Source organism: Rhinoderma darwinii, chromosome 6, assembly GCF_050947455.1.
Source record: "Rhinoderma darwinii isolate aRhiDar2 chromosome 6, aRhiDar2.hap1, whole genome shotgun sequence".
Taxonomy (NCBI): Eukaryota; Metazoa; Chordata; class Amphibia; order Anura; family Rhinodermatidae; genus Rhinoderma; species Rhinoderma darwinii.
In genome coordinates, this window is record NC_134692.1 from 26,238,117 (window position 1) to 26,310,205 (window position 72,089).

Here is a 72,089-nt window from a genome sequence, read left to right on the forward strand (position 1 = left end):
GAAAATATCACTACAAGAACGTTACATCCACACCTGCGCGTCTGGCCTATGCGGTAAAAAAAACAATAAAATCTATTGTACGGAGCCATAATATGGCACCCATATGGGCCTTACTCCCACTTCATATAACGGCATACAGAGGTTTTCCACATAAATGCGACAAAAAAAAATTGCGCCGTGTATTATCGGAGCTCTATTGTAATTATTCTAGACTGAAAGCATTTCTTGTATGGTAGAATATATCCATAATATAGTGTCGTATGGAGGCACCATACAGAGGCACACGGAGTGGTTACAGATTAGAAGTACGGAGCCGCAGGGACCCTGTGTACCCCCATAAACGCTCTATACAAAAAACTCTGCCACGGACATTAGGCCTTACAGGAATAAACGAAATAGTCTGTGAGTCTCTGAATTAATTGCTTTATTTATTGTAAAAAAAAACAAAAACATTTTGGGTCTGTAACAAAAACTCTCCGTTTGCGGCAATTATAATTCTTCAATAGATTTTTTTTATTTCTAGACATTAATAATTACAATGTATTTTTTGTATTTTAATTCAATATATAATTCATTTTTTAGCATTACTATTATGTCATAGTAAAAGTATTATTAGCAGTGGTGGTTGTATTTTAGTGGTAGTAGTAGGCATGAATATAGTGTTGCTATCAGTATTATTTATTTTTGTGTTTTTATTTCTAAACTAATGTTTATCTCAAGTGCCCAAGATGTTACATTATTCAAATATTTTCAGAGCTTTACTATCTGTTATGTTTAGTGCTTTTGCTTATTATTTTTTTGTTATGTGCATGTATGACTAAATAATCTCCATGTTTAGGGTGCAGTTTATTTTAAGGGGAACTAAACGTTCAACAAACTTCTGACAAGTCATAGTGACATGTCAGAAGTTTTGATTGGTTGGGGTCCGAGCAATGAGACCCCCACCAATCGCTAAAAGGAAGCGGCAGAAGCGCTTGTGTGAGCGCTCAGCCGCTTCGTCTCTGTTCGGCTTTTTCCGGAAAGCCAATGTATCGGAGTACGGGCTCATAACCTTTCTATTAAGTCCATACTCCGATACATTGATTTCCGGAAAAAACCGAACAGACACGAAGCAGCTGAGCGCTCACACCGGCACCGGATCTGTCACCATTGAAATTAATGGTGATGGAAACGGAAACCTCTGGTTTGCGTTTGTATCAGTTTGTGTCAGCTCAGGGTCCCGTTCTGACGGATAGCTCAGACGGAACGTCAGAATGGGACCCCAACGCAGATGTGAACGAGGCCTAACCTGTTTGTAATTTTGGGTCTTGATGGCTATTGTGTTTGTTACTCTGGAGAATAAAAATAAAAATCTTTTGTATGGTATAAATGGTGAGATATTAGGTTATTTTTGTATTTACATGATAGTATCTACATATATGTTTATAGGTATTTTAAAAATACTGATGTGTACTATCGCATGCTGTATTACGGAGGTATATTCCCCATTGCTTTACTTCTAGGGGAAACTTGGAGGCACCATACGGCAATACATATCTACGGTTCTGTGTGCTACCGTACAGGGTCCGTGCACACAGCAGTGTGTACGAGGCCTCTTATAAAACTCACCCACTGCAAGTGTTGCTTTTTATGATACTTTGTTTTAAAAACCCCATTCACATGTAGCTAAAATATTTGTTCAGAATTCAGGGCATGCAAGGTGTGAAATCTGCTGCAAAACCCGCATCTTATACATACGGATTTTGTTGCAGATTTGTGACAAAATCAGTGGCAGAGAACTGAGAATGTCTGACCCAAGCTAGTCCTAGTATATGTGTCCTACCCACCCACTGATTATTTCAATTAAAAGTTTTTTGTTTTTTTCCTTAGGCCTCATGCACACGACCGTAGTGGTGTGCACGGGCCGTGATTTGCGGCTCGGACGGCCGCGGAGTGACACCCGCGGCCACCCGCAAACCATGGGCCGTGCACATGGCCGTGTGCATTAATTTCAACGAGACTGGACCGCAAAACGTGGCCGTAATAAGACATGTTTTATCTTTTTGTGGTCCAGGCTCCCGGGCAAAGCACGGTCGTGTGCATGGGCCCATTGTAATGAATAGGGACGCAATTCACCCGCAGATTTGGAGGTGAAATGCAGCCGCAAAAATACGTTCGTGTGCATGGGGCCTTAGTGTTGGAGTGCGTATGATTGAGCAAGATATGACGTTTAGAGCCTATAGTAACCTGTGTGACATTGATTGTCACATGGAGGCACAAGGAGGTTTTTTCTCTCATGGATTCCCTGACCCAAAAAATCGTGGCATTTGCCAACATACTGTATGCTGAATTATAGTTGTATTCTCATAGCATGCGGTGGGAAACAAAGTCTCTCTATGGAGTAGTAGTACTCGGTGCACTGCTGTATGGGCCTGTACTCATGGAATAGCCTGATTCACATTAAGTTTCTTCACCAATACTTTTGTCCAGATCAACTGTGTGCTATTTGCTGGATGAATGCTACTGGCCAGACTGGCAAGCTTATGTTCCTCAGCCAAGTTCCCACGCAGCCCAAATGCTGCGGAATTTCCGCAACGGAATTCTGTGCGGAAATTCCGCAGCATTTGTAGTATCAGCAAAGTGGATGAGATTTAGAAAATCTCATGCTCGCGCTGTGGAAATAAAAACGCAGAAAAGTCATGCGGAAAGTGTTCTGCAGTGCGACTTTCAATTTGTGACTTTCAGTTCGACTTTGTGAAGATGCTGCGTGTTTGGTTCATAGACTTCAATGGGGAGAAGAAATTCTGCAAGGCTGAGTTCACACGGAGCGGTAAAATCACGCAGCGTATCTGCAAAAAAACGCACCAAACTGTGGTGCAGGTTTTCGCCCAGAATGTCCGCTGCGAAAAACTGCAGCACTGTTAGCAGGCTGGCCTCCTGGGATGATGTTTCATCACAGACGGCTGCAGCTTTTGATTGGCTGCAGTGGTGGTCACATGGGATGAAGCGTCATACCAGGAGGCCGGCCCTCTGACGTCATGCAGGCCGGAGGACTTTTATTCCTTGTGACCACCACTACAGCCTGTGATTGGCTGCAACAGTCACATGGGGTGAAAAGTCATCCCATGGGGCCGCACAGGAGGGAGGAACACAGACTTCTGGGTAAGTATAAGATATAAGAAAAGTATGTTTTGCCATTAAGGCACAGGAGTAGTGGTTGATATCACAGGTGGTGACATCACAGATGAGGGCATGATGGACAGTGGCAGTACAAGGGGTGCTAACCCATAAATTCCGTACCGTGACCCGCAGCTGACGGATAGCCAAACATGCATCGTGCATGCCCTTTAAGGGTCCATAGAGGGCGATGGTGCAGAGGTAGCCTATGCCGGAGACTTTTTAAACCTCCTTCAAGGCTCCATAGTGGGTAAGAACACTCTGGTCATGTCACTGCTGATGATGTCATCCGGGGGGATTGTGAGGGACATTCTTATGTTCCCACTGTATGGGCATTTTATGGTGCTGTGAAAATAAGAACATAATAAAAGCCACATATCAGCTCAGCTTTTTAGTGAATAATACATTTTGGGTTTTCAAAGATTCGCATGCAGTGCAGGAGGGAATCTCGGCTGTCTGTGACAACCGGAGGATCCATAGAAAGGTCAAGAAAAAAATTACTTTATGCTTTATTCTGCTATGCTCAGGATGTGGTCGTGTGGTCACCTGAGGTCTATTATTATATAAGGGCTGCTGGGTCCAACAAAACCCAGATCAGTTATTATTGTGGTAAAGGTCACTAAGATCTCATTCACATTTTGCATTTCCATTTTGTAAGCAGTTGTTTTTTTTAGCTATAACTGGAAAAGGATGAGGGGAGAAATGTAAAGCCTTAAATGACACTTCTCCTCCTTCTCGTCTCCTTCGCTTAGGATCCACCCCTGCTTTTGGGTAATAATAAATGCATGAAAAATTACACCAAAACTGCAGTACGTGAACGGAGCCTAATGGCTAATGCACACGGCAGAACTATATGTAGGGCGCCTGTACGATGTTCCTATAGGTCCGTACTACTACTCACTGTACATTTGTCACGGAAATGCGTGGTTCACATGCAGCAGATTCATTGCAGAAATTTCTGTAACTGAAAAGTCCATTCCATACATCTGAATTGGGTGTTTCTGCAGCATTGTGCATAGATTTCTGCAAGCTCCATTCAGATAAAGGGGACAGTCTCAGAGATTTCTGCAACAAATCTGCTGCGTGTCAATTTACCTTTAGGCCAGGATTACACACTCCGTTTTAATACAGTTTTTGGCTCAGTCCTTTGAGCCAAATACAGGAGTGGACACAAAAGAAAGTAAATGCATTAGTCTTTTCTTTGTACTTTTTCTTCTTTTTGCATCCACTTTTTCATTGGCTCAAAAGAACGGCAACAAAAACTGCCTCAAAAACGGAATGTGTCATCCTGGACTTAGGGCTGATTCAGACGTGCGTGACGTTTTTGCGCACGCAAAACACGTGGCGTTTTGCCTGCGCAAAAGCCACTTACCTGCTCCGTGAGGCAACATCATATGATGCGCGGCTGCATGGTTTTCGCGCAGCCGCCATCATTATGACACGCCATTTGGATGTTTGTAAACAGAAAAGCACGTGGTGCTTTTCTGTTTACATTCATCCTTTTGACAGCTGTTGCGCGAAACAGGCAGTTCGCACGGAAGTGCTTCCGTGCGACCTGCGTGGTTTTCACGCACCCATTGACTTCAATGGGTGCGTGATGCGCAAAATACGCAGAGATATTGAACATGTCGCGCTTTTTACGCAGCGGACAAACGCTGCGCAAAAAGCACGGACTGTCTGTACTGCCCCATAGACTTGTATTGGTCTGTGCGTGGCGCGTGAAAACCACGCGGCCAGTACGGACGCAATACACGTTCGTGTGAATCCAGCCTTAATGTGCTTACAGTAATTCACTTTCTTTCCCCCACACAGCTGGGAGGGGAAAAAGTGGACGACTAAGCCAGAATAGAAGATATTTAGCCCCCTGCTTCAAATCTATGGCCCCAAAAGGCCCTCTGGACATTTTAATTCTTATAATAGACCTTAATGTGAGTTTTCTATATAAAAGCATATAGCATTCAACTAATGCGAGGAAATCCCCTTAAACGACTCCTTCAAGGATACAAAAGGTATTCTCTGCACTGCTAGTTTAATCATAAATATATGGCTATGTTCACACGCAGCGAAAACAGCTCCTGATTTTCAGACGTTTTATTTAACAACTCGCGTTTTTCGCTGCGTTTTTAGGGCCGTTTTTGGAGCTGTTTTTCAATGGAGTCAATGAAAAACGCCTCCAAAATTGTCCCAAGAAGTGTCCTGCACTTCTTTTGACGAGCCGTCATTTTACGCGCCGTATTTTGACAGCGACACGTAAAATAAAGGCTCGTGGGAACAGAACATCGTAATTCCCATTGAAAGCAATGGGCAGATGTTTGTAGGCGTATTAGGGGCGTTTTTTCAGGCATAATTTGAGGCGTAAAACACCCGAATTACGCCTGTAAACACTGCGTGTGAACATACCCTCACACTAAAAGAATAATGACAACTACCTGACCCTCCTATACACAGGTAGCTCCTAGGTTTCTTTGACTTGCTTTCCATTACTGTAGAGATAATCTCACCGCACGGATCAGGACCATCTGCATTTTTTGTCAGTAAGTAAATAGCAGATTTCTTTTTCTCGTCATTGCAAATGTATGTTGTGAGTGACACTGCAGTATATACTATTCATTCCTCCAGCCAATTGGCGCGTTGCCATCTGCCCACATACTTTCTGTGGTAAAGGGATAACTGACAGTTAGTCGCTATCACACCAAGTCCTTTCCTCATTTATCTTAGCTCTATGTCTTAAATTAGAAGCAAATACAAAGAAAAAAATCCGCTGCCTAATATTGTGAAGACCACTTCTGCCGCCAAATTAGCTCTGACCGTCGAGGCATGGACTACACAAGACCTCTGAAGGTTTTAGCAGCAGATCCTTTATGTTCTGTAATTTGTGAGGTTGGGCCTCCATGGATCTGGCGAGTTTTTCAAGCACATGATCGCTGGGATTGAGATCTGGGGAATTGGGAGGCACGGTCAACACCTTGAACTCTTTGTCATGTTCCTCAAACCATTCCTGAACAATTTTTGTTGTGTGGCAGGACACATTATCCTGCTGAAAGTGGCCATTAGGGTGTACCGTTTTCAAGAAGGGGTGTACTTGGTCTGCAACAATTTTTCGTTAGGTGGTACATGTCAAAGTAACATCCACATAAATGCCAGGACCCAAGGTTTCCCAGCAGAATATTGCCCAGCGCATCACACTGCCTCCGCTGGCTTGTCTTCTCCCCATAGTGCATCCTGGAGCCATCTATTCCCCAGGTAAACAATGCGCACGCACCCGGCCATCCACAAGATGTTAAAGAAAACATGATTCATCTGACCAGGCACCTCCTTCCATTGCTCCATGTTCAGGTTCTGCTGTTCTATGCTCTCGTGCCAATTGTAGGTGCTTTCGGAAGTGGACAGGGGTCAGCATGGGCACTCTGACCAGTCTGCGGCTACACAGTCCTTTATGCAACAGGCTGCGATGCTCTGCGTGTTCTTTCTATTATAACCAGCATTAACATTTCTGCTACTGTAGCTCTTCTGTGGTATGGGACTAGACGCAGTGGCGTAACTACCGACGTAGCAGCCGTAGCGGCTGCTACGGGGCCCGCGGCATGAGGGGGCCCATGTTGCCCACCGGCACGGGCCCCCACCATGGCCGGAGGCTCCGCTAGCAGCCGCTATGGCTGCTACAGCGCGACGCCACTGAACACTACGGCAGAGCAGGGAGGTATCTCCCCGCTATGCCATTAAACAAAAGACATGTATCCCCTATCTACAGGACAGGAGATACATGTGTGATCGCTGGCATTGATAGGGAGAACGGGGGACTGAAAGTCCCATGAAGTTCTCCATCACAAACCTCGGAGTTCCGGGGTCTGTGTCGGCAGCTCCGTAGAAATGAATGGAGCGCCGGTCACGCTTGTGCGCATGCGTGACCAGCGCTCCTTTAATTTTTATTGAGCTGCGCAGACGCCGGAAGTCAGAGGTTAGTCATGGAGAACTTCGGGGGACTTTCGGTCCCCCGTTCTCCCTATCGCTGCCAGGGATCACAAATGTATCCCCTATCCTACGGGGGGGGCTGTATGTCGTTACCTACAGGGGGGGCTGTATGGCGTTCCCTACAGGGGGGCTGTATGGCGTTCCCTACAGGGGGCGCTGTATGCCGTTCCCTACAGGGGGGGCTGTATGGCGTTCCCTACAGGGGGCGCTGTATGCCGTTCCCTACAGGGGGGCTGTATGGCGTTCCCTACAGGGGGGGCTATATGGCGTTCCCTACAGGGGTGGGCTGTATGGCGTTCCCTACAGGGGGACTGTATGGCGTTATCTACAGGGCGGAAAGGCTCCAGTGGAAGGAGCTGAAACGTTGCTGTCTATGGGACAATAAAGTACCCTCTTTCTTCACATTTATTTGAACGGAGTGCTGCCTATTTTTTGTACCGCACACAATTGGGATCTTGGTCTGCTCCCCTTGGCTTGCACCCACATTATACCAGTGCTGCTGGATCCATTCGTCTATATATATATATATATATATATATATATATATATATATATATATACATATATACTGTGCAAAAGTTTTAGGCTGTTGTGGGAAAATGCTGGAAAGTAAGTATGCTTTCAATAATTAAATAGTTTTTTTTTTATCAATTAACAAAATACAAAGTGAATGAACAGAAGAGAAATCTAAACCCAATCTATATTTGGTGTGACCACCCTTTGCCTTCAAAACGGTATTAATTCTTCTAGGTACACTTACACAAAGTCATGGATTTTATAGGATTATAGTCAGGTGTATGATTAACCAATTATGCCAAATAGGTAATAATGATCATAATTTTCATATGTAAGTTGAAACACATTCATTAACTGTAACAGACACAGCTGTGTAGGAGGCTTAAAACTGGATGAGGAACAGCCAAACTCTGCTACAAAGGTGAGGTTGTGGAACACAGTTTCATGTCACAGGTCCACAATGGCAAGACTGAGCACAGTAACAAGACACAAGGTAGTTATACTGCAACAGCAAGGTATCTCCCAGGCAAAGATTTCAATATGTGTTTTTTGGATTTATGCTTTATTTGCCTCTTTATGTATGTTAATTTATTTTAATCTTTATGTCATTACAATAGACTTTTTATATTTTGTGTATAGTTTGGTAGTTCAGTGCTCCTTTTCTTCATTTGGTAAAGATTTCAAAGCAGACTGGGGTTTCAAGATGTTGCTGTTCAAGCTCTTTTGAAGAAGAACAAAGAAATAGGAAACGTTGAGGACCATAGACGCAGTGGTCGGCCATGGAAACAGTGCAGCAGAACAAAGACACATCATGCTTACTTCCCTTTGAAATCGGAAGATGTCCAGCAGTGCCATCAGCTCAGAACTGTCAAAAACCAGTGGGAGCCAGGTACACTCATCTACTTTTCAGAGGTCTGACCAGAAGTGGTCTTCATGGAAGAATTGCAGTCAAAAAGCCATACCTTCGATGTGGAAACAAAGCCAAGCGGCTCAACTATACATGAAAACAAAGGAACTGGGGTGCAGAAAAATGGCAGCAGGTGCTCTGGACTGATGATTCAAAATGTGAAATATTTGGCTGTAACAGAAGAAAGTTTGTTTGCTGAAGGGCTGGAGAGCGGCACAAAATGAGTGTCTGCCGGCAACAGTGAAGCATGGTGAAGGTTCCTTGCAAGTTTGGGGCTGCAATTCAGCAAATAGAGTCAGGGATTTGGTCAGGATTAGTGGCGTCCTCAATGCTGAGATATACAGGCAAATACTTATCTATAACGCAATACCATCAGGGAGGCGTCTGATTGGCATCAAATTTATCCTGCAGCAGGACAATGACCCCAAACAAATAGCCAATGTCATTTAGAGTAAGGCTGGGTTCACACGACCTATTTTCAGACATAAACGAGGCATATTATGCCTCGTTTTACGTCTGAAATTACGGCTACAATACGTCGGCAAACATCTGCCCATTCATTTGAATGGGTTTGCCGACGTACTGTGCCAACGACCTGTCATTTACGCGTCGTCGTTTGACAGCTGTCAAACGACGACGTGTAAGTTGACTGCCTCGGCAAAGAAGTGCAGGGCACTTCTTTGCAACATAATTTGAGCCGTTCTTCATTGAAGTCAATGAAGAGCAGCTCACGATTACTAGCTCCAAAGACGCCTCGCATAATACGAGGAGGAGCTTTTACGTCTGAAACGAGGCAGCTGTTTTCTCCTGAAAACAGTCTGTCTTTTCAGACGTAAAAGACAGTTCACGTGTGCACATACCCTTATCCTCAGCGTAAAGAAGAACAAGGAGCCCTGAGACTGATTATATGGCCCCCTCAGAGCCCTGATCTCAACATCATTGAGTCGGTCTGGGATTACCATGAAGAGACATAAGGATTTGAGGAAGCGACATCCACAGAAGATCTGTGGTTAATTCTCCAAGATGTTTGGAACAACCTCCATGCCGAGTTCCTTCAAAAACTGCGTGCAAGTATACCTAGAAGAATTGATGATGTTTTGAAGGCAAAGGGTGGTCACACCAAATATTGATTTGATTTTGATTTCTCTTCTCTTCATTCACTTTGTATTTTGTTAATTGATACAAAAAATGAACACTTCTATTTTTGAAAGCGTTCTTACTTTCCGCATTTTTCTACATCTGCCTAGAGTTTTGCACTGTACTGTCTAGAAAGTAAAAACATATTTTATTAAAAAATTGTAACCGTTCTCTGCTCTGCCTACCTACCGCTATTGCAACCCTGAGGCTGAATAATTTTTTGGTCCTATAAATTTTTTTTTTATCACTTTGCATTCCATAGAAATACATAGGGTGTATAAAATGATTCTCTTTTCCATTTTATTGATAAGATATATGTCAAAAAGAATAAAAGACAAATGTAAGTATAAATGCCGCCTTAGGTATATGAGAAGGGGATGTCTGATAGAGAAAACGCCAGAATACAGCAATTCCGTCTTTAGCTTAAAAACAAAAATCTGAAATAAATATGACTGATGTGAGTGATCACAATCTCTGAGCAGCGCTGAGGAAAATGTTGGCTCCTTTTCTGGAGGAGCTGGGTGACAACTAAAGGCCCTTTCACACGGGCCAGATGTGCTGCCGACATGATGCAAACGCATGGGGACGAACAACCGTATTAACAATCGGCCCGATACATTAACGATTGTTGCTCCTTGTGAGTAGAGTTATCGTTCGCCAATTGACATGCTGTATTGTCGATCAGCACTTGTTTTTCCAGGCCAGGAATCGGGCCGTGTAAAAGCACCTAAACACATGGCTGAACATAATTTCTTACAATTATAAGACAACTTTTATCTTTGCAGGAACTAGTAATCTCTGAGATCTAACACACTGTGTAGATTAACACGACCAGACTATATACCTAAAGAAAGAGACAACATGGCTGCTACCACTATGTGTAGGTGTCAGATAGTTGCTTGTACACCACAACCTCCATCAATCACAAGGGTGAAACTTCTTCAAGAGTACTGACAATGATGGGGGTTGAAGTCGTTCTTTGCTATTTTAATTATTTCTAACCTACTTTCTGTTGCAATCTTTGACTTGTTTCTCCACAAGGCCAGTCATGAAATATTAACGTCATAACTGGAGTCATGTGGTTGTACATAATGATGAGAATTGTTGTTGTATCCTCAGACTTACAGCAATGGTTGAAAGTGGCGAGTCTTGTCCTGCTCCTGCGGCATGCACACTGCCAGCTCTTCTCTAGATGCTATCTGTAGAAACAGGATATTTGACATGAAGTCTGCCGCTTAGTTTCTCTTTTGATATAACTTGTTTTGCACTACGTGTCAACTTCAGAAAAAGGCAACAAGAAAACCTGCAATAAAAATGTATAAAAGCAATTTAATTAAAATTAAAAAGAATAAAACTTGAAGGAGTTGTCCAGTCCCCAAACATGGATGGCCTATCCTCAGGATAGGCCATCAAGGGCTAACGTGTCAGGGTCCGACTCCCAGGACCCCAGCCGATCAGCTGTTTTGAAGGGGGTGCAGTGCTCATACAAGCGCCGGCTCTCCTTCATTTCTACTTGCTCACTGTGAATCGCCGATACGGATGTAGTGGCGATTCACAGGTATTGCAGCCTTCTTCTCCCATTCACTGCAATACCTATGAATCGCCGCTACATCAGTGTTGGCGATTCACAGTGAACAAGTAGAAATGAAGGGGCAGTAGCGCTCGTACGAGCACTGCACCCCCTTCAAGACAGCTTACCGGCGGGGGTCCCGGGAGTTGGACCCCGACCCATTAGCTATTGATGGCCTATTCTGAGGTTAGGCCATCAATTTTTAGAGACTGGACAGCCCCTTTAATCCAACTACGCAATGAATACACAGGGTAAACAGCCAGATTTGCAAACCATTAATGAGGGAATTTGTTTTTTTGCTTCATTGCATTTTAACAGCCATACATTTTATATTCTTTCCTTGACAAAGCCATGTTTTATGTGACACTATGGGAGGACAGCCCTGGAGACCTTTGTTAGTCCATATGATCATTTTGCCAGGGTGGGTGAACAATGGGAGACCTCAACTTTTGTTTACACCCCAAAGGTGACATGATCACTATTGCTCATGGTATGTGAGGGGTTAAACATCCAGGTTTAGAGCTTTCTCAATTCCGGTCCATTGCTATGAGACGGAGCCTGTCTATCACAGCCCACACAGATGCCATACGCTGGTTTGCAGCAAAAAAAAATTCTTACAGCGCCCAACATGTAACTCTTCAGTTATTTTGTATGCTGTCTTTCGAAGCGGACAACCACTAAGGGCGGCCGTTACAATACCAGAGACCCTGAAGGGAATATATAAATCTGCATTCTTATATATTCCTCCCATGTGCCCTCTCTTCTACTGCTCTGCCTCTGTAAAATGTCAGTCTTCACTTTAGTTTAAGAATTTTATTCACAAACCATGGAGTTCAATAGTAACAGTATTATAGGTCCTGCTTAGAAAATACATGTGGAATATTATATAATTGGTAAGAATATAAGTACAAGAACCTTTATTTATAATAGCTGCAACATATTCTGTAGAGCTTTACAATTAGGGGAAACAGTAACGCGTTGGCAACATCTGCTGTACATGTACAGTGGATGTGCGCAATATGGCGCGGGCTCGGGAGCTAAGCCCGTACCAAGCGCAACAGAAGCTGGCTATTTCATACCGCTAAAACGTGCCTGCAATGATGACTCCGAGATAACTCAGAGTCTGGCTGTTTAAAGGGATAACTAAATGTTTGACAAACTTCTGACATGTCATAGTGACATGTCAGAAGTTTTGATTGGTGAGGGTCCGAGCACTGAGACCCCCACCAATCGCTAAAAGGAAGCGACAGAAGCACTTGTGTGAGCTGCTTCGTGTCTGTTCAGCTTTTTCCAGAAATCAATGTATGGGAGTACGGGCTCAATAGAAAGTCTATGACCCCGTACTCCGATACATCGGCTTTCCGGGGAAAGCCGAACAGACACGAAGCGGCTGAGCGCTCACACTAACGCTTCAGCCATTTTTTTTGAGCGATTGGTGGGGGTCTCAGTGCTCGGACCCCCACCAATCCAAACTTCTGACATGTCACTATGACATGTCAGAAGTTTGTCAACTGTTTAGTTACACTTTAACCCCTCAGATGTCGCAGCATCTGAGCAGTAAGACAGAGGAGGGGGAATCCCTCTGTCCTCCAATTAACCCTCTAGGACGATATTGTGGGGTGCCAATTGGTTGCCATGGCAGCCTGAGGCCTTTTGCAGGCCTCCAGGTCTGTCTTCCGTGCCCTACCACTAAGCCTTGCCAAAGACAAGGCTTAGTAGTAGAGCACAGAAAAAGGCAATACACTAAGAGTACTAACAAAAAGTGTAAAAGAATTTTTAAGAAAATAAAAAAATGAAAACAGTTTAAGTTAAAAAAAAAAACGTTTTCCCATGTTTCACATAAAAAGCTGTAAACAATAAAAAAAAATAGACATCACTTGTATCGCCGTGTCCTTAAAAGTCTGAACTATTAAAATATCGTTATTTAACCCGCTGGGTAAGTGCCGTAGGGAAAAAAGTTCACAATACCAGAATTGCTGCTTTTGAGTCATGTTGCATACCCCAAAAAATGGAATAAAATGTGATCAAAAAGTCATATGGACCCCAAAATGTTACCAATACCAAACTACAGCTCATCCAACATAAAGAATAAGCCCTCACACAGCTCCATCAACCAAAAATTAAAAAAGGTATGGGTCTCAGAATATGGCGATGCAAAACTATTTTTTTAAACAAATGTTTATACTTTGTAAAAGTAGTAAAACATAAAAACACGATATACATTTGGTAATGACGTAATCGTACTGACCCGCATAATAAAGTTAACATGTTATTTTTACTGCAAAGTAAACGCCAAAAAAAAAAAGAACAAATCCGAAAAAACTATGGCGGAAATGCAGCTATTTGCAGTTCCTCAGTACACTAAGGCTGGGTTCACACACCCTATTTACGGACGTAATTCGGGCATTTTAACCTCGAATTACGTCCAAAAATACGGCTCCAATGCGCAAGCAAACATCTACCCATTCATTTGAATGGGTCTTACGATGTTCTGTGCCGACGGTCATTTTTTTACGCGCCGCTGTCAAAAGACGGCGCGTAAAGAAGACGCCCGCGTCAAAGAAGTGCCTGTCACTTCTTGGGACTTAATTGGAGCCGTTTTTCATTGACTCCATGGAAAAACAGCTCCAATTATGTCCGTAATGGATGCAGCGAAAAACGCCTGCACTTGAAAACAGCTCCGTAATTTCAGGCGTATCGGACGTGCACGTGTGAACATACCCTAAATGGTACAAATTAAAAAATATAAGGCTGGGCTTTTTGCAGGAGGAAAATCTGCATCAAAATTTCGTTTGGAATTTTGAGGCAGATTTTGCTATGCCTGCACGCCGATTTTCGCGGCGTATTTCGTGACGTTTTTCTAAATCAAAGGGAGACATTTTCAGCCGTTTTTTGGCGCATTTTGCAGCGTGGTTTCCGCGTAAAAAAACTCGTCAAAAAACTCTGTGTGAACTGGCCCTAACTCGCCCGAAAAAAACTATCCCACGTACAGCTGTCAATAAAAAAATAAAAAACTTGAGGCTCTATTAATACGGGAAAGAAAAAAAGAAAAATTGTCTGTCTCCGTTAAACTTACTAAATGACAAATAATGAATAAGAATGAAAATCACCAAACAAGCGAAAGAGGACCCTGCGTTATCTGCCCACTATAGTGAACGCACAACATTTTCTAGGACTGCTGGAACTGCACAGTTTTAGGACAGAAAATTTTGCACAAGTGTTTTCTCTGAGATCACTGAGTGTTCAAATGTGCCCTGAAAGCGTGTGCAAAGGAGGTGTTCCTGCCTACGTCAGAGGGAGTGCGGCTCAGCTTTCACTGAGTTTCCTCTTCCCATTGAAACCTACAAGTTGTATTACTTCATCTCATCTGCATAGGGCAGGTCCAGTCAGCCTACAAAGCAACTCCTATGTGTCTACTCTTCCTACTGCGTCCCAGGCAGAAGGTTTCTTCCGTATTAGTGCCAAAAATACACTGGTGAGTAGTGGGGGGTCTTAACAGTGATACTTGGGGAATGCTAGTTCATTACTTCATGATATAGTTAGTTACAGGACTCTGTAGCAAAGTCAGAGCTTTCACAGCTCTGCTACATTGCTACTGTATTCCTTGATATTGCTTAAAGTATCTTTTCCTGATATTGAAAGTTACACTCAGGAAACAACTCTGATGTGGATTTGTGGATCAGTTGTTACACAAACATAGGCTCCACCACACACTTCTGCCTTTTTTTGTGGTGTTTTACAGGTTTGGGCATTTTTGTAGAGCAACATGTGGCAGCAAATTGGGTTGGCAAAGGCATTAAAGGGACTTTCCAGCAAATAAAAATAGATGGCCTATCCTCAGGATAGGTCATTAATAGCTGATGGGTCGCGGTCCGACTCCAGGGACCCCCGCCGATCAGTTATTTTGAAGGGGCCCCAGCACTCCTACGAGCGCTGCTTCCCCTTCATTTCTTCTTGCTCACTGTGAATCTTTGACACACATTTAGCGGCGATTCACAGGTATTGCTGCCTTTTCTCCCATTCACTTCAATGGGAGAAAAGGCAGCAATACCTGTAAAACACCACTAAATGCATGTCGAAGATTCACAGTGAGCAAGAAGAAATGAAGGGGAAGCAGCGCTCGTAGGAGCGCTGCGGCCCCTTCAAAACAGCTGATCGGCGGGGGTCCCGGGAGTTGGGCCCGGACCCATCAGCTATTGATGGCCTAGGCTGATGATCGGTCATCTGTTTTTACTGGCTGGAAACCCCCTTTAAGGGGCAGACTGTTCAGCCGTACAAGAGCCCTGAGGGCAAAGATGCCCACTATGGTACCTGCTGTCACTAGGCCAGGTCATGTTACAGATACCTATAGACACGAAAATCAATGTGGAACACACAATTGTTCTGTCAATTCAACTGCATCAAAAAATGCTTCTAAAAATATTAGCGTTATTAAAATGTAACATGTGATTTTTGTGGTGTTTTTCATTGTGTATTTTTGTACATGCTTTTTTTATGGCGTTTTTGCAGTCCAATATAGAAGCCGATGGGAAAAACGCCTGAAAAAAAAGCCATACCCGGAGCATGCTGCGTTTGGATCACTTACCACTAGGGTCTATTTCTTATGAGTTGTTGATTCACAAATACCCTATTAGACCTCATTGCTGATATGCCCTGTGTTTACAATGGTAATGATGTGATAAACTCCTTAACAACCCATAAGGGGTTGTATGTACATCACAGTTGGGCTCTACTTTTGGTCTCCGTTGGGCTTGTTTATGTTCGCATACTTTTTGGAATAGTGTTGCATATATTGTGTTGTATACTATTCCATACAACAGGATCGGTTATACTTACCTTACTTAAACTTATAATGCGTGGTATATATTTTCTTAATATGCGGACCTATGGGTGACGTATACCACTGTATGGAATCTGTCACAGACATGGGTTATATGTATACATCTTTAGCTATTCCCAATGTCTGAATTACAGAATGCAATAACAGCCTATGCATGACGGATTCTTAATATAGTGGAATCCACAATGCTCAACAATAGGCTATTATGTCATACATTAAATGCATACGTCCTCGTGAGAGTTCATGACATATAGTCAAACGTATACCTTAAAGGGGTTTTCCCATCTTGGACATATATGGAATATCCACAAGAGCAGGGCCCCCTGAACCACGTTCCAACTTGCTGGATTCCCGTCCACGTCCTGATGAGGTGGTCGGGTGTTACGGAAACAGCCGAACTAACCATGCTATGCTGTTTCCTTGACTCCCATTCACTTCCATGGGAATTATGGAAACGGCGTAGCTCACCGAGCTCGGCTGTTTCTGTAACTCCCGACCACCTCATCAGGAAGTGGTCGGGAAGCAGCGGGAGCCGAGCAAGGTAGAACGGGGCTGTTCTAGAGATAGGTGGATTCCAAGAGGTGGGACCCACATCTATCGGACATTTAGGGCATATCCTGTGGATATGCTGAAGGAAAAATAAAAAAGTTTTGACTTTTGGAAGGCGGGGAAGAAAAAACGAAAATGAAAAATGGCTGTAGCGCCAAGGGGTTAAAATTTCTCTCTCACCAGATCATTGTTATGGATTTATATTTTTTATAAACTTTGTTTGTATTGTGTCTGTTTTGTTTTTTTAATAAGGCTGCATTTTACGGTGCTTTTTATGGCTTAAATACTTTGACCAGCATTTCTGCTTGATCACCATAAGATTCTGTGGTAATATAAGTTTGTGGTCCAGGTTTTGCAGCCTCAAATGGGCAGTCCAGAATTTGAAAAACAAGCCTGCTTTCTTCCACAAACAGTGCCACACCTGTCCACAGGTTGTATGTGGTATAAGCATAATTCACAATCCATGGACAGGTGTGGGACGTTTTCTGGAAGAAAGCAGCCATGTATTGCTAATCCTGGACTACTCCTTTAATGCAGACCCTAAAATGCAGCAATTTTACCACTGTGTGAAACCAGCATTAAAAGTTTTTTTTTTCTATATGATCCATCATCAAAGGTTGGCGTTCTGGCCTGTATTCCCCGATACACAAAAAAAGTGAAGCCATATTTAGTTGTATGGTGACCATTCCTCTGATCAATGGCCATTAAGGTCTAATGGAGCCATATACCGCTATATATAGATCTGTATAGAAGTTCTATTGCATTGTAATGGCTGCAGCTAGGTAGACAGATCATATACAGGTACTACAGCAGTACTCTACAGTATACAGTGGTAGACCAGACTATGTTTGTATTGGGGGCGAAAATCAGGTTGTGTGAAAAAAACAACATAAATTCTAAGGAAGTTACGGAAATAGCGTAGCACAGCGAGCAACACTTTTTCCGGAACTCGGGAGCTATGTAAATAGCATATACGTTTCCTGGTTGCAGGCGGGCAGGAGCACTGCTGTTCAGGGAAAACGCTTAATGGACACCTTTTGGTGTCTTTTTTTTTTATATGTATGCATTCTAACATATAAATCATTTTGCAATTAGCTTTAATTACATTTTGGACCATTTTGCTTCTATGTATCACAAAATAGAAGCTGCAGATTATCATTCTCGGGTGATCCGTCATAGAATTGGTCTGACGGTTTGGTCTACAGTGGCTCCTGATCAATCATCTAAGTTCAATACTGATAAAATCAAAGTTGATCAATTCTGAATGTTGAAACAGATGGGTTGATGGATTGATGAGCTATGAAGATGAATCGTCTCATGAATGCCCTCCCTAACTCACCAAACTTTGCACCACCAGATTATGCCCACATTTTAGTAAGTAATTCATATGAAGACTCCTGGTGGCACATATTAGCACCATGTGGTAATCAGGCTTTGGGGGGGTGAAAGCTGGAGATCTCTGAGCAAGTAGGGCTTTGGGGTATGGATGATGGTCATATCTCCATGGGCAAGATTAATTTGCTTTTTTTGCTCAGAGTAAGGCCCCATGCACACAACCGTGCCCGTAATCATCATCCGTGATTACTGGCAAGGACTGCCGCTGTCACGAGGGGTTCGTGGACCCACTGGGCCGTACCGTCTTGGCGGTAAGGCAGCTGGCCAACAGGACGCATGTCAAAGTCTATAGTTCGTATGGGGTACCTGTGGCAGCTCAGATAGTAGCGAGGCAGGCTAGGAAGGAACTTGGCAGCAGGTGGAAGACAGGTGTGGAGAGGCAGGTCAGGCGTAGAATACAGCACGGCTACAGCAAGCACAACACTAGATTCAGGATACAGGAACAGGAAACAGGAACAGGAAAACACTGGGAGCAGGAAACACTAGGGGGCCATTTGCAAGACCGACTAGGGATACAACAACAAAGAACAGGCATAGAACTAAGGGGCTGGACCCCTCTTATAGTCCAGAGTACTCACAGGTCAGAGGTCAGGAACGAGGTCCGGTGCGCGTGCTGCCCCTTTAAGAGCGGGCACGAGCGTGCGCGCTCACACTACGGGATCCGGCATTGGTGAGTAGACGTGAGCGCTGGCTTCTCCTGAGGAGGAGGCTGGGGCCAGCGCTCGCCGACTGGTGGCTGCGGCTGTCAGGGGAGGAACGGAGCTGACAGCCCGCAGCCACGGACATGACAGTCGCGGACAGTCATCAGCATTTGCGGGCCATTATAAAAATTGTGAGCACGCTCCGTAAAATAGAAAAATAGGACACGACCTATTTTTTACAGATGCTTTCTACAGCCCGGAAACCTTTATGTAAGTATCCGGGAAGGTGTCCGTGGGCCATAGGAATGAATAGAACCGTATTTTGATCCACAATTACGGTCGTATGCATGGGTCAAGGGTCAAGGTTTAACCTTTTGTTCTCAAAATGATCTCAACATGTAGGTGAAGAACATGTAATGTCAGATTGGATTATCCCCATGTAAGGGATATAGTGAAACCCATTATGGATACCATTGTTACCATTCTCACCGGAGAAGTGAATCCTTGAGCCGCAATTGTTTTTTTGCTGGCTAAACTGAGGTGCGGAGTCTCAGAAATCTCCCTGTTCTTTATCCTAAATCCCCTGCAAGAAGGTATGGACTTTCCTGGGCGGATTCCTAGAGAAGTCACAGTTGATGGGCTAGCTGCTAGGAACGTCTGTGGCAGAGGTGAAGTCAAGAATGGAACCAGGGGTTGTCACCGGGAGTGCAGACAAGACGCGACAACCCAGAGGATGAGACACAGACGTAGTTAATAGAACTAGGGGTCAAAACCAGGTCATACTGGAAGTGCAGGACGACAAAACTGAAGGGGATAGACAAAGGTAGAATCCAGAGGTGAGGCCAAGGTCAAGGTCCGGATCAAACACAACCAACTAGCTCAATAGAAAGTGCCTTAATCCTCAGACTATGTAGTCAGGCCAGAAGTCATCAGAGCACGCCAGTTTCAATGGCAACCTGATCTATGGCAGCTAGAAAGCCGTAGCCGCCAGAAATATTCACCGGATCAGGTAGAGGTGAGTTTCAATGATGGTTATTGTGGCAACTCAACGCAGCAAGCAAGCCGCAGCCACCAGTGGGCGATCGGTGCTGCATTGGGGGAGAGGTGCGTAACAGTCATTTTGTGTTTCCGATAAGTGTTGTCTCATAGGAGTGTGTGGGGAAAAAGTGAACTAATAATGAGACAAAAATATATTACCAATCCCTATGTTTGTCTATGCGGTGCTATGTTCTAATAGTTAGGACTGGAGTAGTAAAGATATTTTTAGATCTTTTTTTGGTCAATGGTTGAGTGATAGCAGGTTTTTTTTTTAGATAGTCCTAGGCTAAGCACTTCTTGTCACTTCCTTTTCCCCTAGAAATCCTGCAGTTCATTACTCAGGAGGTGAAGACAAGGAGCATAACCTGACGGACCAGTGATCTCTGTTATCATTTACACAACTCAGAAAAAATGTGTATAACCCAGATTTGAGAAATCTTGGGTTTGGCCTATGTCATCAGCTAATAGGCAACCTACGTGATAAGACAGCTGTGTGCATTCTCTAGTCTTAATGCCTGAGGAGGAGGAGGAGGGGAAGGGAAATAAAAGACGAATGATTCATAGAGGGAAATCCTCTATGTACACATGGCCGCAGTCCTAGGAAGTTCCATAAACGTCTCAACATCTACATTCACGTTAATGCCCGCAAGTATCTTCTGCTTTTAGACCAGGATCACACACACCCAGACTTGATGCAGTTTTTGGGGCAGTTTTTAGCTCTGTTTTTTGAGCCAAAGCATAAAGTCAATCCAAGAGGAAGGAAAGGTATAAAGAAAAGACTAATGTATCTCCTTTCTTTTGTGTCCACTTCTGTGTCTGGCTGAAGAAACGAAAAACTGCATAAAAATTGAATGTGTGATCCTAGTCTTACACATTTCTTCTGTAGCTGTTTACACATCGACGTCCATGTGTTCAGACTAGATATAGTAAGGCCCTGTTCACACAAACTGGAAACCGCGTAAAGAAAGAACATCCAGCTTTCTTCTCCCAAAAGCCGCCAGGTAAAAAAATGCCTTTGCCTCCCATTGAAATCAGTGTCAAAATCGGCGTAAAAAAAACTCAGTGTGAACTGACCCTAACATCGATGTTCACTGGTTACCAATAACCTGCTACTTTCGAGGCTTGTTTTTTTTTAGAACTGCAGTCCCTCAGATCTTGACTCGGGGTCGCCTCGGCATATAGAGTAAGTGACAAATATTTACAATTTATATGTAGGAGAACGATCGCAGACAAGAACTGAAGGCAGGTGCATCTACAGGTGTACGTGACCCCCTGTCTACATTACCCTTGGCTTGAGAAGTGTAGACAGTGTTTATCAAGATCACCACGAGCCTTCCAAACCCAGTGGGCCTTGGCATCTGCCCAGGTTCACCTAGTGCTGATGCCAGCCTTGACTGGAGATATCACCCATAGCAACCTATCAAAATTCAGCTTTTTATTTATTCAAAGCGGGTCCAAAAATGTAAGCAGTGATAAGATTAGTCAAAACCGCCAGTGGCAATCTGCAGGAAACTTTTCAAAAGAGCCGGGTTCCCCCACACATTTCTCTATTAGATCACGCAAAACGTAACAATTTTTCAATTGGAATAATTTCTTTAAAAAATGTATATTGCTGTCACATACTAGTTGTGGCGCCCCATGGTGTTATTTTGATTCCCTCTAAGAATGTCCACCTAATGTGTCCAGTGCTGGTGAAAAGAAGCTTCTAGTGCGCCAAATCTCATTAGCTAGTGAACACAATGGCAGCAAACACTCTGCCGCCCATGTACAAGAGGAGATGTGCAGGTAGGACTGAGCTACTGAGCATGTGTTACCACCAGAACTGGACACATTAGGTGGCTGTTCTGAGAGGGAATCAAAAGAACACCAGGGGGCGCCACAACAAGTATGTGACAGCAACATCTAGACACAGGAGCAATATTCTTTGTGTATCAACTCTTTACTGCATTCAAGTTCTCAGCTTGCTGGTGGTAAATTGAAATATTCTTGTTTACATCCAGAAGCTGAAAATTGATACTAACCTAATACTTGTTACAATGTATCCAGTCTAGGCAATCCACCTCACAACCACAGATATTTCTACTGTGCTTAAGGTTTCCTACAATGTATCAAGGTAGGGAAGAGGTATGAGGCCGGAGTCAACACTGGATATTCTGCTTTGAAAATCATCATAGAGGAAATGTTGAGGCTTGTTTGATGGTTTAGATTTTGAGACTCTGGATGTAAACAAGACGGTTTCTATTCATTAATAAACAGAGATCTTAACGCCAATACGCCTTTTCACGGTGCTGTGACATAAGCCCAACACGAGTGTCCTTTGCCGGCTAAAGCGGGTATCGGGTGGTCTAAAGATAGCCGGACACCTGCTCTAACGGGCCGGGATCGATATCAACATTGATCTCACCTGTTTAACCCCTTAGATGCAGCGCTCAATAGCGAGTGCCGCATCCAAGTTGTTTTGGAGGGAGGGCGCTCCATCTCTCACCCCACCAGCACCCTGCAATTGCAATCGCAGGGTGCCGATGGCAGCCGGGGGCCTAACAAATATTACACATATTTGGTATCGCCACATTCGTAACGACCCCATCTATAAAGCTAATACATTATTTAACCTGCACAGCGAACGCTGAAAAAAAATAAACAAAAACAATGCCAGAATTGCTATTTTCTGCTCATCCTGCCTTAAAAAAAAATGGATAAAAAGTGATCAAAAAGTCGCATGTACTCCAAAGTGGTACCAATAAAAACTAGAAGTCGTCCCGCAAAAAACAAGCCCTCATACAGCTGCATCGGCACATGGTGCCACAAAAAAAAATATTTTTGAAAAAAAACTGTTTTTTACTGTGTAAAAGTAGTAAAACATATAAAATCTATATAAATTTAGTATCACCACAATCATAATGACCCACTGAATAAAGTTATTATGTTATTTATACCACACAGTAAACGGCGTAAATCTAAGACGCAAAAAAGAGTGGCAGAATTTATGGGTTTTATTCCATTACCCCCCTAAAAAAAGTTTTGAAAAGTTAATCAATAAATTATATGTAACCCAAAATGGTGCTATTAAAAATACAACTTGTCCAGCAAAAAACAAGACCTTATACAGGTATTTCAACGCAAAAATAAAAAAGTTATAGCTCTTGGAATGCGACGATGGAAAAACTTAAAAAATAGCTTGGTCATTAAGGTTTAAAATAGGCCGGTCATTAAGGGGTTAAAAATGAAAACACAATTTATAAGAAAGTGGTATTATTATTATTATTATTATTATTATTATTATTACTACTACGTAGCACAGTCATAATCATTACCATAAAAAGCAATGTTTCCCATTAGTGGGAAACTACCCTCGATGTCTTCTCTTCCTCGTTCACGCCGAGTACAGGATGTAAAAGTGAAAACATTGTTTTGACTCTTTGATTAAAGAATATTTTTCTGTAAAACTTTAATTTGGGCTGTAGTTGGCCCTAGGAGATCACATGTATTTTTTCCTTCTCCTATAAGTATGTGTCTGGTATGCAAATAAAGCACTTACACGTACTACAACTCAATAGATGAGAGCTCTCCGTTTCAGCATTCAGAAGAAAAATACAAACGAAAGGTCCATTATGACATTTTTGATTTCCACACCTTTGATCTGTACACCTAGAGGCGTAACTTCATTCTCCTAATTCATAACTGTAAATGCCCCTCCACTACCATGTGTCGTATATAATACTAGTGTCTTCTTATGTGGCAGAGAGTCCTTTGGGTTCCCTATGCACCCTCTATAGCTACGCTCTGTATAACCCTCATAATAGAAGAAGGGGTATCCATAGTGTAATAATAGTGCTTAAAGAGGCTCTGTCACAAGATTATAAGTGCCCTATCTCCTACATAGTCTGATCGGTGCTGTAATGTAGATAACAGCAGTGTTTTTTATTTTGAAAAACGATCATTTTTGAGCAAGTTATGAGCAATTTTAGATTTATGCTAATTCGTTTCTTAAAGACCAACTGGGCGTGTTTTTACTTTTGATCAAGTGGGTGTTGTAAAGAGAAGTGTATGAGGCTGACCAATCAGTGACCAATCGGCGTCATACATTTCTCATTGTTCCAGACCAGCATGATCCACAGCACAGTGTGATTGTGCAGTGAAAGAAACTGGGCTGCAACAATGAGAAGTGTATGAAGCTGATTGGTCACTGATTGGTCACTGATTGGTCAGCTCCATACACTTCTTTACAACACCCACTTGATCAAAAGTAAAAACACGCCCAGTTGGTCTTTAAGAAACGAATTAGCATAAATCTAAAATTGCTCATAACTTGCTCAAAAATGATCGTTTTTCAAAATAAAAAACACTGTTGTTATCTACATTACAGCACCGATCAGACTATGTAAGAGATAGGGCATTTATAATCTGGTGACAGAGCCTCTTTAAGTAAACTTTTCTTTGCATTTCTTATGTGTTCCCTTACCCTCATATTTAGATATATTTTTCATATCCTTCCTATATACTATTTACCGCAAGGGCAAATTATCCTTTGTAGATGTAGAGGCGAAGATTCGAAAAGTTTGCTTATTAGACTTAGTTCACATCTGTGTTGGAGCCTCCGTCGCAGATTCCACCTAAAGTACCGGAATAGCATGCTGCGCTATTGTTTCCAGTAAAACCACGGACACCCTGACGGAAACTCGACGGAACCCATTAAGGTCAATGGGTTCCGTCTGTCGCTGGTGGTATCCATGGTGCAACTGAACCGGCGCTTCTGGATATTCCCTTGTTCTGCCCCCTGACGGGAACACCGCCTTAGGGGATGATACAAGTATTTCATTTTTGTAATAATATATTAATGACCGTAAATACTATTGGGTACATTTTATTATATTGTTTATTATATCATATTACATCGTATTGTTTATTATATCATATTACATCGTATTGTTTATTATATTATATTACATCATATTGTTTATTATAGCATATTAAATTATATTGTTTATGATATCATATTACATCATATTATTTATTATATCATATTACATCATATTGTTTATTATAGCATATTACATCATATTGTTTATTATATCATATTACATCATATTGTATTCTATTGTTGGTCGGCCCAAGCTGTGAATTTCTTTGATATCCTTGATGATTCAATCTCGTCTGTAATACTTTTTATTGGTTGTTAATAAAATTCAGGAGTTTTTTATTGGGAGATTAATTGGTAGTGTATGACTATTTCTGAATTTGAGTGGAAGTCTATGTACGAGGGAAGATGAATAGTAAATATTATATGCCTAGTTTAAATATCTAACCATTGCCTAGCGAGATACTGTATATTCTGTCTTCTTTATAGTGGTGAATGTCACATTTTTATCAAAAATTGAATGTTAACCAATGTTTTAACATTTTCTAGTCCCTGTGATCATCTGCTGATTGATAATCTTTCTCTTGAAATGTTTGGTTGAGGTTGTCTGCATGCTTCAATAACTTGTGCAATTCCACTATAGTCACCTAAATTGCCACATATACATGTACCTGTAGGAAGCAACTACTGGCAAGGATGAAACTGTTGTGGTCCAGGAACTTACCTTTGGTTTTACATACAAAAGTAAGAAGCTTAAATTATAGGAGTTGACGGATCTTGGGACCACTGCACCTAGTAAAGCTCACTGTACTGGTGAACTGCTGATATAGTGGTGTACCCACCATAGACCATGCAACTATTAGGTAGCCCATGGTAGGAGGGGGCCATGCACTAAATTATTCTTGCTGTATAAATTCATTGTAGCCTTTATACTCCTTTACAGATCTAAATCCAAATTGTAACTCCATTTCACCAACTAAGAATGACTTAAGAAAGGAAGATTCTCCGTAGTGTCACTGGAAACCTTCGCTTTACACACATTTCAGGTAAGTTCAGCTGGTGTTTTCTTGTAATAGTGTCATAGAAAGCTTCCCCTGATTCATACCTGTTTTTTGTTAATCTTTTTAGGTTGCTGTTATTATCCACACCCTTTTTAGTGATGATACAGAACTGGGAAATATGGATAAAAACACAGGAGATCAACTTAATAGAGCCTACGAAGCATATCGCCAGGCATGTATGGATAAGGAGCGAGCAAAAAAGGAACTCCAGCAAAAGGTAAAGATTCATTGTAGTCTAGGGAGGACTCTGTGTGGGGATGGAGTCGGTTAGGATTGTTACCAGTGATCACTCCAATACTTGTCATGTTCCAACACTAAACATACAGTAGAAATTCACATAAAAAATATATCCCACCATATTTCCCTTCATCACATTCTTTCCTTTGATCCCTTTTGTTTCACATTACAAATAATATAGAGTTATATATAAAGAAATCTTCTTTATGTGTCCCAGGAGATCACATGTCCCCCTTGTTCCTCTTCACAGTTTTGTCTGGCTGTAAGACAACTGGCTACAGCAGGAGCCTCCACCCTCTGCCCTGTAGGACAAAAAAGATTAAGTTCCGCCCCATTTACTAAGCCATGCCCCTTTGGTGTGTTATCTGCAGGACTTCTACAAGACTGTTTGATTCATGAACATCTAGGATATCCTGCAGACTGACAAACATTGGAGGAAAATATATATCTTCTTTACTATAAGCATTCATTTATAAGTTTAGTGTTCCTTATGAAAGGAACATCTTATATAATTGACAAAACTGTATGTAAATGTGTCTGAAGTTCTCAGATATTGAGATATTTAGATTAAAGTATTGATCACAAAGGCAGACATTTTTCTAGTCCTCAATCAATCGTATTCAAGTGCACAATAAACTAGATGAGATCAACTTTTAGAATTGATGTCCCCTGAAAGGGAAACTTCATGAGAAGATGGCCTAAAATAACCTGAAATATTGCAGTTTTGGCACTGGTCAATGAAGCTCAATACTGCTGACACTTCCTGTTCTGTAAGATCACTTTTTAGATTGTGAAGGGTAAGCAGGCAGTATTAGGGCACGTTAAGACGTGGCAGAATTTTTCCGCTGCAAGTGTTGGTGCAGATTTGGGGCAATTACGCAACGAATCTGCACCAACATTTGCATATTTGACGGGTAATTCAGACGTTGCAAACATCACAGCGGACTTGCCATGGATTTGAGTTTTTGCATTGCAAAGGCTGAAATCTGCAGTGAAATTCCGCTTCTTCTCCGCAACGTCATGAGCATGATGCGGAGGGAAAATTCTGCACCCCAGCCTGATTTCCGCACAGTTATTTTCTGCAACGTCTGAACTAACTTTCCTAAAAATGTATAGAAACAAATGTAAAAAACGTCTGCTGGAGAATTCCACTGCAATTCCACCACGTGTGAATGTGCCCTAACAATGAAAAGGTAACACCCCAATTATATAGCTGGAGGTAAATAACACAGGATCAGACCATTGACATTAGTTGATGGGGATAGCTCAGCTGGTTCCTTCCTCCTCCCCCTCCCTGCACAGTACATCCCCTCACACCGAGCATGCCCACAACACTCTCCCATAGAAGTAAATGGGTCTTTTTTAAGACTGAAGTTTATGTCCAGATGCCTACTGTAAAGCAAATCTCTGAACTGCCAGTTCAGTCAAGATTGCTGCCCCAATCAGAAAATAAAAACGGATTAGATAAATTCATTATATATATATTTAAAACTATGTAATACATTCCCTTTAAAGGAGTTGAATGACAGTAAGGGCATGCCCACACGTGGCGGATTTCCTCCGCAACTGTCCGCATCAATGCCGCACAGAATCTGCGTTGCAGATTCTGCGGCGGATCTGCCCAAAATGTGCAGTAAACTGATGCGGACTAGCTGCTGCGGACTGCGGGAAAAGTGCTTCCCTTCTCTCTATCAGTGCAGGATAGAGAGAAGGGACAGCACTTTCCCTAGTGAAAGTAAACGAATTTCATACTTACCGGCCGTTGTCTTGGTGACGCGTCCCTCTTTCGGCATCCAGCCCGACCTCCCTGGATGATGCGGCAGTCCATGTGACCGCTGCAGCCTGTGATTGGCTGCAGCCGTCACTTAGACTGAAACGTCATCCTGGGAAGCCGGACTGGAGACAGAAGCAGGGAGTTCTCGGTAAGTATGAACTTCTATTTTTTTGACAGGTTGCTGTATATTGGGATCGGTAGTCACTGTCCCGGGTGCAGAAACAGTTACTGCCGATCGCTTAACTCTTTCAGCACCCTGGACAGTGACTATTTACTGACGTCTCCTAGCAACGCTCACGTAATTACGGGAGCCCCATTGACTTCCTCAGTCTGGCTGTAGACCTAGAAATACATAGGTCCAGCCAGAATGAAGAAATGTCATGTCAAAAAAGCAAGACGCATCCGCAGCGCACATAACATGTGCATGACAGCTGCGGACTTCATTGCGGAATTTAGAATCTCCATTGAAGTCAATAGAGAAATTTCGCCATGAGTCCGCAACCAGTCCGCCACAACTCCGCAACATCCTGTGCATGCTGCGGACACCAAATTCCGCTCCGCAGCCTATGCTCCGCAGCGGAATTTTCTGCCTCGTCTAAACGACCACTGCTAAATAAAAGTGGAAGTCAATGGAGAAACGGCTCCGCTGCGGATTAACGCTGCGGAGTGTCCGCTGCGGAATTCAAGAGGAAATCCGCCACGTCTGGCCATGCCCTAAGGGTATGTGCACACCATAACTGCAACTACGTCTGAAAATACGGAACTGTTTTCAAGGGAAAACAGCCCCTGATTTTCAGAAGTTTTTCGAGCAACTCGCGTTTTTCGCAGCGTTTTTTACGTCCGTTTTTGGATCTGTTTTCATTGGAGTCTATGAGAAAACGGCTCCAAAAACGTCCAAATAAGTGTCCTGCACTTCTTTGACGAGGCACTCATTTTACGTGTCGTCGTTTGACAGCTGTCAAACGACGACGCGTAAATTACAGGCCGTCGGCACACTACGTTGGCAAACCCATTCAAATGAATGGCCAGATGTTTGCCGACGTATTGGAGCCGTATTTTCATAATACGCCTCGTTTACGCCTGAAAATAGGTAGTGTGAACCCAGCCTAAGAAAACATGTCTGTAAAAAAACATACCAATAGGGAATTTAGATTGTGATCCCCTACGGGGAAATTAAGTGAGGACCTATGTACAGTGCTGCAGAATGTGTTGGCGCTATATAAGTAATAGAAATAAATAAATAGATGTCTGCTTTTTTCCGGAAACAGCGCCACTCTCGTCCTTGGGCTGTATGTGGGATTGCAGATCAGCGCCATGCACCTGTGCCACTTGTTTCTGAAAGAAAGCAGACCTTGTTTTTCTAATTTTATACAACCCCTTTAAGGAGGCGATAGAGACATAAATTTGTCCACAATCAGACACATTCCAATATCAGAAGGTGGGGTGTACCTTGAAGCTCATGGGCCCCAATGCTAAATCTGTAGCAGTGCCCCTGACTTGCCATGTACCATATAAAATACTAGTGTCTTCTTTTGGGGTAAAGGGACATTTTAGACCTCTACTCTATCACCAATACCTGGATGCGTCTGCTACCTCTGCATCCCCTATAACTACCCCCCTACCTATACACACACCTGCAAAGGTGATTGGAACAACTTTTCCTTAAGAATGATCAGTAAGATCACTATTGGTCTTCCTGATATTGTTCCAATATGTCTAAAACAGGCTAGATTCATGTATTTGGTGGAATAACTATTTCTGCCTTAACTCCAATGTAAGTCTCCTAGTTTGGGTTTGCCATATAATGGTAGAAGTTGAGTTTATAAAAGTTTGTGAGTTACTTTCACCTGATCTTATGAAGCTCTTCTCTTGTGTTCTTTAGACCGCTTCTTATGAGCAGCAGTTACAAGATAAGCAGGAACAGATAGAAGACCTGAAAAATCATATTTCGGTCTTGTCAACGAGGGTCTCCTCTTTTGCTGGAGCAGGTAACACCCACCAAACGTATTTGATCAATTAGATCTTCAAACCTTCTTTTTTTTTCTTCTTTCAATAATTATACAATGTAGATCTAGTCTGTACTGTAAAAGTGAGCTTCAATTAAGTAAATGGGGCTGAGCTGGAGTACCACTCACAACCTGTGGACAGGTGCGGCACTGTTTCTGGACGAAAGCAGCCATGTATCTCCAATTTTGTACATCCTCTAAAAAGGAAACCATAGAACTAACACCACTTTGTCGATGTTCTTAGGAGGGTTTGGGGTTCCACCTCCATCCCCTAAATTGGAAAATGCAGATGGTTGGAAAAGTGAGGCTGCTTCTATTGAGAGTTTGCAAAAACAGCTAAAAGTCAGTATGCAGCAAGAAAAGCATTGCAAGGTAACAATGAATACAATTATTATAGCTATATATCGCATTGAGAAGCATTGGCTGTCCTAAAGCTCGCCCCGCAAAAAAACAACAACACTCAAACAGCTTTAGTGACGGAAAAATAAAACGTTATAGGTCTCAAAATATGATGACACAAAATATTTTTAACAAATTGTTTTTATTTTGTAAAAGTAGTAAAAGTTGAAAAAAGTTAGTGCAGATTCAGACGAACGTTGCGTTTTTGCGCGCGCAAACAACGCGGCGTTTTTCGCGCGCAAAAACCATTTGACAGCTGCGTGTGTCATCCGTGTATGATGCGCGGCTGCGTGATTTTCGCGCAGCCGCCATCATAGAGATGAGGCTAGTCGACGCCCGTCACTGTCCAAGGTGCTGAAAGAGCTAACTGATCGGCCGTAACTCTTTCAGCACCCTCGACAGTGAATGCCGAACACAATATACAGCAACCTGTTAAAAAAAAAGAAAAAGTTCGTACTTACCAAGAACTTCCCTCCCGGCCGTTGCCTTGGTGACGCGTCCTTGGTGACGCGCCTCTCTTGACATCGGGCCCCACCTCCCTGGATGACGCGGCAGTCCATGTGACCGCTGCAGCCTGTGCTTGGTCTGTGATTGGCTGGAGCTGTCACTTGGACTGAATTGTCATCCCGGGAGGTCAGACTGGAGGAAGAAGCCGGGAGTTAGCGGTAAGTCAGAACCTTTTTTACAGGTTCATGTATATTGGGATCGGAAGTCACTGTCCATGGTGCTGAAACAGTTTAACGCTTTCAGCACCCTGGACAGTGACTATCTCCTGACGTCGCGTACCGGAATTTTTTTTGCCGGGTTCGGCCAAAACTAGTTCGGCCGAACCCGGTGAAGTTCGGTTCGGTTGTCCGGGTTCGCTCATCTAAAAAGACACTCCGTTTGGATGTTTGGAAACAGAAAAGCACGTGGTGCTTTTCTGTTTACATTCATCCTTTTGACAGCTGGTGCGCTGTTTCAGTCGGTTCGCGCAGAAGTGCTTCCGTGCGACCTGCGTGGTTTTCACGCACCCATTGATTTCAATGGGTGCGTGATGCGCGAAATAAGCGGAGATATTGAACATGTCGCATTTTTTGCGCAGCTGACAAACGCTGCGCAAAAAGCACGGACTGTCTGTACTGCCCCATAGACTTGTATTGGTCTGTGCGTGGCGCGTGAAAACCACGCGGCCCGCACGGACCGAATACACGTTCGTGTGAATCCCCCCTTATATAAATTTGGTATCGCCAAAAATCATATTGACTCGCGCACTAAAGATAATATGTCATTTTTACTGCTCGGTGAATGTCGTAAAAATAAAAACAATGCATTTTACTTTTAAAAATTAAACTTTTACTTAAATTTTATTTTTAAAAATGTTAATAATTTAAAAAATTAAAAATTACTGTTTTGTTTTTCATTCCACCCCATAAAATAATTTGTAAAAGCTTCCCAGTACATTACATGGTAAAATAAATTATTAGGGCTTGTTCGTTTTTGCATTTAAGCTTTATATTTGATATGATGATGAGGAGGAGGATGATAAACACACACTAATTACGTCCGTAATTGACGGACGTATTTCGGCCGCAAGTACCGGACCGAACACAGTGCAGGGAGCCGGGCTCCTAGCATCATACTTATGTATGATGCTAGGAGTCCCTGCTACTCCGTGGAACTGCTGTCCCGTACTGAAAACATGATTACAGTACGGGACAGTTGTCCTGCAGACAGGCAGGGACTCCTAGCATCGTACATAACTATGATGCTAGGAGCCCGGCTCCCTGCACTGTGTTCGGTCCGGGACTTGCGGCCGAAATACGTCCGTCAATTACGGACGTAATTAGTGTGTGTGCACATACCCTACTAAAGGAAAACACATATTTCAAATCAAACTTCAGAAATCCAGCCATCTAACCCAGCATATATAGCATGCTTCATGAAGTTTGCTTATCAAGTGCCACATGTTCCATTCCAGGATCAGCTGGATATAGAAATACTCCATGTATTGAAATTGGAAGGAGAACGTGACAAGTTGGAGTCTGTCCTTGCCAGTAAAAATGAAGAAATTCAAAATCTAAAAATGTCACTGAAAGAAGCCAGAGAGATCAAGGAAAGACCAGACCAAAGAATAGTTCACGACACAGACGTGAGTATAGAGGAAAAGCTATTATTCTCATGGTTTGCATGCCAATGTATGTTATTAAAGCCTAACATATTCTTCGAATCACTATATACAGGTGAGGGCCTCATTACAAGGTATACATGTATACAGCATGTCAGCAGTCCAGCTTCTGTATTCTGGTATACATCAATCCGCCACTAGGGGATGATCTAACACTGCACATTCTGCGTTTCATTGCCCTTTGTTGATGTTTCTTTCCACTAAACCCTCCTAATTATCACCAGCCCTTGTATATAACAGGGTTCTAGAAGTATAAATGTATATAGACATATTCCCATAGTGTGTGTGTGTGTGTGTGTGTGTGTGTATATATATATATATATATATATATATATATATATATATATAGACCTATACCCTCACTGATGTGGCTCTCTTCAGTACGAGTGATTGGTAACCACATTTTATCAGATTGTATAAGGTGTCCTGCACACAACCGTATTATGAATCTGTGTTGCAATAGGACATCCATAGATTTATATGTGCCCATGCTGTGCCTTCTAGTGCCTCGGATATTATATGTAGGCACACTGGGGCTTTTTTTTTTTTTTTTCCATACGGAATACATAAAAAAAAATAATCTGATAATTCTCCATTACATGCCATATTACGGAGGCATCACACAGCAGCAGCATAGGAAGACGGATCCGTAGGGACTTCATGTGCTGTCATGCTCTTTGCACACCTCAATGCAGTGTGCATGGAAGCGTTTATCTCTGTTATTTTAGCATTATTCATTACAGTATAGAACCCCATTAAAGTGAAACTGCTTAAAAGGGTTATTCCCAACTCAAACATTTATGGAATATCCACGGTATATACCATAAACATCTGCCAGAAGCTCTGGGACCCACACCTATCTCCAGAACGAGGGTTCTCCGACCACTGTCCTGCCTGATAGAAGGCCGCCGCATCCAGGCAGAGAATGAATGAAGAGGTGGCCATGCATGCCATAAATGAGTTAACCCTCTAAATATTATAGAAATTGCAGTTTGAGCAATTCCCTAATGTGTTATTATTGTAATTGTTCTCAGAGCCAGCCTTATGTTGGATGGGAAAGTGCTTTTTGCAATACCTTCTACTAATACATCCCTTTCTTTTGGTGTACCATACAGTGTCCAAATAATACAGCCATACAGTATACAAATAACCATACCATACAGTGCCCAAATAATACAGCCATACAGTATACAAATAACCATACTATACAGTGCCCAAATAATACAGCCGTACAGAATACAAATAACCATACCATACAGTGCCAAAATAATACAGCTATACAGTATACAAATACCCATACTATAGTGCCCAAATAATACAGCCGTACAGTGTACAAATAACCATACCATACAGTGCCCAAATAATACAGCCATACGGTATACAAATAACCATACCATACAGTGCCCAAATAATTCAGCCGTACAGTATACAAATAACCATACTATACAGTGCCCAAATAATACAGCCATATAGTATACAAATAACCATACTATACAGTGCCCAAATAATACTTCCATACAGTATACAAATAACCATATCATACAGTGCCAAAATAATACAGCCGTAGAGTGTACAAATAATCGTACCATACAGTGTCCAAATAATACAGCCATACAGTATACAAATAACCATAGCATACAGTGGCCAAATAATACAGCCGTATAGTATACAAATAACCATACTATACAGTGCCCAAATAATACAGCCATACAGTATACAAATAACCATACTATACAGTGCCAAAATAATACAGCTATACAGTATACAAATAATCATACCATACAGTGGCCAAATAATACAGCCGTATAGTATACAAATAACCATACTATAGTGCCCAAATAATACAGCCATACAGTATACAAATAACCATACTATACAGTGCCCAAATAATACAGCCATACAGCATACAAATAACCATACCATACAGTGCCAAATTAATACAGCCATACAGTGTACAAATAATCGTACCATACAGTGCCCAAATAATACAGCCATACAGTATACAAATAACCATACCATACAGTGCCCAAATAATGTAGCCATACAGTATACAAATAAGCATACTATACAGTGCCCAAATAATACAGCCATACAGTATACAAATAACCATACTATACAGTGCCCAAATAATATAGCTATACAGTATACAAATACCCATACTATACAGTGCCCAAATAATACAACCATATAGTATACAAATAATCATACCGTACAGTGCCCAAATAATACAACCATATAGTATACAAATAATTGTACCATACAGTGCCCAAATACAGCCGTACACTCTACAAATAACCATACCACAGTGCCCAAATAATACAGCCGTACGGTGTACAAATAATCATACTGTACAGTGCCCGAATAACTCTGCCAGAATTGACCTAAATAACACCGGCCAAGTCAATAAACTAGAGACTGAAGCTGCGTACTCTGCAGCTGCTGTTTCATAGGTTCAAGTATGAGTTCACGGGTGCACTCTCCAGGTTCCCAGCACATCAGAGCCAGTTGCATCCAGGAGATTTTGAGTTCCCTATTTAGTCCCACAGGCCCAGGTACAATCAGCATGAAGCGACATTTACAGCAGCTTGGATTCTCCTAGTGGACTGCTCGCAGAGGATGTTCCCATGTCTGGTGGAGCGGGTTATCATTAGATCATTCTGTTTTATGGGACTAAGGCTTCCTTCACATCTGCGTCAAGGTCCCGTTCTGACATTCGGTCGGAGCTTCCCATCAGAACGGGACCCATACTGAAACAAACGGAAACCCTTCCGTTTGCATCACCATTGATTTCAATGATGATGGAAGAGGTGCGAGTGGTTTCCATTTGTCTCAGTTCTGCAAGGGTTCCATGGTTTTGACGGAATCAATACCGGGGTTAGGAACTGTCCATAATGCAACTTCCAGAATGTAATATTTAAAATACATCCAAATAGTTACTATGTACTATATATGTTATATATTTATATCATCTTTACATAGAATATATAACAAGGCTTCGTTCACATATACGTTAGGGCTCTATTCTGACATTCCGTCTGAGCTTTTCGTCAGAATGGAGCCCTGACTGAAACAAACAAAAACCATAGGTTTCCGTTTCCATCACCATTGATTTCAATGGTGACGGATCCGGTGCCAATGGTTTCCGTTTGTCTCAGTTGTGCAAGGGTTTCATAGTTTTGACGGAATCAATACTGTAGTCGACTAAGCTATTCAGTCCGTCAAAACAACGGAACTCTTGCACAACGGAGACAAACGGAAACCATTTGCACCGGATCCGTCACCATTGAAATCAATGGTGATGGAAACCGAAACCTATGGTTTCCGTTTGTGTCAGTCAGGGCTCCGTTCCGGCGGAAAGCTCTGACGAAACGTCGGAACGGAGCCCTGATTAAGCTGTGAACTCAGCCTTACAATAACCGTTCTATTACTACTATTCCCAGTCAAACATTATCCAATGCTTTTACAATGCGTATACAATGCATAATATTCACACTTGTAACTGTGGGTTTATTTCAATTTCTTATAAGATGAGAAATACGAACATTATTCAAGATCCTTCTGCAGCAGCTACAGCCCTCAGTGAAAATGCAAGGTTCAGTATTATAGATGTTCATTGTTATTTATATTGCACGTATTTCCATTCAAGACATTTATGGCATACCCATGGGACCTACTTGCTCGGCTGTTTCAGTAACTCCTATATAAATCAATGGCGTACATAAACGCCCACATCTCCATTCATTCTCTGGCTTGATGCTGCGGCCGCAGTGACCCCTGTTCTCGGCATACATTTATGACCTCTCCTGTGGATATTCCATAAATATCTTAGATGGGAATAATCCTTTAAGGAATAGTGAGGTCAGATCCTCACGATCAGGTACTGATGGTATTTCGACAAGTAATATTGACTATATATAAATATATATATATATATTTATGATATGCCACTTTTAAGGCCATCATTATGGAAGTTCATGCAGTGTAAAAGTATAATCTCAGACAACTTATTTCATGGGAAAATATTCATGTCATACTATTTTGAAAGATATTTGGGAATTCCCTAAAATATACAAGGAATTTTAGTTAAATTCTGTATAACTTCCCTGTCCAACAAACCAATATATAATTGCATGTTGTCTAAAGATGAACCTACACTTCTAGTATTCATATACTAATATAATAGTATTCAGGTATTATATGTTCGGTAATATTCCGCTTCTTCCTAAATGACTCCACTGGTAGATTACTGAGGCTATGACATTGTTTTAGGATTGGGTTGGCCCACTACAGGATTCTCCAATGGTCCCCGCTTCCGGTGCTGCTGGGTTTGTTTTATTATCAAGGATAATATGGGCTTTGACTTGCAGACCTTTCAGCAGAATGCAGGCACCTGTTTATGTATTCTGTCAATGGACTGCTGACAGGTTGTATGATAAAATGTCTGCATAGTGTATCTCGGGCAGACCCATAGAAAGTGAATTAGGCGGTGGCTGAGCATGTGCAGTTCCGCTCCAGTCACATAGGGCACTCCGGGACCCCCATTCTTGGGATCGGTAGGGGTCCCAGCGGTCGAATCGGTTAGAGAAAAAGCCTTTTTAAGGGGTGTATCTATGTTCCTGTTTTTATGTAATTAAACCCTCATCGTTGCATTATGAAAAGTTCTACAACTTTCTATTGTGCTTTGTGTTTCAATCCTTTATCATTTTCAAGATCTCTGTTTGCTTTCTGTAAATGAAAACTTCCAGGGGCTGAAATCCTGCCCAACTCACAAAGGTGCCGGCTATGAGAGACTTCTGATACTGATACAAGCCTCCCACATGTGTTAGTTGGACATGATCAAGACGGGATGTAAATAAGAGTATTTCCATTCCCTGAGAGCAAGCAGAAATCTTGAAAATGGTGAGAAACTGAAACACAAATATCCACATTTATCATGCAGTTTATACCAGGTTTTGGTGTTATCTGTAACCAAAAAAGTGTCAAATGTCAAATTTGCGACTTTTTTTGCTCGACCTGCAATGGAGAGCGACAAGAAATGTGGGCGTGGTCTCCAAGGAGATGTAGTTTTAATCACATTTTATTAAGTAAAGAGCTTAAAAATGGCGCAAACGTTGTCACAAGTTTACATCTGCTCATAGACGGCCTTGTTCTTCTGCCTCTCACACAGTGCAAAATGCTGCAAACTTATTAAGAGGCGTGCACCTTTTAAGAAATTTGGCGCAAATCACGCCAACTATTTCCTTTACTAATACCGGTGTAACATACGCCATTCTTAGTAAATATGCCATCGCACGTTGCCATTTTCGCCTTTTTTGTTGTAGTTTATGCTAAGACCTGATGGAAACTACATGATAAATGTGCTTAAGTACAAGAGAATCAGTCTGCACTGCTGGGCCCAGTAGTCCTTCTGGACATTCGGCAGTACACTGCCCACGGAGGCGCAACAGGGGCTTCGGTATAAGTCTACGGAGGTGCTGGGCTTCATCGGTAAGACCATATGTAACACAATGCAAGTGGAAAGAAAAAAAACGCACTCACCCGGTGTGACGTAGCAAATGCTTTAATTGTTGTAAAAACGGTTTGGGCACGGCCAGACGTGGCAGAGTTTTTCCGCTTCAAATGTTGGTGCAGATTTGGGGCAATTACCCAACAAATCTGCACCAACATTTGCATATTTGACAGGTAATTCAGACGTTGCAGAAAACACAGCGGACTTGCCACAGATTTCAGTTTTTGCATTGCAAAGGCTGAAATACGCAGTGAAATGCCGCTTCTTCTCCGCAACAGACAGTGCATGCTGCGGAGGGAAAATTCTGCACCGCAGCCTATGGTCCGCCGCGGAGTTTTCCGCAACATCTGAACTAACTTGCCTAAAAATTTCTTGAAACAACTATAAAAAACGGCCGCTGGAGAATTCCACAGCAATTCCACCACGTCTGGCCGTGCCGTAAGGGGGGAATACGAAGACAGCGAGAAAGCTTTGTATGCGAAACCGCTGTTGCCTCACACTGTCTTCGTATTCCCCCACCCCCCCCCCCCACACACCTTTTTTACAAGCATTAAAGAATTTTGTACGTCGGACCGGGTGAGTGCGGCTTTTTTCTTTCTACTTGCATTGTGGTACATGGTAAATGTGTCTATTTAAAAGGAACAGAACTTTTTATTATACAATATACATAAAGCCGGAAAATCGGATCTCTCACTGTGGACTACACTAGGAATACAAATATAGATATAAACCGCATATTCATTTTATTTGAATTATATAATTATTTTTTCCTTAGACGCAAAGCTTTAATTAACTGAACATCCACCATCATTAACATTCCGCTTTTTTTCCCTTTCCCGTTGGGTTCTTTGTAGTTACATTGCACACGTTACCACACGTCATTGTTCTCCAGCTTCCTCCGTCTTTTGATAGCATATCGTATCTTCATATTCTAGAATTAGCATTCCCGGGTAATGAGTTTGGCACTGACCAGTCACTGGTAACACTAATTAACCGTACGCTGCGCTTTGTTACCGTCCATTAATACTTTACTAGCTTTTTAATGGTTTTCATTAGCAATCACTGGTATTACTTGTTACGTGCAGTCCTTTGCTTTGGTAAGCATTTATTAACACTTTACTCCATTGTCTAGCAGTTCATCATGTGCTGGTTATCTTTACAAGCATTTATTAGTAATAATGTCATTCCTAATTAGTTTCCGCTAACGTGTGCGTTATATTCTTACATCCATATTTATCCACTTGAAATAGATATCATTAGCACTATCTCTCTTTAGCTCTAGTAAGGTTGGGTACTTAATTATTACACATGTAATATTCATTTTCTACCCTCCTTTAATTAATTATTATGTTGGTCTTAGGTTCATATTTCTGTGCTGATTAATTTATTTTTTTAATATACCTTTATAGGCTTTAATTTTGTGACAAGAGCTCCAAATCCTGTCTATATGTGTCGTTAAAGAGGACCTGTCACCTCTCCGACACCTCTATTTTAGTGAATAATTGTGTTCCCCATGAAATAACAATTCTGGAAAATATTTTCTTAGAACTTTGCATTCTGCTGGTCCTCTATTATTCCTCCTAGAAATACAGTATATGAATATATTAGAAACTGGGTGTTACCTTTCTCATTGTCATTCCCTTCGTTTTACCATTATTATTCTACACAGTCTCACTGTGTCAGCACTGATTGGACATTGTCAGTCTGTGTAGGGACACAGAAAAGATGCTCCAGAATTGTTATTTTACAGGAAATACAATTATATACTAAAACAGACGTGTCAGGAGAGATGACAAGTCCTCTATAAATGATAAATTCAGACACCACTAAGGGGAGCTTAAGAGCTTTCTGCATTCTGTTTTATTATTCTGTTCAACGTATAAACATTTTGACATGAACTCCCCCTAGTGGTGACTGCAGAAGCCAGAATTTTATCGTTAAACTTTCCCTATAGAAATGTCACAAATGGCCCAATAGTTGCAAAAAATTAAACTTTTGGACTGTTTTTCCCCGATCGCGCCACTTTTAAAAGAAATTGAGCGGAGCTTAGCGGAAGAAGGGGGTGTGGCCACCCTTGGCCCGACACATTTTTTATAATTTCGGCCAGAAACTGGCATAAATTATAGTGGAAATCTACTGCAGCTCTAAATTTCATTTAGTGTCATACAGACAGCCGAAGAGGCAACAAATTTATTAAGAGGCGTCTCATCCTACTCTAGCTTGTTTTTAATTAAGACTGGTGTATTCATAATACATCTCCCCTTAGGTCTATGCAAGGAAATTGGAGATCTGTATCAGAAAAGCAGATCTCTGACATCTATACAGATATATTATGAAATTATTCAGAATAGAATTCTGGATTTATTTGGAGGAAAAAAAATTATTGTTCAACGGTGGAGATTCCCTTAAAGATGTTGAGGGTGATACATTAGCCACCCCATCCTCCTCATCAGGGTGCACTTGTCTATCATGGCAAGACTCCTCATTTTTAATAATGGATTATTCTGCACTGCCACTAATCCTTGCTTCCGCCATGGGTAAGGACTGGGGTCCGGGTTGCAGACATCCATTCGACCTTTGTTTTTTTGTTTCATTCCGTCTCATGTATTTTTTCTGCCAGGTATTGTACAAAATTCAAATGTGCCCCCCTGCATTATAGGAGCTTCGCTAAGCCATTGGGGATCTGTGTGGCAATAAGCATGTTGACTGTTTCCAATGATGACCAGTAGAATTGTAAATGTAGATCTAGAATATAACACTCATTGTAACTCATTTAAAGGCACCTGTACACCTTTGAAATCGTTTGTTTTCTTTTAAAAAATAAAAAAATTGTACATCAGTGTGATTGATGCAACTTCCTAAATACTTTTTATTAAAAATTATTTTTACTTTTTGAGATACAGCTGCTTTGTATCCTGTATACAGAGCAGCTGTATCATCCCCTAAGACCTGAATCTGTCAGGTCCGCGGGACTGACGGGTTCAGTGAAAGGGGGGATGCAGGATCCACCTGTAATCTATCACATCAAAGTTATGAACTTAGAAGTGATCAATAACATCTCGATTCTACGTGTCAGAGACACGCAGGACCCGCTGTCACTGAACCCATTAGTGGCGCTGACCTGACGGATACAGGATTCAGCGCTAGATACAATTGCTCTGTATACAGGATACAAAGCAGCTGTATCTCAAAAAATAAAAATAAATTTTAATAAAATGTATTTAGGAAGTTGCACCAATCACACTGATGGACAATTTTATTTTCAGTCTGTAGTTTTTAGTCTTTTTTTCAGTAGCATTCCATGGGTATTTTCTGGGACTTGGTTTTGTTAGCATATAATACATCACTACCCACAGGTTATAAGTTAATTCTCCATAGAGATTTGCAAGTCACAGATCTGTGTTTTTCCATTGCTGCCTTTGAATGCTTTCAATGAAATGTTCTACACGCAGGCTAGGTGTTGAACGGATTTTCTCCGATCTAAAGGAAGAATTCAGTCGGATTTGCAAGTTAACAAGAGAACAAAGCAGCCAACTGAATACGTTTCTAATGAAGAAGGAAATTGCATCTGGTAATGGTATGATATGCTTTACATTTGACTGTGAATGCAATGCAGTATTTCAGTTCATGTGATGTAATTGTGACACTTTCATATGTAGTTCAAGTATTATATTCCACCAGGGAGATTTCCGTTTATAATGCACAAATTTAACGCTATGTTGGGAAAATTTGAAATGCATGCAATAACCCTCCTCATATGATGTAGTTAATAGACATAGACAAGAAAAATAACCCAAGTCTGCTCTTCCTGCATTATAATAACCTAAAAGGCCACCAAAGTCTGCTCCTGTATTATTATAACCTGGTTCAATATTATACAGTAGATTGTTCCTTCATCATAGTTGCCTGACAGGACACCACAGTCTCCTGCATTATAATCACTCGACACTGCACCAGAGTCTTCTCTTGCATTATAGTAATCTGACAGGGCTCCAGAGTCTCCTTCCATGCATTACATTATCGAAGAACAAGAGAAAACTGTGATCCAGCGCCAAATAATTTTAAAAGGAAGCGAAGTTCCAATTTTATTTCAACTGAGGCGTAGTTCCAATTTTATTTCAATTGATATGCCATGAGTAAGGACACGAGCGTTGTCCGAAACGCGTAGGCACAACGTTTATTGCAAACCACCCCTGTATTATGGAATTTTAAAACAACCTTTTTTAAAATAAAATTGGAACTTTGCTTCCCTTTTAAAATTATTTGGCGCTGGATCACAGCTTATTCTTGTTCTTCGATATTGCTACCGTGTGCCGTCACGAGGACCCGAGCGCAGTCTGGATTAAAGACATTCTGTTGGTGAGCTGGAGGATTCCTCCTACCCTTTTTTAGTAACCTGGATACTTGAGTCTGCTGCTGATGTATTATTATAACCACTTTTAGGCAGCCCATCTCCTGTGTCTTATTATCAAATGTGATAAATGTTGAGATATAACTAGGATTTCTCCTTAACCCAACTCCTAAAATGGAGTTGTTATAGTCATCTGGGGGTCCAGAATGTTGATAAAATGGTTTTCGGTTAACTCTCTTTCAAAGGGGCCTTGTCACCAGGGAGCTGCACCTGTAAGATGCCCTAATAGAGATAAACTAGTGGGTGTACTTGCCCCTTTGCGTACCAAATATAAGGGTGTTCATTGAAGCTACTCTATATGGTAATGAGGTGCCCAACCAGTCAGTGGGTACCCTTAGCCAGTCAGCAGTGCCAAAGGGACTCACATACTAGTTATTTTTCTTTCCAACACCTCAGACTTGTAAAAAGTGTAAAGTTTTTTTTTAGTGAGTCTATAAGTGACAGGTACGGAGCATTTTATTGTAATTTGATAGACCTTCTAGTAATATTTAATGGGGAAAACATGTCGAGAACTTGTAAAGTGTGACAAATGGGTAATGATGATCTATCAGTTGTTGTATCATTGTTTTTGTCATAATGGGGTAGTTCTATCACCCATTACTGTACCTATTACTATAGCTTAAAGTGTTTACCTATATTATTATAACGTGTTACCTAAGAAAACGCTAAGAACAGGGATTTGGATTGTTTGTTCTGAAGCTGCATTCAGGATTTGGACATTGCTACCTCATTGACGACTTACTTTTCCTTTATGTACTCACAGGGTAGTGACTATTGGAGTCACATATACAACAGTAACATAAACTAAGAGGTGAAATGCATTGGAGAGTCTGCTTATACTTTTATATGGGTGGGTGACTGGGTGCCCATAAGCATTAGCTCCATAATTCAAATGGCTGACTATGCTTACAACTTGAATGTCCTCTTTATAGTAGGAATGTCAGCTCTGGAGCACCAACTGTTTTAAATAGCAAAATATTTTGTAAAGGAAGTAAACAGAAAGATTCATGAACAAATTTAACTTTTAATATTTGGGTGGAGATGCACTTTAAATATTTTCCCCTGACCATGTATTCATTGCATATAATATTTTCCAGATGTTCGGTTGCCGTTTTCCATGCCTGTTCAGTGCACTGATGAAGAAAATGAGGAGGCCCAGATACTACAGAAACCAAAGAATAAAATGATCCGATCGCGTACTGCATCAATTACTCCTCGAGGTTTGGGACCAGACGATGAACTAAGCATCTCTGTGGAGTCCCTGTCAAACCTGAGTGTTAAGTTCCCTCCAAGTAGTGATGAATCAGATTTTTTGGAGAGCTCTCCTGGAAAGCTTCCGATTCTTCCTATAGCTTCAGAGCAGGAAGCAAATCCTAACAAACAGCTTCCTGCCGCCATACTCAAAAATTTCAGAGCTAAACCTCCTGGTCCACCATATTCGCCTCGATCACCAAGGACTGCCAGCCATTTGGATAAGCATGTTGAACTAGGAACCAACTATAGGGGCACAATTGTGCCAATAGATGAGGACAGCAGTCTCTTTTTGGCAGCCAATAGCCCAGTTGGTGAATGCAAAAACACTTTCCACTTTCCAGATACCCCAGATGTGGATGAATCTACAGACATCCCTGAGATTACAGTGCGGGGACCTCAGCAGGTAACTGTTGGCAAGCATTACTGATTATTTCTTACTTTTTTTATGCCTTGGCAAGTAGCAACAATTTTCAACATGTATTATGTATTCACCTGGGAACCTACAGATCTTTCATATCAGAGGTCAGGCTCAAAATTCATATTACTATAACAAGCAAGTTCTTAAAAGGGTTGATGCATGTCAGCAACCCCTCTCCATATGCCCTATATGGATGCCAAAGTGAGGTGTTCCCCCTGGTCAGGACTTCTCTCTATTAGCCAGGATGGACAGTCACTAAGAAAGAACAGCTCCCACTTCAAGTATTACAAAGTGTTATCACTTTAGGGCCTAGTTCACACAGGGTTTTTTTTGCAAGCAGAAAAATCTGCCTCAAAATGTATTTTTTGGGGTGTTTCTTGCCGTAATTCAGCCGCGGCCATTGAGCAACGTATGCAAAAAAACGCAGCGAAAACTGTTTTCTCTGCCTCCCATTGATGTCAATAGGAGGTCAGAGATGGAAACGCCTGAAGGGCATGACGCTTCTTTTTCCTGCAAATGTTTTTTTCGCTCGTGGGAAAAAAAACGTCTCCACCTCTTATTGAAAGGAGGTGTTTTCTGACGTGTTTTGGTGCGGTTTCCGCTCCTTTCCCCATTCCCACACAAATTCTTTGTGAATAGTGCTAGTTTAGATGTGATGTAGATATTGATCAGTTTTTGTGAACTGGTAGCAAATACTGTATAGTGCCATAAATAATTGTTTACCGGTTATTTGCTTTTATTATAGATTAGGCATGCACAACCTTTTTTGGTATGAGCATCATATTATCAGATTGAAGTACCTAAATGAGCCACCATGACATTTATACTTTCTGGGGGAAGTAATCAATGGCTGCACGACAGTATTATGGCTTAAAAGTGACTAATTATGGAGCACTTTTTACGATTTTATGCTGCCTCTGCCACTGTTAAAAAAAAAAAAAAAAAAAAAAAAAGGGTGCTACTCATCTTAAGAGGGTGGGACTGCCTGTGGCCCAAAAAAATTCAATATAATTTATGTCAGAAACTGGCTTAAATTTTATAGCAGAAATCCACGCTAGCTCATGATTGGCCTAGATCTCCCTTTCTGGCGCCCAGGCAGATGTGCTTAATTTATTAAGAGACATGCTCCTCTTAATAAATTTGGCAAAGTTTACTCCAGCACTCTTTATTTTAAGACTGGCCTATGAAACACCAGTTTTAATAAATCCCCCCCCCCCCCACACCCACACACACACACACACACACAACGTATGCTCCATTCCTCCAGGATATTTGGTGCGCTGTTAAAGTAGCTTTTTTTTATATTTTAAATGTAATGGCTTTTAATATATTTTCTGCTTTTTCCAGAAGCCCCATGGTCAACCATGTGCTCTCGTAGAAAAAGCCAAGCAGACAGGAGACAAAGTGGCACAGCGCTTCCATAGCCTCACTGCCACTTTGTTCTAGCGATCGTCAGAGATCAACTAAATTGAATCCCCACTGATCGAACATTAATGGGATAACCTAGCGATATGTCAACCAATGTCTGTCATTGGCAAAGTGGGGCACATAAATCCGTGAAAAAATGTGACTCGCAACTGTCCTCTTGGCCTCACAAAATGACATTGCTGCCTCCGGGTATGTTCACACGCAGTGGTTTCAGATGTAATTCGGGCCATTTACGCCTCGAATTACGCCTGAAAAAACTGCACCCTTACGCCTCCAAACATCTGCCCAATGCTTGGAATGGGATTTACGGTATTCTGTTCCCACGAGGCTTGTCAAAATACGGCGCGTAAAAAGACGCCCGTGAAAAAGAAGTGCATGTCACGCCGTTTTTGGAGGCGTTTTTCTTTGACTCCATTGAAAAACAGCTCCAATAACGATCGTACAATACGTTGCGAAAAGCGCAAGTTGTTACAAAAACATCTGAAAATTAGGAGCTGTTTTCGCTTGAAAACCGCTTCGGATTTTCAGATGTATTTTGCTAAGCGTGTGAACATGCCCTAAGAGAGAGAAAAAACAAATGTACGCTTTAAAAAATAAAAGCAAACTTATCTTGATTCTAGAGATTTTCCAGTTTTTGGGTTTTGACCAGCTATATGCTGTTTCATCACAAGGTGGCAGCCTGCATTGTGTATTTTTCCCATACCAGAACATAAGAAACAGCTGGTATGTTATTACAAGTTGATAGGGAAAAAATAAAAAAGGCTTTTTAAAAAAAAAAAAAGAAAATGACAAAAAAATGGTGTTGAGCTGTCAAAAGGCACAGGGCAGAAGGTTAGATAATTGACTTTCGCACCAGGGTGAAGGGGGGGATCTTGAGATGACTTTGGTTTGTGAGTTTTAGAATCGTTTATGAAAAGAGAACCTGTTTTGTTTGTTTTTTTTTTGTGGTTTTTTTTCCTATAACTTTGCTTTCATTTGCCGCAAGTGGTTGTAAAGCAAAATAAATCATTTTCTATATTAACCTTATTTTTTTCGTTTACAAAGAAACACAATACACACAAAAATAGATCATCACCAAATTGAAACACAATCTTTTCTTTGTAGGATATTATTAAAACACATATTTACTATTAATGTCTATTTATTAATCATACTTGCCAATAGTTCCAATTTTTGCGGGTCAGTCCTGCAAAACGGTACTGTAGAGGGACGGGGTTTATGGTAATATGTAGTAAAAAGGGCATTCCTGGGCATAGGGGGTGTTCCCAGAAGGAACGGGCAGGGCTTAAAGTGCCCCGCAATTTGAAACTGAAATGTTGGTACATGCGCACGATATTCAATACATTGTGTGATTATGATGTACTTGATCAGCAAAGTGTTTACTTCACCCTACTGTTGCTTTTTGAATAAGGGAAAGTGTCATCAGGTTTCAAAATATATATATATTTTATTGTCTCTACTATAAGATCGGCTATACATAGTTCCAAGGCAGCAATTTCCAATTCAAGAGAGTCCAAAGGCTCCAGTTCCATGCCACCTAAGATGGCAGCAGTGCTATAAATGGCCAGGGGAGCCAAGTAGTCTTTTTATATTAGAACCTAAAAACTTAAGCCTTGTGAAGAGTGCACCTAGCAGGTAATGCTTGATCTCAGAAAATGCTTTTCCTGCAAGTCTTAGTAATAATATACTCCATTGAAACCCATTTTTGTTTAACTTTTGCCCCCCCCCCCCCCCCCCCCAATGATCAGAAGTAATCCGTCAGGGATCCTGGCAGCAAGTGTTGCTTCCCTGCAGCGCCACCACTGGGGAAATTAGACATTGCACAGTTTCCTTTTAAATCAATGGGCTGTCCGTGTAATGCATCGACACGCCATGTCCTCCAGAGCAAGATGATGCTTTTTGTAGCCACTCTCTACTCTGGAGGGTCCTAAATTCCCCACTGTTCAAAATTCCAAATTAGGGTATTTTGAAAGTTATTTTTTTTAATAAGAAATTGTGCATACCGTATGGCCACAGTGGCTAATATAAAGTAGGGGCCCTAATATATATATCATATCCATGATTCCATATTCGTTACATTTATTGTCTATTACATAGCATACCCACTATATGTTGTGTTCAGGGTAGGTTTTTATAATATTCGGCATATTACATAACGTCTGTGATAAAATATACTTGCTACACATTGGTGATGACCAGTGTTACTTTTTTACAGAATGCACCATTATAAGGATACAACGAACGAGAGATGTTATTAGTTATTATGGAGACCTAACAAAGCCTGATCACTTGCTAACACGAGATTCTGCTGGTGTCCAGTGACTAAAGGTGGACAATAAAAATAAATTAGCTTATAATAAAAAAAAGAATCTGATGCGTAATGTAGTGACTTCTAGATCTACTCACTCCAGCAGAGTTCTACTTTAGTTTGCTAAACTGAACCCAAATTCTAGTCTTATATCCTCTGCCACAAGGCGGTGGGTCTACCTAAAATTATTTCAAGCAGTATGAAGCTAGAGCAGTATGAAAAACCATCTATGGCTTGGGTCAGCATTGCTCCTTTTGAGGGCTCATTATATTTGTGGGGGGGGGGATTATGTAAGAAGCTGCCCATTCTAGAGATTATTCATGTCCCATCTGATGCCATTTGCTGAGCAAAAAAACAATTTTTAAAAAATATAATATATGTGTGTGTGTGTATGTATATGTGTGTGTGTGTATATATATATATATACACACACATACATATGTGCCCCCTTTTGTATATTGGAACTCCTTTTTATAGGTCTTCTTTCATTCAAGTGTTTACTTGCCTTACCTTGAGCTTCGGGAAATCACTAAATAGTAAAAGATACTTGAGAAAACTTCCAGTCATTTTGTATCAGAATGGCAGTAATCTGCTACTGCTGCAGCACTTCACTGATCGAGATAAATAAATATAAATATATATTATATATATATATATATATATATATATATATATATTATATATTTATTTATTTATTAGTGGGGAAAATTCAGAAAGTGAAATGAGATGTGAAGCTGACATCATGTCCTTGATTAGGTCACTAGAGGGGTTTCTTAAAAACCATTAAACAGATTGTGTGCTTTTAAAAATCCCTTTTTGATAGTAGGGTCCCCTGAAAATAAACTAATTGCAGGATGTCCTGCTGCTGAGACCCCCAATGATCTGCTGTACTCTGTGGGGGAACCTGGCAGCAAGCGTTCAATTTCCCTGCAGTGCCACCACAGGGGAAATTAAGTGTTACATGTTACCCTTTGAAATCAATGAATTATCCGTGTAATGCGTAGACATGCTAGGTCCTCTGCTATCGTTATTCATAGCTATCATATAGACATACTGTTCTTCTTTCACCATTTTATATAATAGTTTTTATTAGTTCATGGAGTTTACTCTGTTGACCACCTTTGCCCTTTTTATTGAATTTTCGATTGGAATATTGTCTGCGGCTGCACTGAATCATGGGAAAGAAAAAGCGTTGACAAAGCGAGAAAGGCCACCTAACATAAAAGTATTATGACAGCTGAAAACACAATTGCCGTCACAGCAGATAATGGAGTTCCATGGAATTTTACAACACATAGTCATCACAATAACATACTGCCAAGTCATTCCCATCCCTGATCTCAATATGCTTTAATCAGTGTCTTAAAACACTTCATTTGGACAGCTGTACACAACTTCCTTGCACTCTTGAGGTTGACGCATTAGCATGGACATCTCAAGTTATGCTCATGAGATTCCATATGGTCCATATGTTTGTGCTCCAACCCAAAAGGAATGAGAGTGCTGTTATCAAACAGCCACTTATAAAATTGATATTTGGTTGTAAATGCTCATAAGAAGACTTAGCAGCTCTGGTGAGCTGCAATACTGTTCTTCTCGGTGGTGAAAATGGTCATGAACTGTTACTTGTATTGTATCTTTAGGGAAAAACATCAGAAATATCTTTCTTATAACCATGCAAATTGAACTTTAGTTTAGAAAATATTTTTTTAAATGATACCCTATTAGGGAATTCTGAAATACACTGTTAAGAACCCTCATCTATCAGCCAGAAGGAGAGCAGCTCCAAAAAACATATTTCGCTCTGGAGGACCTGACAAGACTGAGCATTACATTGACATTGATTTCAATGAGATTGGTGTAATGCTTTATTTTTCCTGTGGCGGCACTGCAGAGGAATTGATTGTTTAGGACAGTAGATCCTCCATCATAACATCTCTATAAACACCTAAAAGAAATAAAAAAAGGACAATATTATCTGTTAGATATTGACATTGGTTTCACACGTCCTTATGAACATACACAGATATATATATATACTTTAACAAAACTTAGTAACAGTCATATGATAAAATTTTATAAAGGAGTTGTAGGAGACTAGAAAAAAAAAGGACCTGCTTTTTTCCTCCAAAACTGGGGCTGAGCTGCAGTACTAGACAGCCCATGGACAAGAGAGGTGCTGTTTTTTTGGAGGGGTTGGAAGACCACCCTTTTCTCTTATTTCATACAGCCCCTTTATGGCATCTTAAAACTGCCTGCAAAACTAGTGCTCAAAAACTAACTGCTGCCATTAAACACTTAATTTTCTTTTTTTGAGGGTTTCAGTAAAAAGTCCCCTTACAATATTGCAGGTGGGGCTGATACACACCTCTTAATACACTTGATTTTTAGACATGGTATACACTTTTTGTATAATGTTCTTATGGGTGCTTCCAAGACATTATGGGTGTTCTCTTTGTAGATAACCAAGAAAAATGAAGGAATGGGACATACAATTTGTCATTTTGTTGTCTCTAGATACATATCTAGAGGGCTGAAATAATATTGTGTACAGCATATTAAACTAATACAAATATGATTAAGCAAATAAAAGCAGACGTCCGTATTGCTGTCTTGTCGGTGTTGGGTGTACTGATTTCTCTGTACACTTGGCTCCCATCACTGTATCGTCAAGCTGAAATCGTACTATTCTACTTGGAAATATAGAGAACTGAAAGTGTTGTAAACCTAACCGGTTTAGACAGACGTAATACGGTAGCATTTTAAAAAAAAATATTTAAACTTCTTTTTTATTTGCTGTTTGAACAGAGACAAACCAAAATCCACGACATAGCAAAGCAGTAACAGTTGCATTTCCGGTTTGCCAAAATTTTTGTCATGCATAATAAAACGGTAGCATCTCAATGTCTGTATTATGGCCTCAAAACTTGGACCCTCTAGTGGTTCTACTGAACCGAACATAAATCATCATAGGGTCCTATTGTGATCTACGTTTGGTTCAGTAGAACTACAAAGGTCTGGATCTTGCTGCTGTAATACAAATACTAAAATGCGGTCGTATTTCGGTCGTCGGAAGACGACCTTATTTAGAAATAACCATTTATACATCATTTCAATACCAGTTAATCTCTGGAAAATAATCTTCATTGCCGACTAGCGGAATAAAAAACATAAAAGCTACAACGAAGGTTTTTATTCTAGATCCTATGCTAGAAAGTAGAGGGTATGTTCACACAGAGTTTTCTGGCAAGCAGAAAAAATCTGCCTCAAAATCCCTTCAGAATTTTTTAGGCAGATTCTGAAATGCAAAAGTTTTACTACGCTATTTTTTGAGTTGTTTTTTTTAAATTACCATAAGCAAATGCTAAAACCGCAGGTGTTTCTTGGTTAACAAAACACTCCAAACGAATAGCACAGTTATTTTCTGCCTCCCATTGATTTCAATGTAGGTTTAGAAGCGTAAGATAGGCCATGATGTTTTTTTCCGCAGGCGGTCAAAAAACACCCGGGTCAAAAAGAACTCCTCTACCTCACAATGAAATCAATGGAGGGAGATTTGGGACATTTTTAGGTGCTAATTCCGTCGAGATTTCTGCTTCAATATAAGCGCCAAAAAAACGCAGTATGAACTGGGCCGAACAGAACTGTCTATATTAATAATAAAAATAATAAAATCTGAATTTGTAGAAATACAATTTAAAAGAACCATATTTTTGTGAGACTATAAATTATAATTCCTTTTAAGGCCTTATACACACGAACGTGTCTGTTTTGTATGAGCAAAAAATGCTGCGTTTTGCGCGCAAAAGTTCAGTGTGACATGTGTATATGGTGCGTGGCTGTGTGATTTTTCACGCAGCCGGCATCATTATGACACTCCCTTTTTATATGATGACACAGTAAAGAAGGAGGGGATTTTATGTTTCCCTTCTATTCTTTACCAGCTTTACCGAAAATCACGCGCGTCACCCGGAAGTGCTTCCGTGTGCCGGGCGGGATTTGCACGCACCCATTGACTTCAATGGGTGCGTGCTGCGCGAAACACGGGCAAGTATAGGACATGTCGTGGGTTTTACGCAGCGCACATATGCTGCATGAAAATCACTGACAGTCTGAATGACCCCATTCACTTACATAGGTCCGTGAAAATCACGCGCGTATCACGGACGTATAACACGTTCGTGTGAATAAGGCCTAATATCTATATCTTCCAATTTGATACATTAAAAAAATTGTTACAAATGTGTGATTTATTTTTTTCTGAAATTTAAATACCAGTTTTGTTGTATATGTTTTTTTTTTAATTATTATATTTGTATTATCCTATAAGGTATGTTATTTATTTGACATTACTATAAAAAAAGAATCTCTTTTTTATTTTTATTTTAGACAATTTGGAAGCCATCATCGCCTCATGACAATGACTTATCAATTCCCGGGAGTGAGAAACGGGATCGGAATAGTTCTAACGTATGTGAATTTTGCCAAGCTGTTTTCCCACCATCATCTGCATTAGGAGGAGATTTTCTCAGACATCTTAACTCACATTTTTATGGACAGTCTTAAAAATTTCCACCCAGAAGATCATCATGGCGTCCATACTTTATACAATGCTCTCTTCGTCTCTCATTTCTTTTTGGAGCCCATATCCACTCATGAACAATTGTCTGGTTAACATGATTTTATCTTGTTGGTCATGTTTGGGCTGTTCCTCCCATATTAATATTCATTACACACCCCAAATAAATTGCATTATGTTTTTTTGTTTTCTTTTTCAACAAGTGCATTATTTGCATATACTGTAAGTTGTATTAAATTCTAAGGGTATGTTCACACGCAGTAGCAAAATACGTCTGAAATTACGGAGCTGTTTTCGCCTGAAAACAGTTCCTGATTTTCAGATGTTTTTTAACAACTCGCGTTTTTCGCGGCGTATTTTACGGACGTTATTGGAGCTGTTTTTCAATGGAGTCAATGAAAAACGGCTCCAAAAACGTCCCAAGAAGTGACATGCCCTTCTTTGACGCGGGCGTCTTTTTACGCGCCGTCTTTTGACAGCGACACGTAAAATGACACCTCGTGGGAACAGAACATCGTAAAACCCATTGCAAGCAATGGGCAGATGTTTGTAGGCGTAATGGAGCCGTTTTTTCAGCCGTAATTCGAGGTGTAAAACGCCCGAATTACGTCTGAAAACAGTGCGTGTGAACATACCCTCTTAGTTATCATGTACTGTAGCTTGTGTATGTGACTATACTGGCCCATATAATGTGTGTCCTTCGAATTTTTATTTTTGCCTTTTTTTGTGCAATTTTTTTAATTTAGACATAATATGTTTGTTGCCACCACACAGGTTGCACTTCTGGTAGGGATTCAATTAATATTAGTATTTCTAAATAATGTGCTCATACATAATATTAAATGTATTTATTTTTGTCCCCGAAGCCCAAACACATTCCCCCCCCACTTAAAAACCCCCCAAAACAGATGAACTAAAAGATTTCATGAACACATACGTGACAAACCCCTTAAGCAACGAGCTAACAGCATTCCTGCATTTTAGCACTAGACTCTAGTTTATGTTCTGAAGATCTGCTTGTAGGTACATTGCTCTATTATAAACATGTGATGCAAAATTAATAAAATGTGTTAATTAAGAGCGAAAAAGATAAAGTAACATATCATCTAAAAAAACCTTTTTTTTTTTTTTTTTTTACCCTATTAATACATTTAAAATATATGTATTTAAACAATATATGTATTATATTCTACAGACCTTGTATAACATTGTATTTTTACCTTTTAATGATCCCTCAAAAAGGAAAATGAAAAATGTCATATTTATATTTTCAATAATTATTTTCATGTATTTTATTTTCAGATAGGGATTAAATTTGATTTTTTTGGGAATTGCCAAAAAGAATCACATCATTGTTTTGCTTGTTTTTTTATTTATTTTTTTGCTATTGCCTATAAATATTATTAATGATTATTATTACATACAAAATGTAAACATTTTTTTATTGTGCTTTAAATACCCAATGAATGAACACTATTTTATAAATAATTTTATATAACCACTGAAACCTGATAAAATCTCAATTCTCTAAATTAGAATGTGAATACAATTAGAATGTATTAATTTTAATTACTATGACTTTTATTTGCATTTATTATTATTATTATTTTGTATTTTTTTTTTCTTCATATATTTTTTTTCTCACTTATCTGTAATACAAAGGATTTGCCAAACTCCAAATGATGAATACTAAACTGTAGCCTTACACTAGAGATTATCACAATAAGGTTTCTCGTTAAAAAGCTCTTTCTAGTGTGTGGGCAGAGGCCGGAGTGTTTGGTCTGTTGAGAGCGTCCCTATAGTAGTAGATCCCCAGGGATATTGCACTTCTCCCTAACAACCTGGTATAACATACTAAACCCTTAGCCCACATTATTCCTACTTCAGCAGCAGCTTCTGTCCTTCGTTTTATACCTTGAGACTTTGTTTATTGTGATGCTCTAGTGAGAAGAGCGATACATCCCAATCCACCTTTTACTGCCCCTGCCTAAAATGAGCACCACTAATTATTCCACGTGTGTAACAAGGAACAAACTGGATACACGAATAAACAAAAGGCAATCTTTATTTTAGCAATCAAACCTGGCAGTCAGATTGGGTATGTACAGCGGGAGTCTCAGCACTGATACCTTTCATACCCATGTAGTATTAATAAATCCATTACTTATTGTGGCCAGTCATGCTCTACCCACATTACTGCTAATATATTGAAGACCTATGTTAGCCACACAGAATGGCAGTACTAATGCATTTTGTGCATCAGTTAAACGTTTCGACCCCTTAAGGGTATATTGTTAAAAAACAGAATTGGGTAAAGTTGTTGCTCTGTTTTTTATCGTGTACAGTGCAGTTTGTATTTTTTTTTTCCTTCACCTAATCCTTTTATAAGGGGGTTTACAAAAAAAAAGGGTCTGCTTTTGTCCTACTTATGTCCCTAGGCTATATCTGGTATTGCAGGTTAGCCCCATTTAACCTCTTCCCGCCACAGCCATTTTTCAGATTTTCATTTTTGTTTTTTCCTCCCTACCTTCCAAAAGCTATAACGTCTTTATTTTTCCGTCAATATAGTCCTATCAGGGCTTGATTTTTGCGGGACGAGTTGTAGTTTTTCGTAGCACCATTTATTGAGCCATATAATGTACTAGGAAACGGAAAAAAATTATATGTGGGGTAGAAAATGAAAAAAAAACAGCGATTCCTCCATTGTTTTTTGCGCTTCGTTTTTACAGAATTCACTGTGCAATTAAAACAACATGTTAATTTTATTCTGCGGGTCAATACGATTACGGTGATACCAAATATATATATATATATATATATTTTCTATATTTTACTGTTTAGTGTAAAAAATAAAATTTATTTTGTGTCGCCAAATTCCGAGAGCCATAACTTTTTTATTTTAGAGTCGATTAAGTGGTATGAGGGCTTATTTTTTGTGGGATTAGCTGTAGTTTTTAATGATACCATTTTGGGGTACATGCAACGTTTTGATCAATTTTTATTTCATTTTTTGTGGGAGATGAGGTGACCAAAAAAATAGCGATTCTGGCGTTTACAATTTTTTTTTTTTTACGGCGTACACTGTGCGGGTTGTCTTGTAATAGTTCAGACTTTTACGGATGCGGTGATACCAATTATGTTTATTTATATATTTTTTTACTATGCTCTAGAGGGAAAATTGGAAAAGTTTTTTTTTCTAACTTTTAATATATATTTTTTTATTTTTACATGAAAAAAAAACGTTATTTTACTAATTTTTACTCTTTTTTTATTAGTCCCCCTAGGGGACTTCAACCAGCGATCGTTAGATCGCTTGCACTATATACTGCAATACTAATGTATTGCAGTATATCGTGATTCTGACAGGCATCTAATAAGTCCTGCCGGAGGCAGCGCTGAATAGGAGCACAAAGATGGCGGACCTGGGGGCCTTCATTAGGCCCACAGTCAGCCATAGCAACCATCGCCACCCCGCATTGCGGGGGGCGCGATGAGCTGATAGAGGGGGTCGCCCCCCCTCTTTCTAACTATTTAAATGCCGCGGTCAATATATGAAGTGTAATGTTAGTTAGCAAGTTTGTATAGACAGTGACCGTGACCGGGTTTCCGCTCCACTGCTAGGGTATGTTCACACGCACTGTTTTCAGACATAATTCGGGCATTTTGCGCCTCGAATTACACTTGAAAAAATGGCTCAATTACGCCTACAAACATCTGCCCATTGCTTTCAATGGGTTTTACAATGTTCTGTTCCCACGAGGTGTAATTTTATGCGTCGCTGTCAAAAGACGGCGCGTAAAAAGACGCCCGCGTCAAAGAAGTGCATGTCACTTCTTGGGCCGTTTTTTAAGCCATTTTTCATTGACTCCATTGAAAAACCGCTCCAATAACATCCGTAAAATATGCCGCGATTACAAAAACGTCTGAAAATAAGGCGAAAACAGCTCTGTAATTTGAGACGTATTTTGCTACTGCGTGTGGACATACCCTTAGGGTATGTTCACACGGCCTATTTTCGGCCTTTTTTATTTTAAATGCCCAAAAAATCGGACGCAGAACGCCTCCAAACATCTGCCTATTGAAATCAATCGGAAAAACGGCATCCTGTTCCAATCGGCCGCTTTTTTACGCGCCCGTTTTGATAAACGGCCGCGTAAAAAACGGCCGCGAAAAAGGAGTGCAGGTCACTTATTGGGACGCTTTTGGAGCTCTTTTTCATAGACTATTGAAAAAAGCAAGTATTTTCAGACATTTTTAGTCTAGTGTGTGAACATACCCTTACCTGTAAGATGGCAAACAATGATAACAACTTTCTTTTAGGGAAGTAGAGGAAGAAGGAAGGGCACATATGGCTGAGCTTTGAAGAGAGAGAAAGGCTTTACAAAGGTTTTGTACCTGAGAATCCAAGACTATTGGGAAATTTATATTTTTCACAGGAGGTTCACATTTAGGACTCCCTTATGAATTAATACAATGAACAAGCCACTTTTTTTTAACAGCATTTTTCTCTAAATTGTTCTCTTTGTATCTTATAAATGCCTAGCAAAATAAATCAGAGCTTTTCCAAGCACCTTGTTTTTCCACATATTTATGATGAGCAGGAGTTATCAGGTTGCTTATTTATCCTGACAAATCAGCAAATTTTTATTAAAATTTGGAAGAATGTCCCAAGTGCTTTACTAAATTATTTATCTTTAAGGGCTGGTTAATGTATAATAGTTATGTCTGGCCAATTCTTTGTTGCTGTGTCGGATATAACTAATGTCAAAATTCTTCACTTTGTGCACCTGTGATGTTATTTTCATCATTATCTTGTAATATATTTTAGTAATTTGATATTGTCATCACTTTACGTACTCACCAATAATGAATTTTCTACTTTTTGGGCTACATGACATTATATTCTTATCATGGGAGAGATCCTTTCACATACCCCAAAGGTTTTTTGTTTTACCTTAAAGTTTTGTATTATTTGTAACAGGGCCCCCACCAACCATGTGCCATTTACAATACTGGTGTCTTCTTATGCAGCAGAAGAGGCTTTAGACCGCCTCTGGCACCATGGCGCATGTACAACTGATACCCCTGCACCACCTATAGCTACACCCTTAGCACAAATGTGTCCATATTGTAATTTTTTTTCAATCACGTCGCTATGGTCAACACATCATCGTTATCATATCGGGAACATTTTGGGAAAATTGTAATAGATTTTTTTTTTTATCCCTGGACAAGCCTTTGAATATTCAGAAGATTGCAATGGGATTCTGGTACTGTCCTCTTTTGAATCAATCTTCAGCAGCTACAACACAGCAGCTACAACATATTACACCCTACTGCAACTTTAACTTGGCCATAGTATTAACCCATTAACAAAAACTCAAGTCCCTCAACATTCCAGTAACTCAGCTTGATAAACTTTGGTTTATTAAAAAAAAATTATATAAAAACATTTTGTCTTTAAAATTGTTGTGTCGCTATTGTATCATAGATCCACGGGAAAAGTTAATGAAGGAGCATTAACGTAGGGGGTAAAAAACAAACATTCTGCATCCTGTACTGTACCCCTTGTCTCCTCCTCTAAATCTCCAAAAAGGAATGCAGGAAATAAAATGCTGGAAGTGACAGCAACGCCGCACCTTGAGCTGCTTATTATTTTGTCAGTGTCTAGATGTAACGCTACGCACAGCCTGTGGCACCCCCATTCTCTCCCTGGAATCACAGACAGCTGCTTGTAGATAATTATACTGTCACTGCTTGTTATATTAGAGAGGAAAACAGTGCTGTGACAGATTCCAAGACTCTCCATTTTGTCATGGATTTTAGTCTATTAGTCTATTAGTCTATTATTATTACTATATTTTCCGTTTCTGCCGTTCTTATTCCTGGAGAAATTATGTAACATCTTACAGCTTCATACTATGGAACATATGTTGTTTTCTGCAGTTTTTTTTTGAGCATAGGCTACTTTATATTTTTATAATAAATTATATTGGCTCGGTGGACATGTTGACTCTTGTCAGCATCTCATTTACTTGTGTGGCCCTCAAGCATGACCAGACATGGCGTATTTTTTCCGCCACTGTCCGCATCAATTCCGCACATATTCTGCGTTGCAGATTCTGTTGCGGCTCTGCCTAAAATGGGCATTAAATTGATGCGGACTAGCCGTTGCGTATTGAGGGGAAGAGTGCTTCCCTTCTCTCTATCAGTGCAGGATAGAGAGAAGGGACAGCCCTTTCCCTAGTAAAAGTTAAAGAAATTCTTACTTACCGGCCGTTGTCTTGGTGACCCGTCCCTCTCTTGACATCCAGCCCGACCTCCCAGTCCATGTGACCGCTGCTGCCTGTGATTGGCCTGTGATTGGCTGCAGCCGTCACTTGGACTTAAACGTCATCCCGGGAGGCCGGACTGGAGGAAGAAGCAGGGAGTTCTCAGTAAAGTATGAACTTCTATTTTTTTTACAGGTTGATATATATTGTGATCGGAAGTCACTGTCCAGGGTGCTGAAACAGTTACTGCCGATCGCTTAACTCTTTCAGCACCCTGGACAGTGACTATTTACTGACGTTGCCTAGCAACGCTCCCGTAATTACGGGTGCACACACGTAGGCACCCGTAATTACGGGAGCCCCATTGACTTCTATGGGCCTGCCCGTGCTGTAAAAACGGCCCGTCATTACGGGTGTTTTTACGTTAGTGTGCATGGGGCTTCAGTCTGGCTGTAGACCTAGAAATACATAGGTCCAGCCAGAATGAAGAAAGATCATGTTTGTAAAACCAATACGCTTCTCAGCACACATACAGTGAAGGAAATAAGTATTTGATCCCTTGCTGATTTTGTAAGTTTGCCCACTGTCAAAAACATGAACAGTCTAGAATTTTTAGGCTAGGTTAATTTTACCAGTGAGAGATAGATTATATAAAAAAAAAAAAAAAAAAATCACATTGTCAAAATGATATATATTTATTTGCATTGTGCACAGAGAAATAAGTATTTGATCCCCGACCAACCATTAAGAGTTCAGCCTCCTCCAGACCAGTTACACGCTCCAAATCAACTTGGTGCCTGCATTATAGACAGCTCTTACATGGTCACCTGTATAAAAGACTCCTGTCCACAGACTCAATTAATCAGTCTGACTCTAACCTCTACAACATGGGCAAGACCAAAGAGCTTTCTAAGGATGTCAGGGACAAGATCATAGACCTGCACAAGGCTGGAATGGGCTACAAAACCATAAGTAAGACGCTGGGTGAGAAGGAGACAACTGTTGGTGCAATAGTAAGAAAATGGAAGACATACAAAATGACTGTCAATGGACATCAATCTGGGGCTCCATGCAAAATCTCACCTCGTGCGGTATCCTTGATCCTGAGGAAGGTGAGAGCTCAGCCGAAAACTACACGGGGGGTACTTGTTAATGATCTCAAGGCAGCTGGGACCACAGTCACCAAGAAAACTATTGGTAACACATTACGCCGTAATGGATTAAAATCCTGCAGTGCCCGCAAGGTCCCCCTGCTCAAGAAGGCACATGTACAGGCCCGTCTGAAGTTTGCAAATGAACATCTGGATGATTCTGAGAGTGATTGGGAGAAGGTGCTGTGGTCAGATGAGACTAAAATTGAGCTCTTTGGCATTAACTCAACTCGCCGTGTTTGGAGGAAGAGAAATGCTGCCTATGACCCAAAGAACACCATCCCCACTGTCAAGCATGGAGGTGGAAACATTATGTTTTGGGGGTGTTTCTCTGCTAAGGGCACAGGACTACTTCACCGCATCAATGGGAGAATGGATAGAGCCATGTACTGTCAAATCCTGAGTGACAACCTCCTTCCCTCCACCAGGACATTAAAAATGGCTCGTGGCTGGGTCTTCCAGCACGACAATGACCCGAAACATACAGCCAAGGCAACAAAGGAGTGGCTCAAAAAGAAGCACATTAAGGTCATGGAGTGGCCTAGCCAGTCTCCAGACCTTAATCCCATCGAAAATTTATGGAGGGAGCTGAAGATCCGAGTTGCCAAGCGACAGCCTCGAAATCTTAATGATTTACAGATGATCTGCAAGGAGGAGTGGGCCAAAATTCCATCTAACATGTGTGCAAACCTCATCATCAACTACCAAAAACATCTGACTGCTATGCTTGCCAACAAGGGTTTTGCCACCAAGTATTAAGTCTTGTTTGCCAAAGGGATCAAATACTTATTTCTCTGTGCACAATGCAAATAAATATATATAATTTTGACAATGTGATTTTTATTTTATTTTTTATATATATAATCTATCTCTCACTGGTAAAATTAACCTAGCCTAAAAATTCTAGATTGTTCATGTCTTTGACAGTGGGCAAACCTACAAAATCAGCAAGGGATCAAATACTTATTTCCTTCACTGTAACATCTGCGGACTTCATTGCGGAATTTTGACTCTCCATTGAAGTCAATCGAGAAATTCCCCAATGAGTCCGCAACAAGTCCGCTACACGTCCGCAACAGCCAGTGTATGCTGCGGACCCCAAATTTCGCACCGCAGCCTATGCTCCGCAGTGGAATTGTCCGCAACGTATAAACGAACCTAACGAAAAAGGTGGGTAAAGCTATGGAGAAACGTGAACGCTGCGGATTTCCGCAGCGGACTGTCCGCAGCGGAATTCCACGTCTGGTCATGCCCTTAAATATGGAGATATATAGCACAGCGGAATGGCCATTGGACATCACTCTTCACTACTATCCTTTGTGTTCAGTAGGGTTAAGGCATGTGTAAAGTTATTGTTGAAAATCCCTTGCAGCTTCTCTTCTGGCCACATCTTTTTACAAGCTATCAGTAGGATAGGTCGGAAAACAATGAACATTGATGGCTGACTGCTGGGACCAGGGTGGGACTGGCCACAAGAGTACCAGAGGATCCTGCAATGGGCTAATGCTCTAAAACAATAATGGACCTTAAGGGCACGTTAAGACGTGGCAGAATTTTTCCGCTGCAAATGTTGGTGCAGATTTGGGGCAATTACGCAACGAATCTGCACCAACATTTGCATATTTGACAGGTAATTCAGACGTTGCAGAAAACACAGCGGACTTGCCACAGATTTCAGTTTTTGCGTTGCAAAGGCTGAAATACGCAGTGAAATTCCGCTTCTTCTCTGCAACAGACAGTGCATGCTGCGGAGGGAAAATTCTGCACCGCAGCCTATGGTCCGCAGCGGAGTTTTCCGCAACGTCTGAACTAACTTGCCTAAAACTGTTTTGAAACAAATGTAAAAAACGGCCGCTGGAGAATTCCACAGCAATTCCGCCACGTCTGGTCGTGCCCTAAATGTCCAAAAACACCAGACTACACCATACTGCAACTTTTACAGAACACCATCATTTAGAGCAAATTGTGAAGGCAATAACTTGCCAGAATCAATACCTCCAGTGGGACAAAGGAACCCCAGTCCTACACTGGCTGGGACCCCCACAGATCTTGGGAGTGAGACAGTTTTGTTCCCTTTCACAGGTCTCACATGTGCTTTTTCTCCCAATTGAAATGAATGGGAGTAACTCAAAGCACCAGGCAGTCTCTATAGCGTGCATGCATTTTAATAGCGAGAGACCACGCATGTACAGCTTGTTTTTCTATTGTGAACAGGATTGAAACCAGCCCCTTTTCAAGACTGTTGGGGGTCTCAGTATTGAGATCTCTACCATTTCAAACTTTTGATAGGTCAGAAAACATTAACTTGGGGAAACCAGACACAATGGGGTAGATTTATTAAGACTGGCGTTTCACACGCCAGTCTTAATAAGAAACAAGTAGGAGTAAGATGTGACAAAGTTATGAAAAGCTCATGCCTCTTCATAACTTTGTCATATCACCAGATGTCCGTGCTCCACTGAATAAAATCTATGCAAGCCAGAAGCTGGTGGAGATTTGCGCTATAATTTACGCAAATTTTTGTCATGAATTATAGTAAATATGGCAAGCGATGCTTGGCCATGCCTATTTTGCTAAGCTCCACCCACTTTTAAAAGAAGCGCTGGAAACAGTCAAAAAGTCAACATTTTTGGGCAATTTGCCACTTTTTTACGCCATAAAACTGGCTTAGAAAAGTTAATAAATTCCCCCTTAAATGCTCTATTTAAAAAATGTATATATCCACATGTTTTTTTTTTACATTGCGCCATGAAAATTAATAGTGTGAATTGGGGGGGAGGGGTTTATGTGAAAATTCCTACCTAAGTTTAGGAGTCTCTTTCCCTTGTACACTACAAGAAGGCACAGTGTACCTATGGGTCTAATGTAATATTGACAGCTACAGAGAAGAGAATGGGGCAGGAGAGAAGGGAAGTTCCCGTGTATACTTTCTTGTTGGTGATTGGCTTCTAGATTATAAAATAAATGACCGACATGATTGTAACTTCCCGTCCCAGTTTATAGTAAGGAGAGCAGCACTGGTGCCCAAACTGCTACACCAACAAGCAAATTTCTGCCCAGATTAGGTAGAGGAACAGTCATCAATGAAGAGGTAACCACAGACTCTACACAAGAGGATAAGAGGCAGGGCACTTATGGTCACATCATTCTCGCCTGGCACTATTGCTAAGCGACAAAGCCCATGCCCAGGCTGAAATAGTATATACAAAATGAAGAAAGTAGAATAAAACACTGAAACATATTTGATCAAATATACTGTACATTAAATAGAAAATGTAGTTGATAGAGTTGTCTTTTAAATGGTTCCCTAATGCCTTAATAAAACGTCCATAAAGCGGCCACATTTTATCGTTCGTATTACCAGCCGCAAGACCTGCTGTACCTCCGGCAGAGCAAATGAACCAAACATAGATCTCCATAGGGTGCTATGATGTTTGGTCAGTTGAACTGCAGGAAGTCAAGATACTGATGCTAAAATGCAGGGCCGGCTCCAAGTTTATGTAGGCCCTTGGGCGACACAGACTTAGTAGGCTCCTTTGCGGGGGAACTCACGGCGGCAGTAAAATGGCAGAAAACGTCACTTTGTGCCCCCATATAGAGGTTAGGCACAGTTTATGCCCCATATAGAAGTTAGGTCCCTAGTTTATACTCCCATAAATTTAGTGCCCTCTATAGATAGTGCCACACAGCCCCCCTCCCTAGTAATGCCACACAGCCCCCCCAGGTAGTGCCACACAGCCCCCCTTTCCCTGGTAATGCCACACAGCCTCCCAGGTAGTGCCACACAGCCCCCCTTTCCCTGGTAATGCCATACAGCCTCCCAGGTAGTGCCACACAACCCCCCTCCCAGGTAGTACCACACAGCTCCCTCCTCACAGGTAGTGCCACACAGCCCCCCCTCCCAGGTAGTGCCACACAGCCCCCACCTCCCAGGTAGGGCCATACAGCCCCCACCTCCCAGGTATTGCCACACAGCCCCCACCTCCCAGGTAGTGCCACACAGCCCCCTTCTCCCAGGTAGTGCCACACAGCCTCCCTCCCTGGCTCTGGCTGGGGATTCCGCTTCAGGAGATACCCCTGACGTCACTGTCCATATATGGAAAGTGTTGTCAGGGGCAACCCCAGAGCCGTAGTCCCGGGCAGAGCACTACTAGCACTTTTACCTGGGACACTGCTCTGCTCCTGACAACACTGTCCATATATAGACAGTGATGTCAGGGGCTTCCCCAGAGACGGAGTCCCGGAGCAGAGCCACTTCTGGCGCTCTGCCTGGGACTCTGTCTCCCCTCCTGACATCACTGTCCATATATAGACAGTGATGTCAGAGGCTTCCCCAGATTCAGAGTACCAGAGCAAAGCTGCTTGTAGCGCTCTGCCTGGGACACCTTCTCTCCCTCTGACATCACTGTTCATATATGGACAGCTATGTTAGAGGCTTCCCCAGAGACGGAGTCCCGGAGCAGAGCCACCAGCGCCCTGCCTGGGACTCCTTCTCTCGTCCTGACAGCACCCGGCGGCTGAGTAGCACTTCCCCGGGTTCGCCGGGTGCTGACATCGGCCCTGCTAAAATGCACCTGTATTATGGCCGTGTCAAAGCAGACTAAGGCTGTGAATTCACACAGGATGGAAATGCTGCAGATTTCACTAATTCCACAGCAAATCTGCAGCTAGACTACAGCAATATCAGTGTTTATGTGCGGTTATTTCTACAGATTTTGCGGTGGATTCATTGAAAACAGTGAAATTCGCAGTGGACGTCCAGAACAGTATGAGCATGCTCCGGATATGAAAATCTACAGCATGCTCTATTTCCCATGGAAAATTTGCTGCAGCATGTGGATGAGATTTGTTCAATCATCCACATGACTGGGACTGTAATCCGCTGCAGATTTTCCGCACAGAAAATCTGTATGGAAAATCTGCAGCATTTCCATATAAATTCAGCCTTAGGCCTTATCCAGACGAGCGTGTGCGTTTTACGTTTGCAGAAAAGAAAACGGACCATATTTCATGCATTTCAGTTCCGTGTGGTATCAGTGTTCTTGTTTGTTTGTTTTTTTTCTCATCATTTCTTTAGCAACTGGTGCGAGAAAAAGATGAACAACACATAGATGTTGTCTGTGTGCTGTCCGTGTTTTTCACGCACACATTGACTTCAATGGGCGACGTGGTCCGCAAAAACGCACCAAAATAGAACATGCAGTGAGTTTCAGGCAACGGACACATGGTGTGTGAAAAACCACGGACATGTGAATAGCCCCATTGAATTGCATAGGTCCTTGTGCTGTCCATTTTTTTAACGAACACCACACAAACATATAATCCGCTCGTCTGAATAAGGCTGAATAAATGCTGCGCTTTTTACGTGCGCAAAACGGACATGTTCGTGTTTATAAGGCCTAAGGGTGAGGACAAGTAGAAAAAATGGATGCCTGGTGTATATTTTTTAATGGAGGTCTAGTTCAACATGAGCTAATTTTGTTTCTACTAAGGCAGCTTTCTCTTTTGCCCGTGTGTCATTGCGAACTATCTGTTAGCAGAAACATCCTTCCAAAGTTATCTTTCTATTCCTCAAGCTTTGACAACAGCAACTTTCATTATAGCCGTGATGGCTGTGACAGTTCATGAATTAAACTGCAGACAGTTAAAGGGAATGTGTCGCTAGAAATTTTTTTTTTTTTTAGTTAAACAGTTAGTGTATAAGTGATTAAACATTGTTCTAATTTTTTTAATTTTTTCACGAGTCAGGAAATATTATAAATTAGATTCTAGTTTATAACATCTCCCAGTGCTGGTCACTAGATGGAGCAATTCCCAAAATTGCAGCATTGGCATGTGGTAAAGCAACCACATTGCTTTATGCTGCAAAATTTGAGAAGACACACTCGCTCTAGTGAGCTCACAGAATCCCCCCTCCCTTATCCTGGCTAGTGCCAGGAGAAAGGAGGGGATTGAACGGTCAAACCTCCTACACTGTGTGTCGCCATTTTTTGAGCTAACACACAGTGTAGTAGGTTAACATACAGTAGTAAACACACAGTAAAACATGTACATGCACAGAAATAACTTACCTGCTCCAGTCGCCGCCGCTCCCTCCAGTCCGTCCGCTCCGTCTGCTCCCTCCGCTCCAAGTGCACAAGTCCGGAAGCCACGACCGGAAGTAGTAATCTTACTGTCCGGCCACGGCTTCCGGTCCACAAGAAAATGGCGCCGGACGTCGCTCGGCCGAAGACCTTCAATTTGGACTGTGTGGGAGCGGCGCATGCGCCGTTGCCACACAGACGGCATACAGCATAGTGGATGGAACGGGCCCCGTTCGCATTCACTATGGGGCTGTATGTGCCATATTCCATGTCTGTATGTGTCGTTAATCGACACATACAGAGATGGAAAAAAAAATGGCAGCCCCCATAGACAAGAAAAAGTGAAAAAATTAAAAAAAGTAAAACACAAACACACAAATAAATAAAAAAATGTTTAATATAACACTAAAAGCAAATTGATATAAAAAAATAAAAAAAATTTTCGCGACACTCGTCCTTTAAGTCCTATTACACCGCCCGACATGAGCCGATCAACGAGCACCGATCAACAATTCGTTGATCGGCGCTTGTTTGCTCCTTTCACAAGGAGCAATGACTGGTTATGTATGGAGACATGCGATCGTTATTTTGATCGCTCGTCCTCATACATTTCTATCATGTCGGCAGCACATCTCACTGTTTACATAGGGAGATGTGCTGCCGACAACGATAGTATTTATTGCTGCATAAACTATACAATCAGCCGATGAATGAGTTTGCTCGTTCATCGGCTGATCATTTCCCTGTTTACAGAGGACAATGATGAGGAACAAGCGTTCATATAAACGCTCTTTTACCTGATAATTGGCCCATATAAAAGGGCTTTTAGATAAAGAGCTGCAGCAGGTTTTATCATTTGACAGAATTTATAATGATGTAAAGATGTGTAATCTGTGGTTTTCTATGGGACTGCAGGTAATCCACTGAGTTATCACAATAAATAAAACAGTCCACTGTCAAATTTTGCATTATATAACTGAATTGTATAGCACCAACGTATTCTCCAGCACAATATGCAGAATGTATTCACTTGCATCTGTCCCCAGTGTGGATCACAATCTCATTTTCCTACCTCACATGCACACAAGCTAGGGACAACTTCATAGGAAGCCAATTAACCTACCAGCATGGTGCAGCGCACAATACATTGAATCTCACCTCCGTTAATCTTATTTTTTATTTTTGGGATGGATAGTGTGGAAGTGTAAAAACTGCCTCCTATTGTCTGCTGACCTTAGGCAAAGGCCTATCTAAGGCTACATCTGGCCCATTGTACAGGTCTAGATAGTGTATATCATTAGATCTGTACATTATAAGTAGTAGTAATGTTTGCTGTTTTTCTCTTATACACTCCTCAGCATTAAAATTGCAACACCAAGAAGGACACGCCGTAAGGTTATGCAAATCAAGGAAGTAGCAGGTGTCGCTGAGATCTGCAAATGATCAAATTTTCAAGCACCCAGCTCCAATCTGTGGCATGTGGGAGGGCATAAAAGCCAGATTGGCAGCAAAGTTTTTTAGCCATGTGAAACCCTCAAAAATCGGATCAAGTGGTGTGGGATGATTGTGCGATGTCTCCTGTTTGTCGACGTGCCAGTTATCCGCACTTATCGCAAACTGAGAGGGACAGAATCCTTTAAATGAGAGCCCTTGGTTTATCAGTCCGGCAGATCGCTACGCGACTAGGCTGAGATGTCAGCACTGTTCAACGTTACATGTCCCGTAGGTAGGTAGGGAGAACAACAACAAGCGGGAATGACAGCAAGAGGCACGCGGGGGCGAACCCCTGCACGGAGGGATCGTCTGATTGGAAGCACGGCGCATAGTGATCTATTCTGTACTGTAGGTGAAATTGGACGTCACATCCCAAGCCTAGGGCGGCAACCAGTGTCGACACAAACCATCAGAGGACGTTTGCGCGACATTGGGCTACGAGTCAGACATGCAGCTATAAGTGTTTCATTGTCCACACTCCACCACTCCCAAATGCTATCATGGTGCACAGCAAGACTGCAATGGAGGCTGGAATGGAAGTCTATCCTCTTCAGCGATGAGTCCTGCTTTGTCTCAGATGCAATGATAGCCAGAGATTGGTCTGGAGACCATGTGGGCAACGCCATGAAGAGGCCTTCATAAGGGAACGTTACAGCGTTTCTACTCCCGGGATTATGGTGTGGGGTGGCATAATGTATGGTAGCCGGACCCCTCTAGTCTTCATTTCAGGTACACGAACAGCTTGACTTTACATTGATTTGGTCATGTAACCAGTGGTATTGCCATTTCTCCAAAGTGTCCCAGAAGCCGTTTTTCAACAGGACAACGCCAGGCCATATGTTGCTTGAGCTACTGAGAGCAGTCTGCGTGGCCTAAACGTGATACCATGGCCTGCAGCGTCTCCGGACTTGTATCCCATCGAGCATATCTGGGACGTCATTGGTTGGCAATTGCAAAGGGAGCTGTCAGCAGCCAATCTTGATGATTTGCGTGCCCAAGTGCATTCAGCATAGCATAACTGTCATGTCCATGGCCGCGGTCCGTCAGGTTCACTCACCTCCTGACGGCCGCAGCCATGGGTCTGCGAGCGCTGGCCCCAGTCTCCTCCTGAGGAGATGCCAGCACTCACTTCCGCTCACCTTGGCCGGGTCCCATAGGGTGTACGCGAAACACTCGTGCCCGCTCTTAAAGGGGCAGCGTGCGCATCGGACTTTAATGTATAATTAACCCATGAGTACCTTGGACTATAAGAAGGGCCCAGCCCCTTCCTCCCATGCCTGAGCGTTGTTGTTGTACCCTAAGTTTGTCTATGCAAATGGTCTCCTAATGTCTTCCAGTTCCCAGTGTTTCCCATACCTGTATCCTGTATTCTGAATCCCGTGCTATCCTGGTCAAGAACCGTGCTGAGCTGTAGTCGTGCTGTGCTGCATACCACACCTGTCCTGCTACACCACGCCTGACGTCTGCCTGCTGCCTAGTCCCAGCCGAGCCTGCCTTGCTACTGTCCGAGCTGCCACAGGTACCCTATACGAACTATAGACTGTTACCTGCGCCCTGTTGGCCAGCTGCCAGACCGCCAAGGCGGTACGGCCCAGTTTGTCCACGAACCCAACGTGACAGTACGCTCAGGCCATGGACCCAACTGGTGGATCCAAGACCAAGATCACGTTACAAGAGATGCGGGCGGATATGCTGGACCTCCGGTCTCGACAGGACCAACTCCTCCAGGCCTTGAACATTCTAGCACGTCGTCAGGAGCCACAAGCTGCCGTTCCTCCTACTACACCTCCTGACAGTGTTGATCCCCGTTTTTCTTTGCCACTTCCTGACCGCTATGATGGAGACACAGGTACCTGTCATGGATTTTTGAACCAGTGGTAGATCCACTTCAGCCTGTATGCAAGGGCAATTTCGTCTGATGGTGCAAGGGTCGCTTTAATCAACTCTCTCCTCACTGGCAAGGCTCTTGCATGGGTGAATCCTATCTGGGAGGGAAAAAGACCAGAGACCCGTGACTTCCAGGGCTTCCTCCTGACTTTTCGCATGGTGTTTGAGGAGCCTGGACGAGTCTCATCTGCAGCGCCTTCCTTGCTAAACCTATGCCAAGGAGACACCTCCGTGGGCGAGTACGCCATCCACTTCTGCACCCTGGCGGGAGAACTGTTGTCGAACAATAAGGCCCTGGTGACTACATTCTGGCAGGGATTGTCTCCTAAGATTAAGGCCGAACTTGCCACTCGAGATCTACCGTCTACCCTGGATGACCTCATCCTTCTGTCCACCCGGATTGATATGCGGATCCGAGAACGGCTCCAAGAAGCTCGTCGGGAGGGAGGCCTTCCTAGTCTGGCCCCACCCTTGCAGCAACCTCTGCTGTCCTCATGTGCCGATCCTCCTAAGGAGTCTGTGAGGATGGACCAGTGTAAGTTATCCACCCAGGAGAAACAAGGCAGACGCACTTTGGGACTCTGTCTATGTTGCAGCCTCGGAGGCCATCTTGTGTGTCTGTGTCCCCAAAAGCCCCAACGCCTAGGGTTGCTAGGAGAGACAACCTTGGGTAAAAAAGGACTTCCGTCTAAATTGTCCATACCCGTGACCATAGTGTCCGGCGAGTGAACGCATCGGGTCTCTACGTATCTGGACCCTGGATCCGCTGCTAATTTCATTTGTAGAGACCTGGTGGATCTTCTTCAATTACCTACTACCCCTCTGGAGAGATCGTTGACGGTTGCATCGGTAAATGGGCTACCTCTGCCAGACCCAGTTATAGCTGTGACCAAGTCGCTGAGGCTCCAAGTGGGAGTTCTCCACTCCGAGCTGTTATCGTTCTTTGTCTTGTCCAAGGCCATTAACCCCGTGCTGCTGGGCCTGCCTTGGCTCCGATTACATTCCCCAGTCCCGGACTGGAACTCTGGAGAGGTTCTCCAGTGGGGTCCCGAGTTTTACTGTTAGGGAAGTTGCCCTGACATTACAACCGTTGCATGGGACAGATTTGTTTGGCTCAGCCTCCTCTGCCTCAGGATTGCCTGGTCATTATGCTGCATTTTCGGACGTCTTCAGCAAGAGGGAGGCGGAGACGCTGCCCCCACACTGAGCGTATGACTGTCCTATTGAGCTGATTCCTGGTGCATCCCATGCCAAGTGGTAGGGTATATCCTCTATCCTTACCAGAGACTATGTCCTTGTCCGCCTATGTTAAAGAGAACTTGGAGAGGGGCTTCATACGGAAATCTTCCTCCCCGGCAGGAGCCGGGTTCTTCTTCGCCAAGAAAAAGGATGGTTCTCAGCATCCCTGTATCGACTACCGGGGTCTCAACCAGATCACGGTGAAAAATAAGTATCCATTGTCATTGATCTCAGAACTATTTGATCGTATACGTGGTGCCAAGATTTTTTCCAAACCAGACCTTCGTGGGGCTTACAACCTAATCCGGATTCACCGGAGTGACGAATGGAAGACTGCATTTAACACCCGTGATGGACACTATGAATATCTAGTAATGCCCTTCGGCCTGTGTAATGCTCCCGCGGTCTTCCAGGAGTTTGTTAATAACATTTTCCGTGACCTCCTCTATCTTTGTGTAGTAGTCTATCTTGATGACATCTTGATTTTTTCTCCAGATCCTATGACTCATCAGAGACATGTCCGTCAAGTTTTGCTGCGGTTAAGGGAGAATCGTCTGTACGCCAAGTTGAAGAAGTGCGTGTTTGAGAGAGATGCTCTACCCTTCCTGGGCTACATTGCCTCTAATCGCGGCCTCAAGATGGATCCTGAAAAGGTAAAGTCCGTCCTGGAATGGCCACACCCTCAAGGCTTGAGGGCCATACAGCGCTTTCTGGGATTCGCCAATTTTTACAGACAGTTCATCCCAAAGTTCTCCTCACTGACATCTCCTATCTCTAACCTCACCAAGAAGGGCATGAACGCCAAGGTGTGGACTCCTGAGGCAGAGTCCGCATTCAATAGCTGTTGGCCAGCTGCTACACCGCCAAGGCGGTACGGCCCAGTGGGTCCACGAACCCAACGTGACAATAACATTCCTCAGACAACCATGCCAAGGCGTGTAAGTGCGTGGATTTCTGCGCTTGGCGCTCATACTCGATACTGAATAAATCAAGATGTTTGGAATATTTTGTTTCCATTTATTTTATCATTTACATATCATTAACACGTCTATCAATCCTTTGATTTCCACAATGCCAAAACTTTCCCTTCTTGGTGTTGCAATTTCAATGTTGAGGAGTGTACATTTTGGTTTGAATAAGAGCCTTTGTGGCTGAAACATCACCAATTTTTAATGTGTTGCTATTTTGGATTTCCTAAAAAATAAAATCCTCTACTAAATTTGTCCGGTTGCCTTGACCTCTTCTTCCTCTGCACTAGATTTATCTTCGGTGATTTTTTTTGGAGCCGTTGCCTATCAGCACATATCCGATATTTTAACTTTTTACACTGTAAAAAATTAGGTTAAAGGTTAAAGTTGAAAACTTTGTGCTTTAAAGGAATATTCTGACCTAAGAATTTTTCTACCATTGCCACAGATATTCCATGTTTGATTTATGGCTGTGGGTCCCAGCTTTGGAACTCCCACCAATTTAAAAACAGGGGTCCCATAATCGCCGTTATGAAAAACAAATGGCGGCTGGTGGCAAATTGAAGTAGAAACTGTGGAGAGGTAGCTTAGATGTTTCCATGATACACATGATTTATGTGTAGAGGACCGCACACATGTATTGCCAGTCATTGTATTGCAAAACGTATCTTTATGGCAAGATGTTGGTTTGCTCCATGAATCACTTGTTTCACTCCTATGTCTGGCCACACATTATCAAAACTCAAAAACAAAGTTCTAAGATGTCAATATGTTTCCTTTTCTGATCCTTTAGGCACTGTTCACATGGAGTTTTTTTTGTAGGCAGAAAGTTCTGCCTCAAAATACCATCTGGAATTTTGAGGCA

At 41.8% G+C, this 72,089-nt stretch overlaps 1 protein-coding gene across 2 annotated transcripts; it reads left to right on the forward strand.

Moving 5' to 3' along the window:
- Positions 1–14,644: 14,644 nt before the first annotated feature.
- Positions 14,645–53,319, forward strand: TANK (TRAF family member associated NFKB activator). Of its 2 annotated transcripts, none has more exons than XM_075831096.1 (10): positions 14,645–14,733; positions 25,523–25,625; positions 25,708–25,857; positions 29,534–29,639; positions 29,902–30,029; positions 32,017–32,187; positions 35,751–35,815; positions 41,185–41,309; positions 43,241–43,800; positions 51,941–53,319. In XM_075831096.1, exons 3-10 carry the CDS (start codon positions 25,759–25,761, stop codon positions 52,115–52,117), a joined length of 1,431 nt encoding a protein of 476 aa, XP_075687211.1. In that variant the 5' UTR covers positions 14,645–14,733; positions 25,523–25,625; positions 25,708–25,758; the 3' UTR covers positions 52,118–53,319. The 2 variants fall into 2 exon arrangements, with proteins under 2 accessions (XP_075687211.1, XP_075687212.1); XM_075831097.1 differs by having other exon boundaries at positions 41,185–41,303.
- Positions 53,320–72,089: the final 18,770 nt, after the last annotated feature.

Coding starts and splice junctions, on each gene's coding strand:
- TANK (XM_075831096.1), top strand. CDS start 25,759: ATGGATAAAAACACAGGAGATCAACTTAATAGAGCCTACGAAGCATAT. Junction 29,640..29,901: donor CTCCTCTTTTGCTGGAGCAG/GTAACACCCACC, acceptor CGATGTTCTTAG/GAGGGTTTGGGGTTCCACCT. Junction 35,816..41,184: donor GCCCTCAGTGAAAATGCAAG/GTTCAGTATTAT, acceptor TTCTACACGCAG/GCTAGGTGTTGAACGGATTT.